At 35.1% G+C, this 72,089-nt stretch overlaps 1 protein-coding gene across 1 annotated transcript; it reads left to right on the forward strand.

Annotated features, from left to right (window-relative positions):
* The first annotated feature begins 248 nt into the window (after positions 1–248).
* LOC113081037 (GDNF family receptor alpha-4-like) lies at positions 249–41,183 on the forward strand. The gene is made up of 8 exons (XM_026253095.1): positions 249–580; positions 31,487–31,762; positions 33,064–33,144; positions 34,330–34,675; positions 36,044–36,153; positions 36,781–36,915; positions 39,192–39,352; positions 40,318–41,183. The coding sequence occupies exons 1-8, from the start codon at positions 538–540 to the stop codon at positions 40,456–40,458; spliced, it is 1,293 nt and encodes a 430-aa protein (XP_026108880.1). The 5' UTR covers positions 249–537; the 3' UTR covers positions 40,459–41,183.
* Positions 41,184–72,089: the final 30,906 nt, after the last annotated feature.

Genomic DNA, 72,089 nt, shown 5'->3' on the forward strand with positions numbered 1-72,089 from the left:
GTAGGATTTGAAGCAGACAGTCTGATAGCCTCTGTGTCTCAAAACATACTGAACTGAGACAGCATTTTGACGCACACATCTAATAAGGACACTCATGTGATACAACCTATGTAGGCAGCCTATAGGTTTTGAGACACAGCTCAGCTCAAACCTCTCTCTCTCTCTCTCTCTCTCTCTCTCTCTCTCTCTCAGAGTTTGATCTTCACTCAGTGAAATCCGACTCTTCATTCGCTCGTGTTCTTGACCTCGGAGGGAGCAAATGTCAATAGGAGACAATGGAGCAGATGGAGAACTTTCATTAGTGCTTTAATTTCATTTCGAGGTTCCTCTGACGTCCTGATCGACAGTTTTGACACTTGGCGTGCGCGGTTGTTCTGCATCTCCAGCGGACGTCTATCTCATATTTTACCATTCTAGAGTCTTTATCATGCTGAATTGTTATGAACCGCGCTGAAAACAGAACGGCTTTTCTCTGGTGAATATAAAAGAGGCAGTTTGGCGTCATTTCGAGCCAGTTCTCGTCGGACACGCGCGGAAATGGATCTTATGGGAATCTACCTGCTTCATCTCAGCTTCGCGGGTAAGTGATGTGCGGCACGCGCGTTTCATCTTTGCGCTCACGGACATCAAAGTTCCGCTGCAGAGAGAGATGATACAATGTTGCGAGTTTCTGTCTTTATTGGCTATTCACTTTCTGTAGTATCAGACTTTTGTTTTTAAATTAATAAGAACGAAAGAAGAAATGTGAGCACGATAACAAAATATTGTAAATGTGCTTACAGTATGTAAAAATATTGTATTGGAAATGTGCTTTCTTCTAATTTGGGCTTATTTATGAACCCACATAGGCTATTTTGTGTTATTAGTCAGCTAACGAGGTGTTTGCTCAGGTGTGAAAGGTTACTGCTTTCATTAGCATTTGTTCTAACAGTCAATTTCTTTTAGTAAAATTATTGATTTAAAGGTGTATATACATTTTAACCCACTAAACTTTTAATTGCTACCTTAAATTTGAAGTGGTTCCAAAGTTACACCGTTTAATAAGTTCATTTTGAATGTATGCACTGATTTACACACACACACACACACACACACACACACACACACACACACACACACACACACACACACACACACCTTTATAAAAGATACAATGTGTTGTCAGTGACCTGAAATTTGTAGACTCAGTTGATTGAAAAGCCTGTGCTTTTTAGTTGATTGGATTTGTGCAAAGGATGTCTCTGTGTTGCTGCTAAAATAATTAGAAATTCAGGTAGACTGTCTTGTGTGTGTGTACGTGTGTGTGTGTGTTGGGTATGAAACGGAGGATGTATGCATTCATTATAACAAGTGAATTTGCATGTTTTGATGGATTCACAGATGAAAGCTTTGATAAATGAAACTCACAAATGAAACCCAAGAAACATAAACATAGCTTTGAAACGTAATTTTAATTGCAATTTTTGTGCATTTATATAACATTGTGAAAACTTCAGTCATCTCCTCATATATTAAAAAACTGTGATTTTTCTGGCTGGAACCAGAGCTTGCAATATTGATTGCTGTTTTAAGAATTCATGTGCATAATGTTTTTTTTATTATTATTATTTATTGTATTATAACAACTATTTAAATTCACCTTTTGGTTTGTCTGTTAAGACAGTCAGTTATTGAATATTCATTTGTAAACAGAACAAAGTAAATGCCAAAATGTTGTTGAATTATCTGAAAAACAACAAGCAGTGAAACGATTGATCTCTTTAGTTCCTAAGAGACATGAGACATAAAATGTGTTAAAAATCACAACACTGCTGCTGCTTACTTTACTTAATCCAGCATTATAGCTCACCTGAATGTTTCCTCCTGTTTAATTTCAGACTATTCTTTAGCAACGAATTTTAAACCTTGAACCAAACCAGCCAGCTCTGAATGATATCATGACGTTCGATTTAAAACTTATTTATCTGACCATCAGAAAAACAAAAAACAAAGGTATAATAGTGTTTACCTAACCATAACGTTACATGAGGGATTTCAACTACTCATCATTATGAAGTTTAAACTTCCAAATCTATCTATCTATCTATCTATCTATCTATCTATCTATCTATATATTAGCGATTAGGCAAGGTAAAGATGCATTCATGCTCTGAAAGCTTGTAAATCAAGAACTCTATCAATGCCCATTAGCTCAAGCCATGTCTGACATATGCTAATTCTGACCTTGTTGTTTTTAAATAAATAATATCATTATCAATACTGACATGGACCTACACTACAATTGATCATTATGGCTCAGGTTTTCAGAGCAGGCTCCAGCTGAAATATTCAGCTCAAAGCCATAATCAAACTGTAGCTGACATCTTGAAGATCAGTCTCTCTCCAGCAGCCGACTCAGTGTTTCTCTCTTTATACACCACAGTCTCCTTCTCAATGTCTGACGCCACGTCTAATCTGCTCTCAGAGAAATATGATTCTTAATAAAGTAGCTTGCATAAACTTTAATGAAAGCCATAATTAATGAAAAAGTCCCATTTAGACCAAAATATTTATATCCTATAGAGAAATATCAATGTGCTTGAGAGTGTATTAGTGCCTGCCTACTATTTTTCTTTTCTTTTTTAAGCTGTGTTGGTTCTACAAGTTTTTTTTTCTTCAGTTTTTCCTATAGGGATATTAAAAAGTCTTTGTTAAAGTATTATAAGCTATGAGCCAGCTATGCGGTGAATCACAGTGTTACAAACTTTTATTTGAAGCAATGAAGTATTTCAAAAATTGGACAAAAAGAGAAGGGTACAAGCCTGTATATTTGAAAGTGAAATTGTAAAAAGCACGCATCGTCAATAAACTCAATAAACATTTTAGTGATTGAAAAATTGTGCCAGGTTCTTTATATGGATTGCTAATGGCCAATACTTGCATTTTGTTCACATATCTTTGTTTTATTCTTTTGAGAGGTGAACAAAACATTTTTTGGATTGAAAATATAATTTGTGCTGCAGTCCTATAGATGTTTTTATGCGTGGGTCTTTATTATGCAAAGATTAGCAGAGTTCTTCGTACAAAGGTAACGACAAACGGATGTATATAAAGATTTACACTGATGTTTCAGATGAAACATAACACAGATAACATTAAATAAATACATTTTACCAGATTAAATGTTGATTATTAATAACTCAAACCCTTTTATCTAAACCTCTTTACTTGACAGTCGATCTCACACATCTGCCATGTTTGTAGTTTTTTAAAGCTTTTTATTGTAGTTCTGAGCTGAATCCTTTGCCAAAGCACAATGGATTGTGGGAGTTCCTTCGTTAAAGTTACTAGTAGCCCTTAATTTGAGTATTTACTCTCCATATCCAGCCATATGCAAAGCATGCTGGGAACTAACAATCACTGCCAAAATAAAACCGCAAAATCAAGCTAATTCTCTTATAATATATAGGTAGCCTTCTTTCCTTATTTATTATTATTATTTTTTTTTTTTCAGTTTAATCAGTTACTCAATTCATGCCTTAAAACTGCTTAGGTTTCCTTAAAAAAAAATATGAGAAATTGCTTGCCGCAACTCTTTAATTGGTTGAATTTTTTTGTAGAGCATCATGGGTAATGTAGTTTTCCACCATTAATACAGACATTAAACACAAGTCCTTTGTATTCTCTCATCAGAAGTGGTGTAGTACTGCACTGTACTTTACTTAAGGTGACAACACATTGATTTGTGGCTTCTACAAATGCATATACCGTCACTTAACAACCTTATCACTCAACCATCAAACTACAAGTGCCTGAACGTTGCATTGCTGATTAGGATTCAGAACAGCTGGACTTGAAGAATCTGAATTGAATCTCTGGCTGGTTGCGGTGTTAATGTATGAAATCTAGCAGGATTGGTGATACAGACGTTGTATGATAGCAAAATGGCATTGGTAGTGATGGTAAGGCATGGAATGCATTGATTTTATCACTTTATTATTGATTTTATCTACATGACAAATGTGTAGACCATTCAGTGTGACAGACTAATGCTTCAAAATGCACAGAACTCGCACAGCGCAGGCTTGTTACTTTATTGTATTATTTATTTATTTCGTAACAATATTTCATATGAAAAACATTTATGAGTTCACCATCATTGGTGGTGAAGAAGCTGCTCCAAAGTTGAAACTTCAGGAAATTACACTGAATATTAATGGTTCGTTTTCTCGGGTGAATCCTCGGATGGCCCTGGAGTGTGAAATGTCGGAGGATGCGTAATTAGTTAAAAGTAGACTTAATAAAAAACACAAGCCCCAACCAACATCCTAAACACACGAGCATCGTGGCTGCAGCTTTGAATTACTCTCATTGCCTGCAGAAATTGTAAAACCTATTGATGGCTTTGTGATTTACCCATCTCCATATAATACAGATCTATGTTAAAATGACAGAAAGCCATTATCATGAGAATCAATACTAATGCACCCTGTCATATTTTATGGATAACAATTTTTTATGTGCAACACACATATCACTCACTGCTCAGAGAATATATCACACACAGTGCATTCAATTCAATGAACTTTAACCATTTAGCATCCTTACAGCATTAAGTATCTTATCTAATAATAATCGATAATAAACTGATTGATTGCTCAGTTATCAGACTCGATCCAAATGAATCTTTCGCTATTATAATTCCTCTTCTCGAACACATTTTTAGTCTTTAAGCAACAGGGGCGGCTTTGAGATTTAACCGAGTGCCAGCGTATCATTTGCTCTGGCAGACAGGGGTGTTAAAAGTCAAAATGGGTTGTAACGTGGGCTACCCATGCTCTGGCATCTCGATTCTGCTTTTATATTTAAAACAGTTCTTATGTTTAATTATAGATGCTCTAGACCCCGCAGTTAAGCGGCCTCTCTGCCATTCATCTAACGTCAGTCAGTTTGATGGTTTTGACCTTTCATGCTGACATTGTTCAATTCCTCACATTATCATCTGCCTACAATATTAAATCGTAATAGCTCCGAACAGTACATGATATTAGGAGTCAGATGGAGGCACAGTTGAGAACTGTAAGGTTCCCTGGTTAGGATTAATCTTAGTGGCAGGTCATTTAAAATGGTTTGTGAGCGGTGGAATGGAAATCAGCCCGCAGCCTGAAACACTGTGTGTGTGTAGTGGGATATTTGCTTGGAATAAAAGGTTAGATCACTTTCCCCACCAGTCCTGTTAAGAAATTCAGGAGATGGCTCCTGGCTGAGATGACTACGGTGTCCTCTGAGGGCCAAACAGAGGCTCATTAGTTGAGTGATTGTTGACAGGTATTCTGGCGTAGAGAGATTGACAGATAGAGCGCTCTCCTGGCGGATATATATGACGGCTATGTTTGCATGGACTGCGATAACGCGACCCATTTAAACAATTCCCAGAAGACAGAATTGACGTGCAAGCGTACTTTGACATGACAAACCATAACAGGCCTTTTATTAGTACTTGGATGTCTTTAGCAACTGCATTACGTGTATCCACAGTTATTAACATCATAAAACATTTGTGTTGTTTCGCCTCGTATTAAGGAAACTAGAAACAGGAAACTAGTTAACGTCTGGTGGAGTGATGACCAACCTTTTTTTTTTTCAGCCTGCGACTTCTTCATTTACCTTTTGGTGTGAAAGGGCTTCTACATTTAGCAAAATACAACTTTTTATATTAAAAACAAACAAAAAGCAAGCCCAGCCCAGATTAGAAAAAGTAACACAAAAGTACCGTAATGCATTACTTTTTACATAAAATGTAACTTAAGTAGTTACTTTTTCAGACAGTAACGTAATGCATTACTTTCAAAAGTAACTTTCCTCAACAGAGCATCACGTTTTTTTTTTTTTTTTTGCTATAAGAGCGAATGGGAACGTAAAGAATATATTTGTTCGCTATAGAAGCTTACGCCGACTTCCACTTTAAGAACTCTGGAAATATGAAAATTGTCCATTGGTGGCGATTTCAGTTGTATATTTTCATACAATCTGCTTACGCTCCGCTGATGGTTGGGTTTAGCGGCTCACCATCGTTAAAATTGCACGTTTCTGTATGAATCACATTGTACAGTTTCATATAATGTCACTTCCAATATGGTTGAGTTTGGTCTCACAGCATGAATTTTGTGTTTAAAGGGATAATTCGCCAAAAAAATGAAAACTGTCTGACCCTCGACCTGTATGAGTTTCTTTCTTCTGCTGAATGCAAAAGAAGATATTTTGATGAATATTGTGATAGAAACAGTTGCAAAAGTTTGGTAACCAACATTCTTCAAAATACAAAAAATGCACAAGCAGACAAAAAAACCCCAAAACTCGATTTATTGCACCAATCTATCAACGTCAGAGGCTCCAAAATATATCCACACAAAACCAGAACGATACGCTTCAGTGTAACCTGAGCTCTTGAACTCATGAAGTGCTCTTTGCTCTCGTTCAAAAGTTCATAATTAGATCCGAAAAGAAACATCTAGTTCACAACACTGTTTGTTGAGAACTTTTGTGCTGCATTTATTTATTGAAGCATTCATGTGACTGCTGTTTCGACAGACGCCCGAGGGCAAGTAGTAAACAGCAAGTCGTAAATAAAAATCTCCCAGCAACACCTCACAAATAAACCTGTGGACTGTGCATAATAATGAAAACATTGATTACAGCGGGAGATTTGATGTCTGTCAGTGTCTTTCAATTTAAAGGAGTTGATTCTGTGCACAAGCAGTGTTTTGATTGTTTTAATGGCGGTGCGTGATGCTTTAAATGGAATTAATTAAGAGACAAAGATCTCTGTGAGTGTTTTGCTATTTTACCTATTAGTACAGCAGACTATCAGCATGCAAACACATTTTAAAGTCTGCATGAAATGAAAATTCATCCCATTTTCTAAACGCATTGCATTAATCTTATTGTGAATGATTTATGCACAAATCCATACATTATTTTGACCAATCCTTTGAAATGCATCGCCACCAAAAATATCTCATTCACGATTTTACCCTAGTTTTCCTTGCATTTTAATGGCATACAGCAGTCGAAGTGTTCGACAGAGCGTCGCTGGTTTCAGTAATGGCGCAGGATGTTGTCTTTTCCATGTGAATGCAAATGTAAATAGAATGAAATGGCTGGAACGGTAATAGACAAACAGCTCGGTTGGAACAGGCCAGCAGTCTGAATATTGCACTGCATGTAAACACAGCCAGCGTTTTTGTAACACAACTTCAAATAGAGGACTTTAGCTGTTTAACAGGTTGAATGCCAGTTTAAGACAAACAAACAACCGTAGATGGAGTCTGAGTGTGTTTTTTCCTGAATGTTTGCAATGAAGCCTCCTACGAGGCCCTTAAATTAAAAAAGCTCTTCATGGCAACCTGTCAAAATAAAAGTTCAGTTTAACTTGAAGAAATGGTGACAGAAGTATATTATTATAGATCGTACGATTTTCTACTAGCCTACTACTACTAATAATTGTATTTTTTTTATTAAAACTTTATTTTTAAGGAATAATCACACAATTTTTCTTGTATGTTTTAATTTTAAGAGTAAACCTCTTTAAGAGTGCAACCCTTTGTTTGGCAACAAAATGAAAGGTTTTGTTTAAGAGTTGTTTGTCTATTATTAAAAAAAAGAAAATTAATTAAATCCCGAAAAAAAAAAAACACTGAATTGGTTAAAGTAAAACATATATATATATATATAAAAATAATTGGTATAATTTTCACGATTTAAATAAATTAAATGTGTTTTTTTCACTATAAAAAAAAACAATTAAATTAAATCCAGAAAAACATAAAAAAAACACTGAATTGGTTAAAGTAAAACATATATATAAAAAAATAAAAAATTTTATAATTTTCACGATTTAAATAAATTAAATGTTTTTTTTTCACCATTTAAAAAAAAAAGTTTAATTAATTCCCGAAAAAAACATTAAAAAAAACACTGACTTGGTTAAAGTAAAACATAAAAAAAAAAAAAGGGATAATTTTCAAGATTTAAATTAAATGTGTTATTTCACCATTTAAAAAAAAAAAAAAAAAAAAAAAAAAAACATTTCTGATACATCTTAAAACTGATTTTGGGAAGAAATAAACCGTATTTCACAGGGCCCTAGTCGCTCCTCAAGGTTGGCATCATCTGCGGACAGCGTTTCTTTTGTCAGCCGTTGACCAGAAAGTGGAGCTTCTGTCTTTAACTGGATCCTTGGGGAAATAATCTCTTGAATTAGATGTCAGGTCATCTTCTCCACAAGAGGCAGTCGATTTGTTCGGTAAGGGGGCCTCAGATGCTGAAGGTCTTTCTTACATGTTTTTTTTGGTTTGCTGTGTGTTTGTGTCACAGCGGGTTAGATCCGTCGAATGATTCTTGCCTTTGAGTTTTTCTCATGAAGAGCTGCTGTCTTCTGCTCTTCCCTGGAGATGAACTCCTGCATCGACTCAAGCACAATCTGCAGCGCAGTCATGAAAGGCCATTTTAATAGCTTCTCATAGGCCCTTTATTAATAATAAAGTATAGAGTAAAAACATTTCTAAAGTGTTGTTTTGAGAGCAGAAAGCTGGCCTGTTTCACCGCTGTGTGTGTGAATGGATCTGTGCGTCCTGACTCAACACGAGCCACAGGAAAGCGAATCTATTTGCTTGCATGACACATTGCAGCACAAATCAGTTTTTCGTTTGCACTGTGATGTCTGATGCATTTTAATTTGTCTTCATATTTTCACCTTGCTGAATTAATGTCAGGAATATTCTGCGTGTGTTGCTGCTACATGGTGTAGTTTATTTTTTTTATGCATCAAATAATCTTGGTGAAAGTCAATTTTGCAAGATAAAATGTGAGATCTTTTCTTTAGTAGGTGATTTGCATGCCTTTGATTTGAATCACATGTGCCACTTACGCCACAATTGTGCTTTTTTTTCACTCTGAGATGTTAACTAATAATTGCAAATTCTGAGTAACTTTTTTTTTATTTGATTCTGTGTTTATATCTCGCATTTTTGACTTATTTTCACAGTCGTTACTTTATGATTCAGTATTTTAATTTTATAATTAATCATATAACTAATAATTTCTAATTCTAATGAATTTAAATCATGTAATTTGTTATTTACACACAGAAGCTTATTTTTAGCATTTGATTCTAAGTGAGTATTATTATTATTATTATTAATGTTTATTTTTTTATTGCTACTTCAAGATTTATTAAATAAACGTTCAAATATCATTTTTTTATAATAATAATTTATTAAAAGGTTACAAAAACAATAATGTGCACATACATACCTGTAAATATTAAAATATTAACACATCTAATATTATATTTTATATATAATACTCTAAATCAAATTACAGTCGTAGTCACATAATTAAAATGTCTCTCTAAAACAAAATGATATTAGCTGGTTTTCAATTTTAGCACTTTCAACTCATTGCCACTTGTATACAAGACAAAATGCAAAAGGATTCACTTTTAATTTATTAATTAATGGAGGATGTGCATGCCGAAGAAGGGAAGAGCCACAGAACAAACTCTATCAGCTACAGAACAGTGATGGATGCGGTTGTCTGATCTCATTGTTGTTAAAACACAGTGTGTATGGCGTCCAGAATGAACGCTGAACGGATCTTACACTCACACGCTATGCATGCATTATTTTCCTTTTAATCACTTACTTTCATAAACATAAACTCAGGTTCAATACCTATGGGATTTAATTAATAACAGGCCTCTCAGACGTTTACACATATTTGTAAATGACAAAACGTGTGCTTATCACCAATGCAGCATGCAGTTCATACAGCACAGTTTTTTTAGTGTCATTTGGAGATTTTGGTTTTGGACTGGTCATTTTTAAATAGGAAATGTAATGAAGTAATCAATCTGGAGTGGTGTGGCACAGTAGTTAATGATCTGATAGCTGGAAGGTTGTGCTGTTGGTTCGAACCTGACAATAAGTGAATTTATCACCAATGTGCTCTTGAGTAAGACAGTTCATCGCTGTTAGACCTAGTAATTAAAAAGGTTTGAAGAATGCACGTGTATGTACTGTACTTTTAAATACAGTGGAAGAACAAGATGAAGCAGATGAGTCTGAAGAAATACTTTCCCTCCAAGAAGCACATGTGCTCCTAAAAATTGTTAGAAATTGCTAGTAAATTTAACAAATAATTCGAGATAATTAAAATGTGAAATCTTGAAGCAGAAAGACTGACTATATTTTCTTTGAATATGTACTCCAATAATCTTTGTTTTATTTTTTACAGTGTAAATAAATATGAAATAAAGAACTTTAGGGATGTAATAAAAGTGTATCAAATCATTCGTTCCTTAATAAAGGAATTTGACGAGACATTTACACACAAAATTATTTATTTGAATTCAAAACATACACTAGGTTTTTACATATTTCTTCTATAAGCTGTATGTATTTAATAATTATAAAATTATTTATGTTTTTATTAAATGCCAGATTTATTGCGGAACCAAAAAAACAATAATAACAAGCAATAAAAAAAAATATTAAAAAAAAATATTCTGCGTAATGCGGGTTTGTACACCAGGGCTCTTATTTTGAAATGTTTTTAGTACTTCAAGCTTGTAGCCTGTAGAATGCAAACAGCACTTCGTTTTTACTTGGAAATGTACAGCGCTTACATATATTACATAAAATAATTTCCTTTTGAAGTGTAATAATCACACTAAGTCGTATCGCGATTCCTGTTTTCCAGTCCCAAATTTAAGCCTTTCTAAAAATTATAATTAAAACTTTTGTATGGAAGCTCGGTTTTGCCACTGAATATAAAATGGGAAAAGGTATTTGCAACTTGTTATCTTTTAATTCTGTCTTTTTTCTAACAATAGCGAGTTTTATATCACACAATATCTCACAACTTTCCACTGAGGGTTTCTATAGTTCTCCCAATTTTGAGAAAAAGTTGTGAGGGGAAAAAAAGGTTCGAATTATGAGATAAAAAGTTGCAATTACCTTTTTAATTTTTAATTTTTGTCTTCCACACTTTTGTGACACCATTTAAGATATTGTAATGACGTTAAACAAACAAACAAAATGTAAGACTTTTGATTGGCACACATCCTCCCAAATTCATATTACAGTGCACACACATCTATTCTAGTCGCTAATGTTAACGCTAACGCTAATCTATTTTGTTGTACTGAAAAGAGCAGCAGGAACATTTTTCAAAACATCTCAGTAAAAAAGCAATTTTTTTGGGGGTGAAATACTGCTTTAACTGTACATCGGTCTCAAAAGCGTCCTTCAGTTTGGATCAAAAGATGTCTAAAAATCAATATGTGTAGCAAAAATTATCCTTTGGAGAGTTCTTATATTAATTGCTCGGATGTTCACTTGATAAATCCCATATCCAGAAGCATCATGAGTGCTGGAGGCACACATATAACATGCTAAATATATTTAACCCCATACAGCTCCCTTTCGCTTTCACTCATAAGTCTTTGGACACAGGGTCATGGTGCTTTTCGAGAAAGAGACATTTGAGCCTAATCTTGGGTTCATTGGAAATGTCACAGTTCCTCATGCTGCAGTGATGATAAAGGTCTGAGGAAGTGCATGCAGGCTTATTTTCCAATGCACCAGGAATGGAAACAAACCATTACCAGTGCAGCAGACAGAAACCGGCTGGATCTGCTCGAGGCATGAAAGGATGCATCCTCCGTCATTATTATGGCATGATACTTCATTTTCTAAATCACATTCGAAATCCTTACAGTCCGAGAGAGCGTCAAGGTCGTGGCACACACATCTACTGTCATTCTGATGGTTATAAAATTGTTAGATTATCTCAACATAACATTTGCACATGCATGCATTGATGGCAGATGCGTCATCTCTTGAGTTTTTGTGCCATTCTCCTTGAGCGCTTGAGATAAAATTGAGGGTTTCATTCGTTTGGAGTTATTTATCCAGCACCATAAGGCTATTATTGTGTCTCCTCCACTTCTGTCACAGCGTAATTGTTCCTGTACATAATAGTTTTGTGTCTGTCGTCATTGAGACCCAACCTCTTGCCTTTACGATGGCTTGTTGGAGCTGAATTATCTGGGGAAAGAGAATGTCAGTAAGCATTTGACAGTTCAGTGTGAATCGTGTTTAAGACTAGTGGCTCAGAGCCAAAGACCCGCCTCTGGAGAGCGTTCGCTCCATAATATTTACACACTCTTTCACCCAGAGTCGATGGGAATTAGCTGTAACATTAAGTTAAATGAAACTAGAGCCTTTGTAGACATCCCTTAACAGCCGACCTTAAAGACTATTTGAAATTAGAATTTACCCAGTTAAGCTTCTTAATAAATCTCCCCGGTGTAAAGAAAAAATCACAAATGCAATCTTTCTTAATTATTTTTCCTAGACCGTAATGAGATTAAATGGAGGGCTAATGGAGCACATGCACATTTATCTCCTCTGGTCTTTCAGAAGATCTCTCGACATCACAAACTGTGTTTAGATTTGCTCAAAGTTAGATATTTTGTTGTTTTTTCTCATCATCTGCTTCCAAAACTAAATTATCTGAGCTATTCAAATTCATTTTCGTAGTTGCATGTTCTGACTGGTGTTTCTCTGAAGTTAATACTTTAATAACTCATTAAGTCTCCATTAGGAAAAAAAAGGTTTCCATAATCTATCATTAATATGTCATAACCTTCTCTGGCTCTAAAACTAAAGCAAAGCCAAATCAATAATATCACTTTTCTCTTTCAAATCAGATTAAGATCTATAAAATCCAAGCAATGGAAAAACAAGCATGCACATAAATTTTAGCAAACCTCCAAAAACACATGTATACATAAAATGTCAATCCAGGTTGCAGCTGAAATTATCACCAGTGCCAGGAAAACACCAACAACTTTTATTCCATTTCACACCAATTGTTGAGTAATAAGAGGCTTATTTTTGCACAGTTCCTTCCACAAAACAATGTTATGACCATGATTTGTAAATTAATACATTTGGACACTTACATCACATAATTAGCGCAATATACATGGCTTTTCTGACATAGTAAACTTGCTCAAGAGCGCACCCGGTACAGCACTCAGGTATGAGTCTCGTGAGAAACGAGTCACGATAAAAGCTCAAATACTTGAGAAACAAGATAAAATAAATGGGTTTGTGGTAAAGCATTACAAGTAGCATTAGTATTGTAATCGGATTACTTTTTTCTAGTAACTAGTAAAGTAACACGCTACTTTTAAATTTACAATTACATTTCTGAGTGACTTTTTAAATACATTTCACTTTTGGTGTGAAAAGGCCTTTACAGTTGCCAAAACCATAACTTTAGAGTTTTGTTATTAAAATAAACAAATAAACAAGCTCAGTCAAGGTGACAAATTTTTTTATTTTTATTTTTATATTTTTATATTCTTTTTTATATTCTTTATTTTTCATAAAAACTGTGTAACGCAATGAGTTACTTTTTTATTTAGTAACACAATATTGCAACCCTTACGAAAGGAAAATATATTTACCAATGAATGACCCTAAATGATTACTGTTTCACTCGAAAATGTATCAAAAAATATGGTTTGAATAATGCAAATGCCATTTCATTCAACATCTTTAGGAAGAACACAAATAACAATTCACGTAAGAACTTAAAACTAAAGCTAAATAGTTTCAATTTAATTAATCATTAGCATGAGAAAATATATACACATAGATGTGTACGTGTCATACTTGATAATCTGAGCACTTGTCATATTTGCTAATCCTTTGATAGCCTCATCATACAGCTCTGTGGGGGGTCTGCAGTCGACTTGGCGTCTTTGCTCTGAGAAATGCACATGAAATGCATGAAAACTTTATCTCTGGTGTACCACATAGCTGCAGAGGAGTGATGCAGTGCCAAATGTTTCAAAGACTTACAGAGGCATTTTGGACAGGAACATACGCACCTGCTAATGCTAATGCTAATGCACATTACCTGCTGTGTGCAGAGATACAGATGCTCTGTGGACACCAAATGTGAAGTGGCAAAGACTCTCAGAAGACGTTCAGCTGCGGTGAAGAGTCAAGATATGGTTGATGTTTCCATCACACTGCCAGGGATCGTTTTCACTTTGCTTTAAACACTCTCTAAACTTCAGTGCAATTAAAGCATCATTCTCAAGAGTGAAATGCATTTTCTGTGGGCGTCAGTCTCTACAAGATCCAACTGTCCTTTTATCGTCTCTAATGTGAAAGTTGGCAGGTGAATCATATTTTTGTGAGTCTGAAATATCAGCGTCTATGTCTACTCTCTTCTCTTCATTGCATATGTTCCATTAATTCAGAAATGGGTTATATCATCAAAAGATGAGCAATAGGTCTTAAACTTAAAACGTAACTGTACATATTGGTCTCTTTAATAAAATGCATTATTTTAATACAGTCGAGTGATCCATCAAGTTTCCTTGACCGTTTACAACCTCAAATAACCATGCCTTCTCATAAAAATGTACAATTATTTGATATTTTAAGAAGCGTACACACACAATCCTTTCATGACGACAAAATTCCCAGTTTTGCTTTTTGTGCATATTTGTTACATTAGTGTAAACAGAAGGTTTTGATATAGCAGTTTTTTTTATTAATTAAGTGAAAATATTTAAAATAACTTTAGTTTTCTATTTTATTTTTTTATTATGATATCAGGACAGTTGTATTACCATGACAATTTTTGGAGGATAAAACAAAAACATTTTAATACAGAAATTTAGAAAGAAATCATAGAAGATGTTTAATTTAATATGAATAGCATTAAAAAAGAGTGCATTTTTTTGCAAAAATTGTGGAAGAGATAACAGCACTGCGACTCAAAACCTGGATGGAAAAAAATCTCTCTCTGATTGATTTCTGAACTCTGTAAAGGAATAAGGATGAAACTTAGGAAAGAACCAATAGTCTCTGGAAGCATTGGCTGTCACATTTAATTTAATTGACAAATGGATAAATTTGTTGTTCATTTAAAAGTAAGGAACATATGGCTGATCAAACAGGTTCAGTGGCTGAGTTTGGGCTAAATAATACCTGCAATGTTTGAGATCGCACTTTTGTGATATTTCATTTACGTTCAGCCTGTGTGTTCAGTCTAGACCTGAACAGAGACTGTTCTTCTCAGTGTCCGTTTGGCCGCTGAAAGCAGTAGCCTACATAGATGCCAATGTTTAGTAAACCAATTACTTTTCCTTTTTTCAAGCATCAGACATCTCTAATTTTCCCTTTGCTTTACCATTTTCAGGGTAGCCCAGCTTGTCTTCACCTGCAGTTGTGTTCAGATAATGTAAAGCGAGAGTCGTATCTCAGTGCTAGCGTGAAATGGCATGACATTCTCACGTATGCCCAGCGATCAGCAGATTTACACTGCCTTAAACACAGCAAGGCCGACCACCGGCGTCTCTAGACATCATGAGAAAAATGAGACGGCCTTGCCGCTCCTCATGACGAGACGCCGTGAAATTACCAACTCTTAAATCATTACGAAAGCCGTAAATTAAAGGCCATATGAAGAACATTTATGGCATTTAAAAATAACGCTGTGCTCTGAAACTGTAGCTACTTCCAATATTTACAGTAATTATATCTATACTCCAAATATTTTTATGTAGTTTTTAAATGTATTCATGACTTCGAAAAGACACGACACGAGAGTCTGTTCGATTATTACCTCAGTTTTATGATTTTCTCATCTCTAGCAGTGAATATCTGCGCTTCTCTCCGGGCTTTTCTGCGTAAGTGCACAAATCGAGGTCTTGACTGTTGCAGAATGACAACAGAAAAGCAATTCAAGGGAACTGATAGACACTGATAGGTTGCATAGTAAAGCAGTTCATACGCCCTGAATACTAGAAAGACGCAGATGGAGATGGGTCCTGACATACTTCGCCCATCGCAGTCTCTTTCCTCCAGTGAAACACAGACAGCACGCGAAGCGCCCGACAGATGACCGGAGTCAGTCAGTTTGTGTAGATCAGATGAAGACAAGAGGAGGCGGTAATGAGGAGCTCTCGAGTCCCTGCTGAAAGTCTGTTCATTTAGCGCGTCATATTTCTCAATGTGTTTTCACACCGGCTTGATGCTACTCTAGAACTAGCTTGATCTGTCACTACAACCTTCATAAAATGCAACCAAAATTAAACTTTCTGAAATATGATTAAAAGCCCATTGATGGTGAACGTGGCTATAAACGTCTGCCCTTAAAAGAAGACCACACATGTGCAGTAATGCTAGCCAACGTCTCTACAATTAACAACTTACCATATGCATGCAAAGCAAGCCACTTTTCAACATAATAATGCACCTATTTCCTGAACACAGTGGATTTATCCGCTCACTTGATCAGTGCGTATTTATACAGTCATGCCTGAAGTCAACGGAAAATCAATCCAGACGCACTCATGGATTGTTTATTCCCTCATTTCCTTCAAATTATCCAATTTAATTCTGCAAGAATGTTGTCAGAAGTAATGGAGCGACTCTATTTGGATATGATGTCACTCATGGAAAATATCTGACCTTTTGTTATCAGGATTTTTTTCTCTCTTTAGGGTTTGTTAAATAGAATAACATCATCTCACGCAAGGGCTATACGTGTTTGATATGAGATGCGATGATGTACATATATAGATATTAAAAACATATTAAATGCATATAGTGAAAAAGTAACTTTAATTTCCTTTAAAGAAGAAATCTATTTATGTAACGTTGTTACTAGTAATGTATTACACCCCAACATTGTTAACAGATATATTTATGTAAAAACAGCATACTAACTCTGACCTGTACTTATTAAGGTGAGACACTGGAGGCATAAACACAGTTTTTTCAAGCACCTGTCAAGATTTTGGGCTTTTTGGTTTTTCATAAAGTGCTTTTTCAAACTAGTGGAAGGAAAACATCCAAAAGACACTGTTAAGTGTTTCTTTTATAGCACTTAATCTCTTTGTGTCAATAGATTTCAATTACAATGAATATTTTTTAAGGCCGTTTTCTCAAAATGAGTTTTTTCTTCAAAACTGAGTCATAAATCTCCACTTCAGTAGCACTTACATACGGAAGTTCTAAGCGGCCATGCATTATAATATTTTTTCTTCTTATTTTCTCGTTATAACGACTTAATTTTCTCGTTATCTCGACATAACGAAGTTCGTTTTCTCGTTATAACGACTTCATTTTCTCGTTTTCTCGACATAACGAAGTTCGTTTTCTCGTTATAACGACTTCATTGTCTCTTTTTCTCGACATAACGAAGTTCGTTTTCTCGTTATAACGACTTAATTTTCTCGTTATCTCGACATAACGAAGTTCGTTTTCTCGTTATAACGACTTCATTTTCTCATTTTCTTGACATAACGAAGTTCATTTTCTCGTTATAACGACTTCCTTTTCTCGTTATCTCGACATAACGAAGTTTGTTTTCTCGTTATAACGACTTCGTTTTCTCGACATAACGAAGTTCATTTTCTCGACATAACGAAGTACGTTTTCTCGTTATAACGATTTAATTTTCCCTAAGAAGTTACAAAACTGCGCCAGCATAGACCTGAATATAACTGATGCGGTGTTGTACACTATCCACTTTACTGTACGCGGACCTTCCTCGTGATCGCTATAATTTGTGCAGTCTTCATTACTGACATTTAATTAATTCATAAATGTTAAATGCTTGAATCAATATGAATATTTTGTGTATTAAGTTCCTGATAGATGCATGAGTTTCACAAACGCGTTCTGTGTCATAAAATAACTGCTTATTAAAACCAAGGTTGACATCACTGTATTCTGTTTATCTACAGTAGGACCGGATTTAATGATGTAGGCTGATGTGCTTCTTTTCCTTATTACTAATCTTTATTGTTAACCATATTGATGAGAAATGTGATGTATATGTAAAATCCATAGGCTAATTTAATTCAGTTTTGTTCTATAATGTTGTAATCGTTTTTTTCTACACACACACACACACTACACGTACGCATGGACGCTCTTTTCAAACAGAAGCTTCTAACACAAATGATATCTGCCACATCATATAATGAGCACTACAAATTACAAATTATATATAATTTTATTTCAAATAAAGGGAAAATTAAAAGTGAGCTTAATCCAAGCAGCTCTAATTTCGCGGTGTTGCCATTTAAACATGTTAATTACAAAAACAAAACGTTTGTTGTGCTGCCTCTGGAAAAATCAACAGTGATTGATCAGCCTTTATTTATATACAGTATTGTAGACGTTATTACCTAGGCGAAGCTAAATTTGCTGAAATATAGGCTACAGTAAGAGCGCGTGCATGGTTGTCCATCAGATGCCTGTCAAAGTTGAGTTCGTTACTATAGCAACAGTAAAACTGTCATGTCGTTATAACGAGAAAACAAACTTTCGTTATGTCGAGATAACGAGAACAATAAGTCGTTATAACGAGAAAACGAACTTCGTTGTCGAGATAACGAGAAAAATAAGTAGTTATAACGAGAAAACAAACTTCGTTATGTCGAGATAACGAGAAAAATAAGTCGTTATAACGAGAAAACGAACTTCGTTATGTCGAGATAACGAGAAAAATAAGTCGTTAAATCAAGAAAAAAAGACTTTTGTTATGTCGAGATAACGAGAAAATTAAGTCGTTATAACGAGAAAACAAAAAGGAAAAAAAATTATAATGCATGGCTGCTTAGAACTTCCGTACCAAACTTGACATTTTTATTCCTGTCTATATTCTAAAGGTTTTTACAGCGGGATTTGTTTATATATATTTTCCTTGATTATATACAACATCTTATTCACCCCAAAATTGTGAAAATATATTGTTTTCTGAATTATGGAGTGACAAAAAAAAGATAACCAGAATTCCCTCTGTAAAACATTTGACTCTAATATGTCAAAAAAATTAAACAAACATTTTGAAACTGACTTCATCTAGTGTTCAGATGTTTGTACTAGACGTTTATGCAAATTAGTACATTTCATTAAATAATGCCTCATTTGCATATTTAAACATAAAAAAATTTAAATACTTGTAATACAAAAAATGTTTGCAATAATCAATGTAATCAATCAACTGGGTAAGTATGGTGATGACTATTAGTTTTTTTTTTTTTGCCCTATTCACCTGCAGTGTCTCGCCTTAAAATACATAAAATAATACATGATCATACTAAATTTGATTATATGTTAAATAAGTAAAACTTCTTGCTGACAAATGGGTCAACCTAGTGATTTGAAGGATAGCGGCAAAGATTGGTAAAGATTTAAAATAACACTTAATTAGTTTTTAAGTGCTCTTTTAATGCATCGAATGATTCTGGGTCTTAATGTACCTGACAAGAGTTTTTGTTATATGTCAAAATATTTTTATGCTAAATTAAATTTTCTGTAAATCATTGTAAAAATGATGTTCTCAGAATTTTTTTTTTTTTTTTTAAACAGGGAAAAAAATGACTGTATTAAACTTTTATTGTTTTGATGCTTGAAAAGCCTTTTTCATATTGAGGGTAAATTCTTTCCAACTTCTCAAATTATTTTTTTTAATAACTTCAGGAGTAGAAAATCATTCTTGGTTATAATTTTATCTCATAAAGAGGAGATGATTAACAATTTTTTCCTTACTTTCTAACCCGGCATTGATTTCAGCATTGCCTTATTAATCTGGTTTTATTACATCCTGCTACAATCAGTATTTTCAGTGAAAATTTATCTCGAGTTGTTAATTAAACCCATAAAAAATAGCTCTGAAAAGAGCTTGCACGCCGTCCCCACGGCTCACTGAAATGTGTTGAAGTCGCCACTGAATGCGGTTTGTGATTTCTGACGGCTGTTGGCTCTTTCACATGCAGCGAGTCGTGATAAACCTGAGAAATGCATGTAATTGAATGTTTAGGAAAGCTGTGTTACAGATAACACACTCTCAAAAATCTCCATGCTCTCTACTGGATGACCTTTCAGACACTGCCATTGGTTCATCGTGTCCTCTGGTTTACGCTCTATTTATAGCTGTAATTTGTTTCAATCTAGTTTCTTTACAATTGGTTGACACCAAAAGCAAACTCATAAGATTCAGTTATAGACCAGAGAAATAAACATGCACGTATCAGCAGTGTTGGCCAGAGGAGGAGCAGATACGAGTCATTTTGAATGCATATCTATATGTAGAAGACAAAAAGTACCTTGTTCTTTTATTTTTTAATTTGTAGCATCTAATATAGGCCGCTCTTTACAACCTGCCTACATATAATGCCTATTTATTATTCCATAAAACGAGTTGATGTTGATTTTAATTTAAGTATTTCCATTATTTAGTGTTTCTTGTACTCGGAGAACAAAACGGCCTTGCAAATATATATAAAATACCCTATAAAGTAAACTCCAGGAAGCAATTATTGATCAATAAACAAAATAAAAGTAATGATTCGCATGAAAGGTCGCTGTTTACTGATCGTCATACTGTATCAAAACCTTACGCTGTTTTTTTTTTCATGGGCCATAAAAGTATCATAATTTATCTCTTACAATACAGCTACAGTTTATAGTGCGCTCCAAATAGGAAAAACAATGTAAAAAAAACTCATGCAGATTCTAATAAACAACGATAATACTATTAACTTCAAGCCAGTTTTCTGCATTTGACTTGCAGTCATTCTGGGTGTTTCACACAGCCTGCCGAACAGAGCGGAGGTTGACAAAGATCAATTTGTGACAGACCTCTAAGAGTCTCGTTAGAAAGAGCTCTCATCTTTCTTTCTGATGGAGCACTTTGCCATGCACACGCTCGTGCCTTCTTCTGCTGCAGATGCCTTCGGTGACGGAGAGCGTGTGATGATGTCTGCTCAGAAGTGCTGTCATCCCGCTTCACGTTCCCAGCGCTTTCTCTGAGCTCAGACACGAGAATGGAATCGCAAGGGTTAATCATAGAAAAACTGACATGCATCAGAGGTCACATGATTAAACACCGAGCTCATTACCACAGCGTATACAGACTGCAATAATAAGAAATCTGGATTTTTTTTAGATAGATATAAGCATGTAAACACCGTTTTCCATGACCTGAATAATTTAGTGTTTGGAAAAAGTTATGTAATTGAGTTGTGCAATGCTAATTCTTGGCACAGCTCTCACTCGTATGCGGTCATCCTGATGCTCTGTTCTCATAGAAAGGGGAAACGTTGTGAAATTGCGAGGATGGAGTGAGTTGGGAAGTCCGTTTGATTATCGTAGCAAATGCAAAATAGTTGCAATGCTTGGGAAAACTGGTTTAGCTATAGAGTTAGCGTATACGCTAGAAAGAGTATGATGTGCGGCAAATGAGTCGCTGTAGAAATCAAATAATTAATGTTTGTGGACGAAATAGCTCAACGTGAGCCAACGCAAACGCAACGACACAACGCCTGAAGGACTCTGTGTTGGGTGATCAAATATGTTTTTAATTGATATAGTTGTTGATTGGTGATGAACAGAATGCAATATCAAGACTGATGTCATCAAATGGTGCAACCAATTAACGAAATGAATACAATTATGAGGTAATTAGAGGTGTTTGCCGAGGCAAGCCTCACTATTTGGATAGCTGATGATTAGGATTTGAACAAAAGCCTAATGTAACTCATCCTGCAGAGTTTGTTCTACAGATATATGAATAAACACTTGTGCATTGCACATTATAAAAAGCATTTAACATTTACATTTTCCGACTAGTTAGTCCATTATAATTACCAACGTCTGACCTGTTCATGAGTGGAGTGCGAGCTATTCACGAGTTTATTTTCATGACCCTGACGGTCATGCATTAGAGGAGGACTGATGCTGGCCTTGTTTTTAATGACATTAGTCTCTCAGCCACACAACGGCTGGAAAAAATGAGATGAGTCACGCTCAGTGAAGGACAAAAGCAGAACAGTTAATTGCTAGCATTATGAAGCAACAGGTTCTGCGGCTGCTGTAATGTCATCGCGCCCTGTCTTAAGATAAAAGCCTTTTGTTGTGGGGGTGTTGAGGCTTGACAAGCCATCGGTGCATATGAGAATCTGCCGACACCTGATTAGACATTTTTTTTAATTAGTGCTTGTTTTAGAAGTCGGCTGAAATCTCTATGCACTCTCTTCTGAATACAAATAAAGCGCCCCTGCATTTACTCTCTCTTGTGTTTTATACATCCTGCGGGTTCGAGAGGCTTTCTGTCAGACGGAGAGATGGTGTACAGGTGGCAATTACACCAGAATGGATGAAATGGATGAAATGTATGAAATCGGCACGTTTATTCTATTATGCATTCCAACTTCAGCTTCCAGACTTCTCAGGCGTTGTGTTTGAGGACGATTTATCTTTATTCTAGCCACAAGGCATGCTGGAAGTGCACAGAGCAATGTTTCATTAATGCATCCTGCCATAGCACGGCCCCGAATTACTAGAGACGCCTCCCAATACACACCAAACCATCAAGTCTTGCCCTTTCTCCTCCCATTGTCTTTCTGGCAACAAGGATAAATGCTCACTGTCAGAATCCAACCCTCACATTTTGGGCTAAATGACTGCAATGTTGGATTTCACCTTCTGAGGTGTTCCTGTTTTCGGCTTGTCTGCGGTCAGTGAATAAAGAAGTGTTGTTTTGAAGTGCGTTGGCCTGTTGTCCTGAGAGTTTGGCAAGCGTCCCGGAGATCTGTCGGTGTGTTTGTTTGAAGTGAACGACAGCTGGGAAATAACTCCCAGTATGGCCAATTACAAGCTTTATTTCAACAGATTAGATCTGCTTTTTGATAGTCATCCTCCATGCAGTCAACCTTCATGTAGAGATGAATTTATAATGACAGCATATGGTTGTACCTTTCAGAACAGACATACCTTGACCTGTGATTATTAAGCAATAGTAAATGTTTCAAAGCCACAAACCGTGTGATTCAAACTTAAAATAAATTAATAAATCACATTCAACATTGATAAATAGACAACAGCTGTAATAATATTTCTCGATATTGCTGTATTTCTGATCAAATCAATGCAGCCTTGGTGTGCATAAGAGACTTCTTTAAAAACATTTAAAAAATGACCGTAAACTTTTGAATGGTATGGTTATATATATATATATATATATATTTATACTATTTTGTGAAGATTTTAAATATTATATTGCTATATTATATACAAAAAGTCAATAATATACAGATTTTTTTTTGATTCTGTGACTTAAATCTCAGTTATTTGTGGGAAAAGCACACAATTTCTCAGATTCCTCCAATATTTTACTTAAAACAAAGAGTGTGATGTGATCCACCTGAAAGCTGGTTGATTTGGTTTGAGGAACGTTTTGAAAATTTACTTTCTTTTATGTAAAGCAGAAAACATATCTTCCATAACCGAAGTTGTGTTCTCTAGTCATTCATAAACACGCAGTAGCAAATCCTCAATCAGGTGCAATGAAACTGATGCGATCTAAACGCTGCTGTGATCAGGTGTGTGAGGAAATGGGAACGCGTGAGTGTTTTTGCAGCAGGTGATTTCATGTTTCTGCAGGGAATGGCATGCTTCCGTGACTTTGTGTGAGATTAGGAGAGAGACGTGCCTCGTGTGATGTCCGCAGATAATTCACCAGCCTTGTGTTTTTGTTGCTGGAGTGAGCCGTGGGGAATAGGCATCTACCACATGATTAAAGGAAGGCCACTGTGTTCAGTGCATCAGAAAGGCTGATTAGCATCGACTTTCCAGACTCATCAACATTATATTATAATGGCATTTACAAGATTCAAGCTCTATTTTATGTGGACCGTTAGAAGACATTAGGTGGGCTTAATGTTTTCTCCATTCTGCTTGTGTCTGGTGCATTTTATTCCTTTTTTGGTGATAAAATGCTACTGCCTTCTCTTCATTGTTTCTTGAGAGGTATTATTTTTGTGTGTGCACAGAAGAGCCGGATGAGAAAGGAAGAGCCTGGGCGTTAAGAGCATGCACTTGACTTGGGAATAATATTGCACCCTTTAATTATTGGTTTTCAGTTTTGCTCTGGGCTGTATCTCTGGTACACACACACAAAAAAATAAAATAACTTTTAAAATCTATATGCAAGGCATCACACAATTATTTGTGATTTTTTCAAACATCTTAACATGTTTTGCTGTCTCAATTTTCTACAAGCAAATAATTTTGCTTTGATGTCAGTAAGTGGTTTTTGTGCGCAGTTGAGTAATTGTGTGCGCTGATTTCTGCTAGTGTGTGGTGTCTTCATATTTTCAGAAAGTTAATGTTTAAATCCCGGCAAACTTTGATCGGCTGCTTTAAATTTAATATAATCTTTTTAGGTGTTGTGCATCCTGCATTATTAAAAAGTAAAATATTGCAGATCCTGGAAAAATAGCAATCGGGGTTAAAGGAATAGTTCAGGCAAAAATGAAAAAGTGGTGAAAATGTACTTAACCTCAGATCATCCAAGATGTAGATGAGTTTGTTTCTTCATCATATTTGGAGAAATGTAGCATTGCATCAGTGTCATCACCAATGGATGCTCTGCAGTGAATGGGTGCCGTCAGAATGAGAGTCTAAACAGCTGATATAAACATCACAATTTATACATTTTCAGAGATTAAATGTTATTGACAAATCACACTAGTTAAACTGTAAAGTGTGTAATTGCTACACCTCTAGTGTCACAAAATAGATTTGCAAATAAAAACACAACTGAGCAAGCTTACGTGTGTTGATTTACTTGAGCTTTAATTTATATTTTGATCCTCCATTTTTTTTTTTAAATCAAGTGTTGATTTAAAAAGTTTTTAAACAAACAAACAAACAAACAGAGAGTTATATATCCACAGTTTGCGTATGCAACTTAACATCCTGGTGTTTCTTGAAGGGTTAGTGAATATGATTAAAAATGCTGGTGCTGACTGACAGCTTAAAAATAATACTCTGCATGGAAAGAGTTAAACCGAAATATATTCAAATGCAAAAATGTTGGACTAATTTGATTGGTTTGAGGGGTGTTGTCTGCTGTTATGTCCCCACTAATGCTAAAATATATTTATATATTGAAGGTAATATAATTCTAGACCTCACATAGAGCATTTGGGGAGGTATAAAGAGGCTCTGTTGGTGTCCATTAACTTTCATTTCCACTCTCATCCATTCTAAAGTGGGTCGTTAGTTTGGTGCATCTGGGTAACTGATCGGCTAATCTGTCTTTGATTTATGTGCAAGGAGAAGTGAGGACTTACACAGAATTGATTACTGACATGGTTAATTGGCTAAACCCACTGGTACACTGAGACAGGCTTATTGGAAATGTCAAATCAGGCACTTAATTTGCATTCATGATGCATGGTGTCTATTCTGGCTTCTGCCAATGCAGCGTTAGTGGATGCATTCTGTGTTAGCGAGAAGCTGAGGTTTCACGCTGCCGCTGGAGTCATGCATCTGACCATCTGTCTTTACACTACTGCCAGCTCTCAAAGTTTATGGACACTTGATCGCAGTGTTGGTTCTTTGCATGCTCACTTAAAATATCAAACATTTGGATAGATGATAGAGATTCGGTTTATTCAACCTAACACTTAGACCTCATATGCTAATCATATGCTAATATTTTGGTAAGTTTGAATGTGTTTTCTTCTTCATGGAATTCTATTATTTTACAAAACATGGTTGTAAATATGTTTATTCACACACTGTCTTTAACGAGCAGTCATTAAATAGACTGGCTATACATAACATACGTCAAGTCAGATTCTGATGACATGGACTGAATAAATCATGTGCCTACTTGTGTTTTAGAGGATCCAGCATGTGGCAGATGAAAACTTTACAAGTCAGTTAAATCATTGGACAATTTAATGATTTAATTATCCATTCATAAAGACAGCAACTTGCTTCATTCCTAAAGGAATCGGCCTGTTTGAACAAATAGTTTGAATAAATGAATCACTCATTAAAACAGGTTATTGCTTCATATTTATTTATCCATGAGGAACGTAACAGCATAAATACACACTAAGCTAAATATTGTTTAATTATTAATTAATCCACCAAAATATAGATAACATTGTTTTTGTCAATATTGCACAACGGTTTATATAGCTACATATTACAATGGAAACCTGCATAATGCTGTAAAACAGCACTAAAATATAGAATGAATATTTATTGCAAATGTATATTTTTGTCGAAAATGTTTTTCTGTCTTTGCTTGACCCGCTTGCTATTAGAGATCGACCGATATGGGTTTTTCTATAGCCGATGCCGATGCCGATATTTAGAGATCAGGGTCAGCCGATGGCCGATATGTGCTGCCGATTTTTAGGGCCGATATCTTGAAGTTTTCCCCTTCGTTTGCATGCTAACATGTCACACTAATAATAAGTGGATGCACAACATTTCTAAACTTATCATTTATTGAGCACTGACTTGAACCATCTTAATTTTGTGCACTGCACAGTATTAAAATAAATGTATCCAAAGTTAACCAAACAAATCAATAAACTGACAAAGTATTAAATATATAAAACATATATCGGTCGACCGATATATCGGTTGACCTCTACTTGCTATGACAGACTTTTGTGAAATGAATATGTGCATGAATTTAAATGCATAAAGTGCAGTTTAAAGAACGTAACAGGTGTGCATTGGATAATAATTTCTCAAGCTCATCAGTCTCTGTCAGCACTTGAGCTCATGCACAGGATCACATTAAACACAGCACATATGAGCCTCTTATAAACATCTCTCATGCTTGGGACGCCATGCAGTCTCTGCAATAAACACTCACCTTAAAATATAAAAAACTTGTTGCCAAGAAAACATTTCTTATTTTAATTTAGTCTAACTGAATCTTCTAAAATACCTAAAACTTGCAAGGAAACACATTGGCTGTGTCCCAATTCAGAGAAAATTAATAAACTGGATCCTGAATTGCACACGTGTCTTTTAAAGAAGTGATTTGAGTAAGTGATTCTGAAGCATGTGATTCGGAAACCAGACTTGAGCAAAAACGTCTCGCCCGTCGGTTTGGGTCAGATATTGGTCAGTGAGCCCCTGCTGATTTGGGACAATAATCATCAGGTGCACACAGACTGTGTACCATTCATCTTTACAATCACAGGCCCACTTAGAGCTCTCTCAGACAACAGCTTGTCATTTTTTGATCAATAGAGCTCCTGCTGTGCAATTTTGCTTCTCACTTTGCACAATAGACAGGGCACCAGCCGCTGGAAACAGACAGTGTGTTTGATATTGAGTGTGTACAAAAATAAAGCTTTGCCGGTTGAAAGTCCATAATTACATGTATCCGTACCTAACCGTTAACCTTAGAATGAGTTTCGTGTTTTTGTATTAACATGTGGTGCTGGATAGTAATTGATCACATGTAATCTGGATTACGTAATCAGATTCCTAAAATTAAGTACTTTGTTCATTTTTATTGGTTACATGACTACATATTCACACAAATGCATTTTTCTCTCTGTATTTTTATATCAATATGGTACAAAACTATCATTTTTAAATCAATGTTATAAATGAGTTTGATCAAAAGTAACGGACTACAGATTGCCCAGAACTGGTTATACCGGTTTTATTTTATTTTCACTCTGAGAAAGTAGTTTCTATGACTAGTGAACTACATTTCAAGTCTCCTGAAGACGTGTGATGAAAGCAAAGGTTTTAGTTTTTGGAAATCTTACCCTCTGGCGTAGCTCTCAGATCTCAGATCACACTTGCACATATTCAAACTTACGTAACGTTCAGCACAATCATGATTCATGGATGCAACATTCAGAAAATGTCACATTAGCTGACAAATATTTATTTTATTAGATTGTATGTTATGATATGGAAGCTATAACGTTACATTTTCACCATCACAGATCTCTGTTCTCTTGTGTGAATCAAGATTGCATGAATATACATTCAGTATAACCCGAATGACAAGCACTCAAACAGAGAACATATTGTTAATATTGTGCGGCCTGCAGGATTGGAAGAGAGTGAAGGACAATTATTGAGTGAAACACATCCTTTATTCAATTAGTTTCTTCAGACAACATATTTTTAGACTTCTTTCCTTTATTTGGTCATATAGGGTCTGTAAGTGTTTTGGGATCAAAGCATTTGCCAGGAATTGTGAAAGAGGTGCTTAAAATAAGAATATGCAGCTCTTTTTTGGTTTTTCCCCTATAATCTATGGAAGCATATGGCAAAATGACAATGCAATATATAAAATGGCAATGCATAAAATTCCAATATATTTGTGCAACGTTTGGTGCAAAATGAAAATGAAAATTAAATTGCATCATTTTCATTTGCTATTTCATACACTAGTTTTAATATGTAAAATGAATACTAATTTTATATGCTTCCATGATAATTATTCTACTGCACCAAAATGTGTTTAAATTGTAAAGCGATTGTATCTTGCAACTAGAATTTTTCTTTATGTAGATATTCCTCTGAGTTTATGGAAGTTTATGACACAAATGAAGATATTTTGAAGAATGTAGGCAACTAAAGAGTTTAAATCCATAGTAGTTTTTCCATTCTGTGGAATAAATGGCTACCGTCAATTCTTCAACAAAAGAACAAGGTTTGGAAATAACCTGAGGGTGAGCAAATGATGACATCATTTTCATTTTTGAACTGTCCCTTTAAGATTAATTCGAAGCAGCGCTGACAGAACAATGTGCAAAAACATCTTTGCATTGCGGTTTTAAGCTTGTGATAACGCATGCCGAACTTTCTGTGATGGTAGGACAATTCTTTATGGAATTTATCATTAAAGGAAACATGTTTTGTTCATTTGTGATAAGTTTTGAATCTTTTAATTGTAAGTTCCTTATTAATTTGCATTAAATGATTTATCAGTTAAAGATTACTTCTTGTTTATTGTTAAAGTCAACATGAATTAAGTTGCATTAATTGTTACTATTCTTAATTGTAAGCTTATTACAAAATTTGTTAATTTGCATGAATTTTTTTTGTAAATTTTTCCTTAAATTTGCTGTTTTAAACGTGCTAAATTGACAACCCTATAGTTAAAAGACCATTTAATTTAGTCTTGTTCTTTTTTTTTTTTTTGCTTTTTTTTTTTTTTTACAGCTGCTTGTATCACATATGCTACTTTAATTTCCATAAATATATATTAATATTCAAAATATTTTCTTCTTCTTATTATTATTATTTTTTTATTTTTTTTACCAGAATGGGTTTACACATGTAAAGGTAATCAGGTTACAACATTTACTTGAGATGATCAGAATAAGACCAAACATGAGCCAATTTTCTCATTACAATATACAAGTTACTTTTGTTATTTTAACAACTAACTCAAATGAACTGCATCATTTGAAGTCTAATAACCGTAAACAACTATACAGCTTTATATAGCTTCACACGCATGCATGTTTAATTGATTTAATTAATTGTCTGGTTGTGTTTGGTTTGAGCAGACGGTGGCTGGGACTATTCCTTCCCTAATCCAGCTCAGTCACTAATGTTGAACAATGCTCCAATAAGATATAGCAAGTCTCATTTTGCCCGCTGTCATGTTGATTTATTCTCATGTCTGTAGTCATGATGCATCGCCTTCCCTGCCTCCACAAAACTGACTCCATATGGTTGCATCTGTCAGAAAGCCTTTGAGTTTTTCGGGTGCAAAATATGAGCCTACAGGTCCTGCTATTCCTGACCGATGCTGAAAAACATCAGGCTATCTCTGACAAGCACAACGATGGATGAAAAGCCACGTCAAAGTCATGCAACAGTGAGCTGTTCATTTGCATTTCGGTCCAAAATGTGGTTGTGATTTTACCAATTATTTTAGAGCATCATTAATTCAAAACACTAACACATGCATAAATCTGTTAGATGTTGAAATAATGTTTTTCAATGTTTGAATTTCGTTCAGAGCCCTTTTCTCATGCAATTTAATCAGTGGATTAACAGATGGTGTTGCACCCTGTAGTATATTTTTATGTATCTGTCAGGAAACGACTCTGAATGTCACATTTTATTTTATGTAAATGCAATGCCAAAGATTAGAAGCTGACGTCATTTACATTTACCAGTTAATGATAAATGACATAAAAGCAAATGCTTATGCAATATATAATGTCTGCGATTGGCTTACAAGTTTTAATATTTATTGTTAGTCAGCTGTTTTCCTAACTCTTTTGCTATAAAAATAATTATGTGTCAAGTTGCATCAAATACATGTTCTTCACATTAGGGATGCACGATATTGGATTTTGGCCGATATTCGATATGCCAATATTTTCAATATAATTTTGGCCGATGCCGATACCGATATATATACAAATTTTTCGCCTGATATATTTAAACTTTAATTTTACTGAAGAGAAATCCATGTATCTCTTCTGTACTGATTCTACCATAAATGTATTATTTTACAAATGTAGACAGACATTCACACCTGAAAAACAGGTCTTGGTGCTGCTCAGGATGACGGCTCTTAAGATGTGTAATCATATTTGTAGTGTTGAAAGACTGTTGTTTTACGCCTCCTCGCATCACTTGTGCTTTACAAATATTGCAAATAGCAACTTTGTTATCTGTTTGACAGATCTCGAAATGCCTCCACACAGCTGACATGTTGTAAGTTTGAGTTTTTGGCGCTCAAGCTACGTTCATGGTAGTCGTGCGCGCACACGCCCCCTATCGGTTTGGCTCATCGGCAGAAATATTCATATCGGTACCGATACCGATGTTGTGCCGATATTATCGTGCATCCCTACTTCACATTTAACCCGTGTGCTGTGCTAAAAGTCCAAACCTTTTACAAATCTCTCGTTATGCTATATAATCACCAAATATTGGTTTCAATCTTTGACAACTTGTTTTATTTCACTTACCACAGGTTTTGTATTTCTTCTTTAAACGGATTGATCGTAGATCCTCATTTATTTTAACTTATTCACCTTAGTTTGCGAGGGTTAAAAGTGTTATCCGTGGATAATTTTGCCAATGTTTACCCAAAAACCTGTTGCCGGTTTTCACCATTTTAATCTATGATTTGGTATTAATATAACATCAGGAGAAATCTACAAGCGTTTTTGTGAAGGCCGGTCACTTTAGATGTAACAAAGAGGGTCAAAAAAGTGGAAATATAAACATTTTGGCACAAGGTTGTTATTAGGGTTTAAAACCATAAATACAGTAAATCCACAGAATTCAAGTACCGTGAATGCAATTTACATACAGTAGAGTGTATGTTGTAAAAACAACTCACAATATGGTAACAGACACGAGTAGTCAGTGAATAATTAGATGTGATTGTATCTAATGAAGTGCAGGTGTTTAAGGGTACATTGTGAAACCTGATGGCTGTTTAATAGCCGTATTGCATGGAAATTGAGACTATTGCTGTGTTGGTTGTTTGCTGCCTGATTGATATCAATAAAACTTACCACACAGCTGTAGTAAACCACATCTGGCTGCGCTTTGAACTCCTTCTTTATTGCCCTTAGCTCTGCAGGTTGTGCTTTCTGCGAGCAGAGACTGTCTCATAGCGGGAGACACGTGTTCCAGTGATGAGACGTGTAGCCCGCGTCTGCGGACCCTGCGTCAGTGTGTGGCCGGTAATGGCAGCATGAAGCTCGGCCCCGGAGCCCGCAGTCAGTGTGCAAACGCCGTGTCTGCGCTTCTGTCCAGTCCTCTGCACGGCTGCCAATGCAGACGAGGCATGAAGAGAGAGAAAAACTGTCTGAGCATATACTGGAGTCTCCACCAGTCTGGGATGCATGGCGAGTAACAACATCATATTCATGTCTATATATAGACGTCTTTTATGCTTAAAAAGGCTGCATTTATTTAATCAAAAATACTGTAAAAACAGTAAAATATTTTTAAAACTTAAAACTGCTATGTTCAATGTGAATATATTTTAAAATGTAATTTATTTCAATGCTGCGCAGCTGAATTTTCAGCATCATTACTCCATTGTGTCACATGAGAAATCAGAATAATGTGTTGATTTGCTGCTCAAGAAACGAAGGTGTCCTCGACAGAATGGGAAAACGTTCATGTAACAGTGTGCACAAAGCTGGAAAGCGTTAAATGTTCAAATCTCTTTCGAATTTAATCGAAGTTGATGTCCTAACCAACCACAGCGGGACATTTTGCCGGTTGCTTGGTTTTCTTGATGTGTTTCTTGGCACGTCGCGCTCGCTGGGAAACCTCACTGCTCTGTAGATGGAAAAATATAAGACCATTTCACACCGTTAAGAGTCCTTTATGAAATCAGACACCGGCAAAACATCTAGAATGAAATATTTGAAATGTACATGTTGCTTAAAGAAAGTTTTGTGCTTCTGAAAGGCTGTCGAAGCAGTGGTATAATGTGAGCAGTGTCATAATCTCCATTATGAAATCAGATTAAAAAAATAAAGATTTTAAAATACTCATAATCTGACTTAAAAAATGCACAAATTCAAATTATTTCGAATTAACGTAACAGACCCCCCCCCTTTTTTTTATCGCAACCTAATATATTTACTCAAAATATTTCTTCAATAAAATATTTCATTATTTTTAATTGTTTACATTTTTATGGTTTAAATTTTATAAGATTTTAATTCATGAAAAAAATGAACCCAATTCAATTCCTTAACAAAACCCCAGTTCGGGAAACTTTGTAATGTTTAATGCACTTCATGTTGTTAATAACAACAAATTTCTTTCTAAATTTTTATACAAGCATGGTACAAGATTATATTTTATTTAATATGATAAATGAGTTTGGTCGAAAGTAATCAAAAAGCATTCCAATTATATATCCTAAAATGTGTAATGGCTAGATTTTTTGTCATGTAATTTTTAATCAGTATTGGATTAAGATTTGTGATTATTTACTGTGTACGCATTTTACAGTTATATGTTTTTCACTTAAAAAAGGGCATCATAAAAAAAAAATTAATTATGCCTGTTTTTCTAAAAAACACCTTCAGTATCACCCGACTCCATGTGGTCCCTTAAAAATCTATCGTTCTGTATAAAACATTTCATACACGATGCATTTTCTGAAACGAGCCGTTTGTTCTCGCAGGGCTTAACCTGGTGGAGAACTATCCGTATGAAGCGATCGAGAAAGGATACGACTTTGTCCGTCTGGCCTCCATCACTGCAGGTAAGATGATTCGATTTAATTCATTATGGTGACCTACGACCTTTCAAAATATTGAAAAACAAAGACGCAGTCACATATGAAAATGCTTTTTAATAAAGCATGTTGGCATAAATGTAAAGGAAGAAAATGCATGTAATTGCAACCAATGTGTCTTGGTTTTGTGACTGACTAGAGCTCAGTGCTTAGAGATAGAATTAAAAAGCAGAGTTAAACACACACACACACAAATCCAATGCATTCAACATCAAGACATATCATTAAGACATCAAAGAAGAAATATTTAGAGAAAAAGTCTTAGCATTACAAGTAATGTACGAATACAAAATATGAGAATAAACGCACTGTATCCAAACACTGCTTTATTCTCACAATTGAAACTTTTTTGAAACATTTTAAAACATTTGATTTTCAAAACGCACTGTTAACAAACTAACCCTCAAAATCATACTTGGTCTTTTCATATATTGAAATAAAGCTGAAATAAGAATATTTGATGAACTAACTGAAATATGTTGAACTATTTAAATTACTAAAAATAAAACAAGTTAAAACTAAATAGAAAAATGTCAAAATCAAATAAAATTACTAAAATTAAAAAAAAAAAAAAAAAAAAAAAAAAATATATATATATATATATATATATATATATATATATATATATATATATATATATATATATATATATATTTTTTTTTTTTTATTGTTTATTAATTGAAACTTACATTAAAATAAAACGATAAATATTAAAAGAAAAGCTTTAAATTGTTTGATGTACATTAATGACACAGCAGCAGATAAATTAGACTGCTGTCCCTTTAAGACCAATGTTTATATATTTATTTAATAAATAAATGACTGTGTTTAGGTGAAAACTCCACACGACAGGCATTTTGACATAATTATGTGTGTATTTGACCATTCAAGCGAAATAAGAAGCGAAAGAAATCTGGGTCCTTTTGCTTTAAAACTTTTAGACTAGCCTTAAAAGTTAATAATAATCTAATTTGTAAGAAAAAAATCAATCATTTTGACCCATAAGATGATGTTTTTAGGGCTTTTTTAGATGTTTTTTGCTATTGCTACAAATGTACCCCAGCGACTTAAAACTGGTTTTGTGCTCCAGGGACACATTTGCATACCGTGAAATAAAGGTTTAGGTTTGAGAAACGTTTTAATTCTCCACAGATTCTGAGCTCGGCATGACCGCAGTGAACCGCTGCCTGGACGCTGCCAAAGCTTGCAACGTCGACGATGTGTGCCAGAAACTGCGCACCGAGTACGTGTCAACATGCATTAAACCCTCCACCAAGTCGGGTTTGTGTAACCGATCGAGGTGCAACAAGGCCTTGCGGCGGTTCTTCGACCGTGTGCCTCCGGAGTACACCCACGAGCTGCTGTTCTGCCCTTGCAGCGACACGGCCTGCTCAGAGAGACGACGACAGACCATCGTGCCCAGCTGCTCCTATGAGGGAGAAGATAAACCCAGCTGTCTTTCCCAGATGAGGATCTGTAAGGCCGACTATGTTTGCAGGTAAGTTTCGTACTCTGTGGGCGATGAGAATAAACAACCTTGCATGCACTCTCTTCTCAGGGTAAAGAAAGCCTTGGCTTTTCTATAGCTGTCCGGAGAAAAGAGAGAATGCATGCATTACTTATCTTCACAGACCTCATGCAATCATAACTAATATTCTGGATGCTGTACAGCACAGTCACATGCATTCCCGTGCACTCCATCGCTATAAATAACCAAGAGAAAACCATCTGTTGATGATTAATTGGTGTTTAAGATGGGAACTATTTGCAACTGGTAAGAAAAATAATATTTGTTTGTAAGGTAGCATGCTTTACTTCCAGTGGGTGATTAACAGACTTAGCGAATGACGTCAAGAAAAGCAGCACGCTATGATTACGATGATGACTATTTATCAAAGATGTTGTCCGGATGTTGGCATTTAAAACAACACGGTCTATTCTGGGAGACAATAGAGGAAAACAATGCTTACTGCTTAATGGATTTTGATTTAACAATCCAAATAATATGCTTTATAAATTAAAAAAATAAAGGGACTACTTTTAAACTAAAAGCAAGTAGCCTATACATTTCCCCTTGTTTATAATGTTAACTCTTTCCTCGTTTATGAGACAGTGCTTCCCACAATTGGTGTGATTTTCCTGATCTTCTTGTTTCGTGTTTCAGGGTTGCCAGATCTGGCAAAAAAAATCAGCTTAAAATTGATGCTCGAAACTATATATAATAGCAATAAAAATCACACCTTGGTTGAAATCTTGTTCTGTGGAAGGAGTTTTTGCTTCATCCCGTGGATAAAAAATAAATAAAATAGTCAAATTTTGCAGGAAAAACACGTACTTGGCAACTATTACACATCTTCTGAAAAGTGTCTGGATCTAAAGACGGCGAAGAAGCATAAACTAAAATTATTAAGTCGATGCATGTGTAAAATAATGTGATTATCAAACAATAAACTGTGATTATTAGTGAATGTGTTGAAGAAACCGATCTGCTTTGCTCATCGTTCTGAATCTCATATGGATGTAGCTTTTAACAAAAAACACATTTCCCCACATGCAAGTATTAAAAAATAAATAAAAGAACATAATGCATGAAGCTCACATTAATTTAGAAGCAGCTGACAACTTAAAATAAATAAATAAACAAAAACCCTAATGGTGAAAGAGTTAAAGACATTTGGTTTACTTATGTATGCATAACAATTGTGTTAGTGTTGAGATGCCATTCGATGTTCAGTGTCATCTGAAATATAGATTTAGACGTCGGTGTCTTCATGATCATGTCAGTACGGCCGACTCTTATCAGGACGCTTCTGTCTGTTTGCCGGCGGTCCATGCATGTACTGTATAAGCTGTGCTTGTTCTGCAGATCCCGTTTGGCCCAGTTTCAGTACGACTGCCAGCCAGAAGAGCGGTCTGCCACCGGCTGCAAACAGGGAAACTACGCTGCATGTCTTATTGCTTACACTGGACTGATAGGTGAGTGCTTTAAAGCTGTTTCAGACAAATGTTCTGCAAACTGAATAAATTATTTGCATGCATGCTCATGGCTGGCCATTAAAACAGGAGCAAGGTTGATGTAAGTGATACCTTGATTATTCTCTTGCTCAGAGAAACACACGGACACCTGTGCGTCTATAAAACTACCCAGGTTCTTTTAAAGTCATGGAGAGATTGAATTCACTTCCCAATAAAACAGATTGAAAGCAATATTTTTTATGAGGCTTTCTGTTGCATAGAGCCTTTTTTTTGTTTGTTTAGTTCTGCTTCGTGCTCATTTGCTTTATATTGCGCAAAGAGATTCCCTTTAAAACTACAATATTTTAGCAGAACAGGAAATTAAATTTTCCAAATAGACATGTAATATAATATCTTTATGTTTAGAATTAAGAATGCATTAATTTGATAAAAAAACACAGAAAAAGCAGGAATATTCTGAAATATTATTACCATTTAAAATACCTGTTTTCTATTTTAATGTATTGTAAAATGTAATTTATTCCTGTGATGCAGCGCTGTATTTCCAGCATCATTCCTCCAGTCGTCACTGTCACATGATCTTCAGAAATCACTCTAATATTTGTCTAAATGTGTTTGGTATCGCAGGCAGTCCAGTCACCCCAAACTACGTGGACAACTCCTCATCCAGCGTGTCTCCCTGGTGCTCGTGTTCAGCCAGCGGGAATCTGAGAGATCAGTGCACCGAGTTCCTCAATTATTTCACCGACAACCTCTGTCTCAGTGAGTCCGAGCTCCTGTACTGTGCATCATCTGAGTCAGCCGTCGTATCCAGTGTAATATTAGTGCATCTCCATTTATCACAGTCAAACGTTTCTAAAACCTGAATGGATGTATTGCATTCGAACATCACATGCAGATTTTTTAAATGAAGGCCACAGCAGTTTGCAATGAGAGGAAATGCATTTAAAGCATGCAGACGTTTTCTAGGCGATGCTGACATAAGCTGTGCAGAAACAGTTTGTATTAAAATTGGATGTCCTTCAGAACAGCATCTTGTCTAGCTATTCACTGCAGCATTAGTCATATTCTCTGTTTTACTGTGTGTCACATCAACCAGAACAACAAACAATCAGACGACAGAACATTTCAGAAAACACCTCATCTGTCTCTCATCGGTTGTGTCCTGGTGCTCCATTTAAGCAGCTTGAAAAAGTTGTGAGGCACAGTCTAATTTCAACATTTCTTTTAAGGTGAGACACTGCAGGCAAAAACAGTTTTTTTTAAGCACCTGTCAATTTTGAGATTTTGGGCTTTTTTGGTTTTTCATAAAGTGCTTTTTCAAACTAGTGGAAGGAAAACATCCAAAAGACAGTGTGAAGTGTTTCTTTTATAGCACTTTATCTGTTTGTGTCAATAGATTTCAATTACAATACATATTTTTAAAGGCCGTTTCCTCAAAATGAGTTTTTTCTTCAACACTGAGCCATAAATCTCCACTTCATTAGCACTTACACACACCAAACTTGACATTTTTATTCCTGTCTATATTCTGAAGGTTTTCACAGAGGGATTTGTTCATATATATATATTTTCCTTGATTATATACAACATTTTATTCCCCCCAAAATTGTGAAAATATAATCGTTTTCTGGCTGTTCAAAGTATTTTCTGAAGTATGGAGTGACAAAAAAAGATAACCAGAATTCCCTCTGTTAAAACATTTGACTCTAATATGTCAAAAAAATTAAACAAACATTTTGAAACTGACTTCTAGTGTTCAGATGTTTGTACTGGACATTTATGCAAATTAGCACATATTTCATTAAATAATGCCTCATTTGCATATTTAAACATAACATTTTTGAAAACTTGTAATGCAAATTTTTTTTTGCAATAATCAATGTAATCAATCAACTGGGTAAGTGATAACTATTAGTTTTTTTTTTTTGTTTTTGCCCTATTCACCTGCAGTGTCTCGCCTTAAAATAAAAATACATCTCAATGGAATTATTTCATTTTAGCGTTTCAATCCCTACAAGTGACCACAAAGATATGCAAAACATTTGTTGAACTTATTTATTAACATAAATAAAGGGTAACAGGGTGGACATCATACCACCGAGCAACAATATATGTCAGCATATTGCTTAATACACAGGAAGCATTTAGTCACGATTTACAATCATTGCAACAGAAAAACAGTTCTGTAATCTAAAAGATAGAAGGACAATTAATGCATTAAAGTAAGTAATTCTTATACCTATTATTATTACAAAATCTCATGTGTTTTACTATCAGGGATGAATAGGTAATTTTTGATAAATAGGAAGTTCAAAAGAACAATATTTATTAGAAAACATAATAATAATAATATATATATATATATATATATATTTAACATTATTAATGTTTTAAGTCACATTTAATGGATAAAAGTATTAACTACCTAAAAATATAATATATAAAAAAATATATATATATATATATTTTTTTTTTTTTTTCAATATTTTTATTGCATTTATTGTCATTTTTATTTTATTTTAAAAAAGTATTAACTATAATACAAACTACTTAGTATTTATAAATTGCAAAACAATCAATCAATCATTCAATAAAAAATTAACAATTTATTATTATTATTTATTTAATTCAATCATTATTAATTTAATTAATAATTAATAATAATATTATTACAATTAATAATAATAAATAATGAAATAAAATAAAAATGTTTATAGCATCATTCCCACTGCCATCATTTCCACCACTGATTGAAATATACGTTGAGATGGTGGGAAGTGATGTTTTTGTTTCTTATATAAAATCCTGTTCAAACAGAGATCTCTTACATGAGTAACTCAGCCGAGTGGCATGTCTCGGAGAGAGCGATCTGTGAGTTAATGAGAGGATGTGGAGAGACAGGTGCAGGAGCACGGCCTGAGCCGAATACTGAGCGCCGCTTACACCAGAATAAGCGTCTGATAACAGAAGCAGATGCGAATGGAAATGACGTGTGTTTGTCTCAGCTGTGGAGGTCTTGTCTGTTGCATGAATAGAGAACGCGCTCCTGACGTTTGGGAATGGAATGGACTTCAGACCCACTCCCACCCGACCCCCGCGGTTCATCCCTGTGACGGACCGAGGGCCACGAAATACGACTGTGTTTGTCACAACGGAGACAGAAGCGAGCGCTCTGAGCCCAGCCAGACCCACACAGGTGAGGGTTCGAGACGGAGCTCTCTCTCTTACAGGAAAACCAGGGCTGCATGATTAATAAAACCGAAATTGTGATTATTAACATTGAAGGTGGCAATTGAGTGGAATAATGATATGAGCTGTGTTCTTTCAGTGTTGGGGTAATGAATTGTTCGTTATGTAATCAGGTTACTGTTTCAAGTAACTAGTAAGTATTGCATTACTTATAAATTTGCCGCTACTTTTTTAAACGCATGACACATGCAAGTTACTGTGTTTTTCCATTGATTCACCGACAGTTAAGTTAGGAGTGAGATTCAGATGCAAGCTCCTTCTTTTCCTTTTGGGGTAAATGGGACTTAAAATATAACTTTTGAGTTTTTTGTTATATTTAAAAAAAAAAGTAACATAAAATAAAACAAAAGTAATGTAATGCATTACTTGTTATAATACGTAAGTAAAGTGATTAGTTGCATTTTTACGGAGTGATACAATATTGTAATGCATTACTTTGTAAAACTTTATTCTGTATACAATACTAACTGAATGTATTGACATTCTTAAAGCATTTTGGTTAGGTTTCGTTTTTTTTTTTTTCGTTTCCGTTTTTTTTTGGTTATTCACAGGAATTGTGATATTTAAACTCGTAATACTGAGAAAAAGTCAAAATTGTGAGATATAATTTAGCAGTTGTAAACAATTACTCTTGAGTAATTATATCTCAAAGTAAAAAAAAAAAAAAAAAAAAGAATTGTGAGATATAAACTTGCAGTTAACTTTTTTTATTATTATCATTAATTGGCGTGCATTGATACATCTAATAGATTAATTAAATATTGCAAATGCAAAGTTTTTTTTTTTTTTTTTATCAGTTCCAGAGGTTAAATGTTGCTCTTCAATGCAAAAACGTCTTGTGCACATGACCAAACGTACCTGAAACCTAAGTAAATCTCCAAACTGTTGATGTTTTCTGGTCTCGCTCCGCAGGACTCTGTGAAGGTGAGGCTTTGGTCGGACTCCACCGCTTCCTTCGACACACAGCAGAACTCGGCTCACGTGTTCGCCGCGGCGTCGCTAACCGTCTGGATCTGTGTGTCTCTCAGCTTCTTGCTCAGCTGTGTTCAGTAACCGTACTCAAGACATTCTGACCGGTCCGTAACTTCAGATAAACTGGATCCAGTTCATCTCCAAAGCTGGAGAAACTGTCCACACTGACCTCTTTTCTCTAACATTGGAGTCATCGTGTCATCTCCAGTTAAACCTACAGAATCTGAATCTGAAGGCACTTTTCAAGAACCGAAACCTCCCTGTACATATGTACATAGCGTCACACAGAGTCAATATGAAACTGTGCTGTTCATATTTTTGTGGATCCAAAAGACTAAACGTTTCTAAAGCCCTTCTAGCACTCCGAAATCAATTCCTGATTAAATGTGGAGAGACATTTTTCTTTTATAGTTCCTCATGCATCAGTTCAACCCTTTGGAGATCCCCTTGAGGAAACGGCGATTTAATATCATTCTGTTCGACTTGACTGAAGAGAAGACGAAGGCTATTTCTGATCAATAATAGAGGGGTAATGCTTTGGAAGTAAACAGTACTCTTCCCAAAGCTCATGATGTGCTATTGGGACAAACCAGAACTGTGTCTTTATGTATAATACGATGTGTTCACGAGGAGTCCTAGTGTTTATGATGATGAATACGAAGGCTGGTGTTGTGGGAATGAGGTTAGGGAGGTGTTTCCCGCTCCAGACGCTGCTAAGAAAGCCCTTGATATTTCTGAAGGAAGGCTGGGAATCTCATTCTTTGGTTCATCATGTGGCACTAATAAAAGATGCTGGTTCATTTCAAGCCTGTTGCTGTTGTTTATGACTCAGGAACTTTAAACAAACTGACACACAGATGTGGAAAGGTTAGTCAGGTGTGTGTGTGTGTGTGTGCTCTTGTCAAAAACATGCCTGGGGCCAAAAGTGTGGAGACGTGGAGAAGCTTTGTCTGACACAGAGATGGTTTATGGCCAGGTAAATCAAGGGAACTGTGGCACAGGGATTATTTGGATCTCAGGAAGGGAAGAACATTTTGTCAAAACCTGACCGTGCTAAAGCCATTAATTCTACAAAGATATATTTTGGAGAACTTTATTACTTCTTTTTGGTCTACAAAAAATAAGGTATGTACTAATCATGTTACTACCTTCACCTGATGTGATATTTGACTGACGAATATAAAAAAATACAAAATAATAAAACGTAAAAATTGTTTTAATAATTTAATTAAAATGTGTGATAGTTAAATAATTTATAAAATGTAAATATTATTACAAATTTAATAAAATAATATTTATTTAATAATTAAATAAGGTGTAATAAATAATTTTTAACATTAAAATTTATTCTTTAGACATAAAATATAATAATAATAATAATAAAAATATTTAAAGTGTTGTAAACATAATTAGCATAACCTAAAAAGAAATGTGTTTGCAGTCTGCTGAAGTTGTATAATTCACATGGGAATACTGTGAGATAATTAATTAAATATTGCATTTATTTACAGTGTAAAACATTAAGTATTTTTCTGAGTACATTAGATACAATCTTAAAACTAGTGTTGTTCTTCAGCTATTACAATGTCGGTTCCTGTCTTGTTGGGCAAGACCCAAAAAGGCCCGTATTGAAGCAAAAATAATTTTTCCCCTTCCTTTTAATTTCCTTTTTTTTTTTTTTTAGCTCGTTCTCCAGTCTCCATTCGTTCACCTGTTCATTCCTATCTTTAGCCTGCAAAAAGCAAACAAGTAAAACAAGTACACATCGCAGTCTATAAAGTGCACTTAGTAACACAAATATTGATGTTACTCATCACGAGAAGTAATTTAAACTAATCGTGCACCACTGAAATGTTTTATGTGATGCACACACAGGTCGACCGTGTTCATTTGCTTCAGCTGACATTTGCAAACCCGCTACAACGAGCACATTGCATTTTAGACCGGTCGCAAAATATTTACACTAAGCCCATATAATCACGGTGCTGGGGGGAAATCAATTACATCTATTTGCCGAGGCGAGCTAGAAGGAGTTCATTTAAAAAAAGAGCCAGCGGCCCCATGCCGAAAGGGCAGAGTGCTATAATACAGCCCTCATCCGTCCGTGTTCAATCCCAGACTGTGCATTGATCCAGCTACATCATCACACAGCGATCCATCTCAATACACCACCCACATCTCCATCAGAGCCAATGCATCTGAATATCTGCTGAAGTGATGCAATCCACTCATTACATTAATTCTGGCTTCTGTTGAATACAGCAAAGACCGTCGTTTCACAGCTTTTTAACTGAGCTTATATGACTTCCCATATGTGTGTGAAATACCGCTCTGCATATTTAAACACGCATGCGGTAATTTGTTCCCTTTCCGCTAGACTTTAAATAGAGATAGGTTCGGAGATGAGAGAAGGTGACAGGTTGTAGTGTAAATCTCAGTAGCTTTTACCATTTTAAATCCATCTTTCACTTCACAGAGTGCGATGCAGCGCGGCTTGCACCTGTTTAGTTCATCTCGCAGCGAGGATGTCAAGGATGTCATCCTAGAAAATGTCAGGCAAAATTGGATAGTGGCGACTAGGGACATACGTTTTATGGGTGAGCCTCTTTTCATCGTGTCCTGTGAGTGGACTTTACCATGTGAACCTCAAAAATCACCATTTTTCCAGCCTGAAATGTTGAAACCTAGTGTGAAATAAAAATCTTAAAGGGGTCATGACATAAAAAAAAACATCTATTTTCCTTGATGTTTTTGACATCTCTATACTATTAAGACGGCAAAACTCTTACAAGTTTTGTAGCTTAAAACATCCTTCTACACTACAAAAAGAGCATTTATTTAAAAGAGCTGTACTTTGTGTATTTTGTGACTCTGAAGAGTGTAATACACAGTTTAATTACAGTAAATATGTTCACGTGGTTTTGTTGCTGACATGAAGCGATCCACACTTTTTGCTGATTTTCGTTGCTGATACTCCCAGAAATAGAAGTTGTTTGAGAGGAGTGTCATAAAGAAATAGAAGCCGTTCGTCTTATTTTAAGGATTCTGAAACTTATACTTTAAAGGTGCTGTAGGGAACTTTTGTAAAAGAAATATTTTTTACATATTTATTAAACCTGTCATTATGTCCTGACAGTAGAATATGAGACAGATAATCTGTGAAAAAAATCAAGCTCCTCTGGCTCCTCCCAGTGTCCTATTGCCATTTACAGTTACACACCGCTCCCGTTAAGAAACAACCAATCAGAGCCTTGTGTTCAAAATGTAGAAAAATGAACATTATAAGTGAGTACACCATGAATCCATTTTCCAAACCGTGTTTTTAGCTTGTCCTGAATCACTAGGGTGCACCTATAATAAGTGTTTATATTCGGACTATTTTAGGCGGAGTAACCCAGTACCTTTGTGATTCTTCATAGACATAAACAGAGAGAAGTAGTTCCGGCTACGATGTTCTTCCGCAAGAAGCAAGCAGTTCTGTTTATTAACCGCTAGAACGTCAAAAGTTACCTACCGCAGCTTTAAAGTAAAAAACACAAATCATCAAGGAAGGACCCTAACATTAAGTGAACCTCAAGGATTTGATAATAATAATCCATGACCTCCATAACTGGGAGTAAATGGACAGCTTGCTTGTGCACTTTTATTGTGTTTACATGTCATAGACATTTCATTTTGGTTATGATGAAAAAAGAGAGATTGTTCTTTTAGATGGTAAACATATCACAATATTCATAACTTGTTCGGAAATGTCAGCTCTCCGAATCTGAATTTAGCACTGGAATAATCTCAGTGGCGTCCTCTCTTTTTTTTTTCAAAGTTCATCCCAAACTGTGATTATAAATCCCTTCAAGATCAATAAAAACGATTGAGCAGTGTGCTGGCCGGGTTTGAAATCTTTGGCCGTGTCTGTCTCTTCTGGATGTTGTCTGTGTTTTCCCAGCGGTGTGTTTGCATTCAGAGGAGCAGCTCACACACACAACTTTCATTATTTCCAAAGCCAGCACTGGCGAAGAAGGAATCATGATCGATTTTTATCGTATTGCTGTAAACATTGAGACAAAGCTGAAAGCAAAGTCATGCTGTATGTCAACTTAATTTTCCTTGGCTTTTTTCCTTTAAACAGTTCTTGCTGTAAAGCGTAATGGCGTAACCCAATATAAGCACCCACGTTTGATTCTTCAAACCGTTGAAATCACCTGATGTTTATGTGCTTCCATGATTAAAACCCCACAAATTGCGAATACAAAGAAAAGGGTGCTGCTTTCTAACACTGATGGATTGAAAAAGACAATTACACCCTACATTAATAATGATGGATCAATGAGATAAACCCTTGAAATGAATTAGAAACTAATTCTGTGTCTGAATTACAGGAGAGATAGAGGACACCCAGTTGCCTAAAGCTTTGTGATTTGACTTCTTTGCACTTTTAATAATTCATTAAATAAAAATCCGTAACTGCATCTTGTGCCTGTCAAAAGAAAAATAGTAGAGCGAACACAACCCATTCAAGATGATTAGAGACGTCTGTGGAAATCTGTAACATATGATTGCTTCAGACTTTACTCTGTGTATTTCTCTGTTTATTTCAGGTTAAGCAGGGCATGCAAACTATTTTTTTGGTCAAAAAAACAAAAACGAAAACAAAACAAAAAAACAGGCTGATTGTAAATCTGCTCTCTGACAGCAGGTGGCGCTTATGGAACAGCAGATTTAGAGCTGTTTCCTGTTGAGATTTAGAGCTGTTTTGGAGTTGTTCAAATCGCGGTAATTAAATACAGCTTTAATGATTATGAAAATTAGGAAATGGTTATACTAACCCTGGGAAATTTTATCATAATTTATCATCAAACCGGTAATCGTTTCATCCCTTCTAATGGAAGTCACGGCAGAATAAACAGTGTTATAGTGACACACAACAGTGGTGTTTCTGAACGAAGCAGTGTGTTTTTGAACAACAGGCCGAATGACGTGAACCACAAAAAGAGTCACTGAAAATCTGTCTGGAAAGTACAAACATTGAAAAGTCCCATTTGAGGACCAGAGCTAACTCTATTTTAAAAAAATCAATCGTCAGCAGTGAACATTCCTCTTAGCTAAAATATGAAACATTACGTTGAAAAAAAGGCTGTAAAAATACAAGAAAGTGCAGCCTAGCTTGATATGCTGTTTCCATTGCTTTTTTCTGCATATTAGAAAGATCTACTTTTTCCAAAAAGTGCGTTCCCTGGAGCATAATTTCTAAAGCATCTCAAGTGCATCAGCAAAAGCAAATTTTTTCTTTGTGTGTGTGTGTGTGTATGTGTGTGTTTGTATGCGATCTCATGCTTGTGATTGGAGATGTTTGTACAAGCTTCCACTCTGCTGAACTCTGAAGAGTAAAGAAGAGTACAGGAGATGAGCCGAATCGTCTCTTGTCCTGTATTCCTCTGGGGAGCTGTGTCCTGCTGTCCACCTGAGACCAATCCCTCTGCCAATCCACTGGAAAAGAAACACACGGCGACCCCATTTAACCCCGTTCCAAATCTGGAGAAGAAAACAGGACAACCACCGACCAGCATTAGTGCTATGTACCCTATGTCCATGTATCTTAAAGGGACAGTTCACCCTCACCCTCCAAAGACAAAAGTGTTTTTTTCTAAGGATGTTGGCGACCAAAGTTGGTGACTTCCATGGTATTTTTGTCATATTATGGAAGTCAATGGCATTTTTCTAAATATCCTCTTTTGTGTTCACCAGAAGAAAGAAATTCATACTGGCTTGGACCAACTTGACAGTTCATATTTGGGTGAACTATCCCTTTAAACTCCCTGAAAGGAAGACAAAAATACTGCAGAACGTCCAGTGACCCCATTTAGACCTGGTATTAACATCTGTTTTGTGTAATCTGATCATAAGTGGACAGTACGGGGCAAACATCAAGGAAATCAGTCCTGATGCCTCCAAGCAACTTCAAAGGATACATACAGGTGTCTCATATGCCACTCATTCATCTCCCAATCAATCGCTTCGTCTTCCCAGTGATAAAACGTCTGATAAATATCAGATTGAAACATTTGTTAAAGCCCTGATATACTATATCCATGCACAAGACTTAATTTCTGTTCCTCTGGCTTGACAGGAGTTTGATAACTTGAGAAGAACACAACTTGAACTGAATCAAATTTAATTCATAATTGATGAACTTTGCAGCATCAGCACTGTTATTGAACTGAACTGAATCAACATTGAGATTTTTCTAAACTGTAAAATTGAGTGTTTCTAAACTGATCAACTTTGCAACTTTTACATTATTTTCCTGTTTATTACTCTGAAGCTGTTTTGAAACAATCTGCTTGTTTGTATTCAGATGAAAAAATTAAATGTAGGCCTATATTTTATAGCTTTTTCGGCATTATCAACATGCAATGCTGGGTAGTAACTGGATTACACAATCGGATTAAAAAAATTACGTATTTGTAGTTAGTGTATTGTATTTTAAAATACTCAATCAGATTGCATTTACTTTTAATGAATCACGTGATTACAAATGATTTACTTTAAATTAGTTCATATTTAAGATAATTTAACAACACCTTTACATATTTACAGTTCACTGATGTTGTTAACTTGACACACGGACATGCATGTAAACAAATAAATCATTAATGTTTTTAGTGTTAGTTTAAATTAGTTTTATTGAACATTTTTATGATTTCATTAATCATTAGCATTTTATGGACTGCAGTTTCTACATTGAGAAACCCTGGTGTATTGTTATGTTTAATGCATTTTATGATGTTGATAGAGAAAAAAAAAGGGTATATACTTTTTCTTTCAGCCTGAAAATGAATATGAGGACAAAAACCACAAAGTTACACAATTACAAAAGTATTAGTGCAGTGTAGACATAAGCATAAATTATATATAAACATTGTATATAAAGTCTATATAAAATATAAATAGGTGCTCAGTATATTCTAGTATACACAGTATTTATAAAGTGCATGTAGTAAATGCATACTGTACATATAAAATGTTTAGTGCAATGTAAACATGGTTAATATCCCTGTGCAAAGACCAGTTGAGGTAGGCTGGAGATTGTCTGTTGTGTTCATAGGGAAATTGGTTTGTGTATATGTGCAAGGTTCATTTATTATGTATTTGTATTGCGAGTATGTGTATCGGTGAGTAATTGGAGAGTGGCTCTTGCTTTAATTACATCCTTTAGTCTGTTGGGATTGGTCTTTATCTCTGCTTACTTTGCACATCTAGACTTTGCAATATTTGCCCGCTCTTCTTTGCAGAACAAGCTCAGTTCAATCTAATGGCGAGCGTTTGTGGACTGCAGTTTTCAGGTCATTGCATGGATTTTAAGTGGGGTTTAACTCTGGACTCTAATAAGGAACGCTGTTATTCGGATGCTGCGCTGGATTGGGTTTCCGGCTATTTCATCCAGTTTGTAGCCGGAAACCCAATCCAGAGAGGATCTGTGTTTTGCCAAATACCTTCCACTTCTTAATAATAGACCTCACTGTGCTTTGAGGCATTGATAAAGCCTTTGAATTTTATTTGTATTCATCTCCTGACTTGTGCCTGTCCACAACTTTATCCCGGAGATCTTTTAACAGTGCCTTGCCTCCCATAGTTGATGTTGTTCCTTTGTGCTTTTTTGTTTCTTCATGGCTTAGGAGATCAGTCTTTGAAGCTGAAAAAATAAAACCAAAGTTTTTTTGTTTTTTGTTGGAGGTAACATGAAATATAATCTTATTTAAAACGCATTTCATAAAATTGGTTTTGAGAATAAAGTATTGTTCAGGAACTGGTATCAAAGTCAAGGTATCTGTATATTAATTAATGGATGGATGACTTTATCTTATCAATAGTTTGCCTTTGACCTCTATCAGATCAAGCTACATGTTTGGATGCACTAACTTTGCACTTTATTTTCTCTCAAAACTCACATTTTATAGTGAAAGAATGGTGCAAGCAGTTCAGAGAGGTTTCTGTCTCTTCAGTTTTCTTCTTTAAAAAGGGAACAACCCAAATTCATGTTTTGATACAAAATTCATCAGCAGAAAATCAAACCATTTCATGCACAAAAACAACACGGGTCATGACATTACGCTGGTTAAAGCCTTAATCACAGTGTTAGGTGCGGACAGTAACTTTGCTTTAAACTTTATAAACATGTAAAAAAAAAAAAAAATGCATGGATGTGGTTGGTTTATTGGCTAGCATCAGTTGTTTTGCTTTTGGGAACAGTATCTATTAGTTTTGCTGTTGTGCTACTCAATAAATAATCCACAATGGATTGCAGTAAAGCAGTGTTTTCAATGAGTCTCATTGCCACTGAAGTGAATGCAAGACCATCTCCTCTTTATCATTAACTAAATATCAAAATTTTCCTTGATATCTTTTTTTGTCCTGTATCGCTCAATAAACTCATTCCTGAAAGCATCAAAGGCATTTCTAAAGATGAAGCGATTGTGCTATAACTTATTGCATCCAATATCTTTTTGCTGGAGTGAAGTAAACTCAAGGTCAGATGTGCCGTTGTGCTCAATAACTGCTGAAGTGAGGTATAATACGTGCACCAAATGGAAACAGAAAGTGAGTAAAGAATATTTCAGCTCTTCTAAGCTCGAATGGTTTCTGCTCTCCTTTGAGAGGAGGGAAGAGCGCTTTATTTGAGGATTGTGTTGAAGTACCTCTCTCTTATTATGTAACTGCTAATTGGAATGCACTCCTGCACCAACTTAAACAGACAAACAGGGATGAGAGATGTCACAAGCGCTCTTGATAACCAAAAAAAGACCCATGCAGCTAATAAATGCTGGAAGCTTTGTGATTAAAACTGTTCAAGATGAGACTCGCTATTCAGAAAATTCAGCAGGCGATTAATGCAGTCTATACAGATGACACAGGTCTCTAAAAAGATAGTTGCTCTTGTCAAACGCTGATATCTCACTAATGTGAATAATTGATGTTAATGTGTCTGGATGAAAACATTATGATAGCAACAGGTCATTCTGAACAGCGTTAGCATGCTCATCAGTCTAAAATCTGCCATCTTTGCACATGGATAGCATACTAAGTTATGGTTATTATTTACTTCTATGTTACTACCATGTTAACTAGCCGAACTTTGACCTCTTGCTAAGAGCAAAGCCAATTTTTGCACACTTGTGCTGCAGTGCATTACGCAGGCATCTGTTTGTTTTTAAGACGACTAAAAGGGTTAAATATTACATTTTTAAGCTGGTCTGCCTTATCGGTCTAACATTGCTCGTTAGTGTCGAAAAAGATTTGATAGTAACATTTGAAGATCAAGTAACATTTAGCTTTTTTTGAGATATTAGGCATACAAATAAGAATGAATGTGTGCATATTTTAAAAGTATTATTTGCTAAAAACTTCTAAATTTTCCAAATTCCCAACTAGAATTAGATCTAGAATTTTCTTCATCATTAGAAAAAAAAAAAACAACAACAAGACTATATTTCCCATAGACTTCCATTATATGGACAAAAACCCAATGGGAACTGACAACACTCAGTTTTGGAATTAAATTAGTTTTTTAGTTGTACTCTCCTTTTAAGAAGTCAGCGCACCCGTATCAAAAACACAACATATGCTTCTCCCGAACAGTGCAAGTATTTCTATTTTGAATAAATGCTGTTATTTTGTGATTTTTATTCATCAAACAACCCTGAAAAAAAAATAAAAATAAATAAAATTTCATATATATATATATATATATATATATATAGCATATTAGCATATTAGAATGATATCTGAATGATCATGTGACATTCATGACTGGGGTAATGATGCAGAAAATTCAGCTTTGATCACAGAAATAAATTATATTTTCCAGTATATTAAAATCAAAAGACACTATTTTAAGTTGTATTAATATTACAGTTTTTTTCTGTATTTATGATAAAATAAATGCAGCCTTGCAGAGGAAAATAAACTCTTTTAAAAATCTTACTGATCCCAAAGCTTTGAATGGCAGTGTATAAATAAATCAACACTGAAGCTATTTTGTTAAAATATATATATATTTTTTCTTAAGAAATAATAAAAGATCCTGCTAAATATCATGTGTTTTTTTCCCCCTTTTCAAGAACTTCATCTATTAATGAGCCTTGTTAGTTTACCCTAACATTTAATTAAAAACATACTCACCAAGCTACAACTTACACATTATATATATATGTAAGCTCCATTTTCTTTGCATTTTGAAACAAATGAACAAACAGGACGATAAATGAGTGTCATGTCATTGACCTACAGTATATATAATCAAACCAGAGCCTGAGACTAGTTCTGCTGTCTGCTTTGTCTCTGATTTCTTGCCTCTCCTTTATTTCTATTCATCATCTGCAGAATTGAATCTCCGCTCTCTCTCGTGCACAGTGCATGTGGTCTGTCTGTCTGTCTGTCTGTCTGTCTGTGAACTGTCTATCACATGCGGTCCAGGCCTCGGGCACACACTCAGAGAATTCCTCCTCTGAAACTTTCCCTGGGCTTACAGCGAGATGCACTTCTGTCAGGAGAAAATAATGAGCAATGCAAACTCGCTTGACCTCCGTGCAATGAGGAAGATCTTCTCTGCCCACATATTTTGAAACCCCACCGACCGGCCCTGCATCGAAGTGGACAAATTGCAATACAACCCCTCTGATCCCGTGTCATGTCTGTTGAATACTTCCACTGGTGTTGATCTCCGAAGCCGTCTGGTAAATATTTCAGCATCGCTCTTTTTTTTGTTCCCCCCCATCATAACAGTGAACTTATTGCACACCTTTGGTAAAGGGCAGCAATCAGTCCTCGGCTAAATGCAATCAGACAGGTGCTTCAAACGCAATCAGACTGAGATGTTAGTCATTAAAGTGCTAATACGTATTCTTATGTCCTGTTAGACCAGCGTAGCTCTCTCTCCAGACATTATAATGCAATCTAGACACTTTCTAAGCAATTACTTTCAGATGTACTGTGAAGCATTATTATCTCTTAGCTGTGCATATGTCAATTTATTTTAATTTTTTTCACTGTCCAGCGTGCTTACGCTTCTGTACTTGGCCTTCCCTTTGCTAAATAAATAACCAAGGTGATGATGAGCGCTGCAGGAGAGTGTGTGCTTCTCATGATGATTCACTTAAATAACAAGCAAAGGAAAGAGCATTTGGCAGGCGTTTAATAATCAGAAAACCAGAAAGTTTCAATGTGCACTCAAGTACCTTTGCAAGCTGATTTGTCTTATTGAGTTACTGCCCCCTGCTGGTCAAAGCATACACTACATATTGGTTTTTAGATTTTTTTTTTATTGTGATTTCTGCATATTAGATCCAACCAATTAGAGTCACATTCAAAGGTCACTTTCACCTCTCCAGTTTATTAGATGGTTAGTTAAATGAAGTGCTTTTGGAAAGCATGCAACAAGCTGTGTGTACACCTGAGATCGTGCTGCATGCCAGTACAGCTCTCTCTTGTGAGAGTCAAAGCCATGTGCTTTCCTGTCATAGATTTGGACAGTTTCTATGTGTGTGTTTTCAGGTGATGGTGGATTATCTGCACCCTATAATTAGATGAAAATCAGTGGCATTTGGGTTACAACAATATATCTTTATATATAATTTAATTAAATGTCAAAATTTTGACAAATTGGACATGTAGTTTGTGCCCAGTGTAGGTATGTATGTATATATATATATATATATATATATTGTATTTGGTAATTTTACTTGCATTATTTGCATCAAATGCTGTATTAATTTTATTTATTATTATTATTTTTTTTTACTTTTAAAGTAGGGTTATTTAAGTATTATTTATACACTATTATAGTTGTTTTATTATTATTTTCTGTTTTTTTCTAATACTTTTAAAGTTTTTCTAACATTATTGTAACAACTTTTACAAGTTTTATTTGTTATTTTTTACGTTTTTTTGTTGAATATTATTTATATATAATATTTATTCATATTTTGAACTATGACTTTTATTATTAAATTTTCTGTTTTCATTATAATTATTTTTTTTAAGTTTTCAATATTTTTTGAGTAGTATTTCAATATTTCAATTTTATTTGTTTTTGTAATGTCATTTTTTTAAATAGTTATTTTTGTAAAATTTCTCTTCAGTTTCAGTTTATTTTAATTTGAGTTTTAGTTTAGTACTTCATCATCATTTTATTTGTGTTAGCTGTCAAAGCTAATTTATGTTTTTAAGCTTGTCATTCGATATATATACAGTGCTGCTCAACAGGACTGCATTAGATCCAGATGAATGATAATTTAACAGGAACAGGAACAGTAACATTGCTCCTCTGTGAAAGAGCGACAGAATATATTTTGCTTTTAACATCTGTGTTTTAATATTGACCTTTATAAATCTTTAGAAAATTATTCTGGCAATGTACATCATGTTGTTTTGAGTCTTGAGGTTTAATTCAATGTAGCGAGATATAAATCCATATAAATTCATTTTCAGTAATATAGTAAGAATCGCTGTAAGAAATAAATCCACAATCTAACAGAAAAAGTACTGGGAGCTCATTACTGGGACATATTCTTACTATATTTCATCTAAAACACAAAAAATTTATTTTTATTAATTTATTGTGCTCTATTTTTACTAGTGTATATTTACAGTGTATTTTCTTTGATTTGTCTATTTGTTTTTGGATAAAAAACGGATGTGAAATTTTAAATACTGTTTTTTATTCTGGGAATATATCAGTTTTTATGGAAGCCACAGAATAAAAAAAAAATAGTAATTGCACATTTTTATTCATAATTCAGCTTCTTTATTTTTTTATGTCTCAAAATTTGTCCTTATTTCTCACAATTCTGAAAATAGTAAGAATTTAATATTTCATCTCAGAACTTTTAGATATAAACCTGCGATTCTGAAAAGAAATGTGTGTTGAAAAAATACAATTAACAATGATCCTTTTTTACAATAATTTTTTTTGCGTGGTTTAAGTTATTTTTTTATGTATTCTTGATTCTGGAAACAACAACAACAAACAGGTGAGATATATCAAATTGTAATTACAAAAAAAAAAAAAAAAGAAAAGAAGAAAAAAAATATATATACACACTGTATAAAGACTTCAGATGCAAAAGACACAAATTTACTTCTAAAATGATCATTTATATCAGGTTTCTATGTAGGTTCAGTTATTTCTCTTTAATGGAATTGAAAAGGACCTGTTTATTACCATTAAACTGAAATCACTGGACATAAACATAGGAGCCTGAGAAAAGAAAAAAAAAGAATAAACAAAAGAGAGAATTTTAAAAGACAATTTCAGATGTCACAGGCTTTTCCATCTGAAGTATAAAGCATTTCTGGCCCACCAATGGAAAACACCAAAAATGGAAACGCATTTCATAATGATTTCAGTATAACTCTTCCGTGCTTTTAAGTTATGAATAAATGTTTTTGTTTTTTTATGTATATTGTGGGGCTCATTAAATTAAGTTGTGCTGAAATTATGATTTAGCTATTTCAGTTTCAGTAATATTAAAGATGGATAACTTACCCAGTATGTTCAACCTTATGCAAATGCATTATCCCTTAAATATCATGCATACATTTTCATTCATATTGCATTTTCTTTCCAACTTAAATGAGAATGACAATTTGTAATAATGACTCCCCAAATAATGACTCTTCCTGAAGGCAGCATGAATGCAATCACATATGTCTGATTAATTAAAGCAGAGGTCTATTCAGCTGTGTATACTTGCTCAGAACTGCTTTGAACAAATCGAAATCATTGAAAATAAAAATATATTCAAAATTATGCATAAAAAATTTATATTCTGAGAGAAATACAATGTTTTCTGACCTTAGATGCATTTAAACGTGCTGTAGGGGTCTCCAACACAATATTAGGACACTTTAAAATATATATATATCACACACTTCTAGTCCTATTCACTTACTTATGCATAATTCTAGGCTATTTTGCAGTAATAAATAGCATGTGTACACACTGAAAATTAAAAAATAAAATAAAAGTGCACTTCAAATACCAGGATGATGCACTTAATAAACTGAAAAATAAATAAAAATGAAGCATGGCGTTTGTGGAAACTTCATGCACTGCACTATCGCAGCTTTAAATGGTCTATCAGAGTCCAAAACTTGATTCAGATCATAATCATCAGATCGTATAAATGTATAATGTGACATTTGGGCCACAACTATAATCACAACTAACGGGCAATATTCATGACATCCCTTACGAAAAATAAGTTTATTCAAGTGTGCTACTGTATTAGTATACTTCTTTTTTTTTTAAACTAAAAATTAGGAAAGTATGCTTTTAGTTTACTTTTTATGTACTTCTCAGAAATGGGCTTTATGTACTCCTCATATTTATACTTTAAATGACATTTAAGTGACTTATACTTACAAAAATTCGAAATATATTTGAGCTATTTCTAGAATCTGTGTTTTCATTGTTATACGGTAGAGGGCGCTAGTACACATCTTCTGCATGGAATTTCCACACAAACACAAGTGAAGAAGAAAGGAACAACAGCTACTAACACATGTAACACCATCATCTGACATGAAACAGCATCAAAAGTGTAACGTTATGGAATAAAATATCAACCCATGAAGAGGTAATAATTACAGTCAAGCTTTGGGGTGTTGATTGACGTTTTGATTATCATTCTGAATCCAATTCATTATCTTTTTTCAGCTTTTTGTTTAAAATGTTATTTCTTTATTTTTTATGAAACACTAAAGTCTACACAAGAGATCGAACTGTGCAGCGTGCTGGTGAGAAAGTCGATGGAGTTGCTGAGCTCTTGTAGTTTATTGCCGATACGTTGGGAAATCGTATAGGTGAAATCGACAAGCTGAGGGAAACTCATCAATATCGTCGCCTCGCTGTTCTCTGGGACACACAGATGGTAAAGGTGTCAATTACTCACAGCAGCTCATCGACTGATGGATCAATGGCATACAACTCATCTAGTAGTTCATTCAAGAATACATTAAAGATGTTATTTATACCCTTTATAATATAATGACCACGTTTTTCTGAATTAAAATTAACTTGGATATAGTGTAGAATATTAGGGTCAGCTGAAGATCATAATAAAGAGGAACACATGCAAAGTAGAGTTTAAGAAATAAAAAAGGGGGCAAATAATGTAAATATTTGCATGTTTTTCTTTCCAGTCCTCAGGGTCGGTCAGGAAGTAGAACTCTTTATATCTGAAGTTTTAGTCATTTTATTTGGTCTAATGTTTTCGAAATGTACTGGAAATTTCCCGCCTTTTTTGCATCCCTAACAATATCAACCCTAAATGTTAAATCCACACTTAATATACACTTATTATTATTTTTTAATCCTGTCCCATTTATAATTTTCTACTGTTTCTGTTTCCCCACATCTACCTGTATTATGTTAAACAATTATGCATTTAGTCTTATGTGTCGAATAGCAACCTAAGTCCTATTTTCTATATCATACTAATTTATTTGCTTTACTGAACTTGTTCATGCATCTGCAGAAAAACGGTACCCTTTGTGTGATATAGATTAAGTTAACTAGGACTACATTAAATTATATAAATATAAAAAACATACTGAAAAATGATTGCCATCTATAATTTAGAATGCCTGAAATTTACTAGATATTTCCGCCCCTTTGTAACCCTGCTGATGTCTGATGTTGAGTCCAGTACGTAAGGGCCTATTTGATTAATTCAAGCCTGCAACATTGGGTAGTAACACAGCTCAAGTTACACCAAGTTGTTATTGCTTAAAGGGAAAGGACATAATTAAATCAGTGAAACTCAAGAAGAAACAAACCCTTGCTGATGTGAAAGATACTTGTGCTTGAGTATGTGTGTGTGTGAGAGAGAGTGAGAGACCGAAACTGACCAATGTAGTAGCAAAGCCAGATCCAGATGGCACGCAGTTTGTCTAAATCCCTGCATGCCCCCTCTGTGATTATCTGGGTGATTGCTCGCACCAAAAAGATCTGCCAGATTCTGAGCTTAGGTGCTTTTTATGTTTTCTTCTGGGTACAGTGGTTGATTTTTTACCATTTTCTTTACTTTCTTGGCATTTAGCCAGTGACCTCTGTTCATCTCTATCCATCATGTGCCACTTTTCAAACACAGAGCTCTTGATTGGCTCTTCTGCCTTGAACGATTGAGGTCTTGCTGTCATTTTACCTGTTTTGTCATCAGTGATTGATGATCCACTGGTCTTTAAAGTCCACATTTTATGCAGGACTTTGCCCACCGTGTCTTCCTTTGGGATACCTTTAGCCCATTCTTGTTTGAATTGAGTAATCTTTGCAGTCTTGTTTGCTTTGTCTCAGGTTTGGCCATGAGGTTAGAGTTTAAACAGGGTTTCCTTGATTCCTTGGAGCTACTGTTGTTCATTTTGTAACTGTGGAGGTCATGATCCTGCTCCGAACTCCCGAACTGATTCAAATGATTCGCTATCCCCAAACTGACGCAGATGATTCGCGAACCCGCTCCGATCTCCCGAACTGATTCAAATGATTCGCGATCCCCAAACTGACGCAGATGATTCGCGAACCCGCTCCGATCTCCCGAACTGATTCAAATGATTCGCGATCCCCAAACTGACGCAGATGATTCGCGAACCCGCTCCGATCTCCCGAACTGATTCAAATGATTCGCTATCCCCAAACTGACGCAAATGATTCGCGATCCCGCTCCGATCTCCCGAACTGATTCAAATGATTCGCTATCCCCAAACTGACTCAAATGATTCGCGATCCCGCTCCGATCTCCCGAACTGATTCAAATGATTCGCGATCCCCAAACTGACGCAGATGATTCGCGAACCCGCTCCGAACTCCCGAACTGATTCAAATGATTCGCTATCCCCAAACTGACTCAAATGATTCGCAATCCCGCTCCGTTGAAGTTCCCATCCAAATCAAATGACACCGCTGCTATTAGCTTATGTTAGGTTAGAGGTGATTTAAAACTCTAAAAAGTTCTTGTCTTTCACTTTTTTTAAGCTCTAGATGATACCACAAACTGTAGGGGCTTGTTGACCAGAGGAGTGCTTTTCCTTTTCAATGCAATTACCTGGTGGATGATAAATTGGGGCATAAAATAAATAATTACACGCGCTAAAAACGTCTGGGTTGTTTTTTAACCCAAAATGCTGGGATGAGTATGTTGGGTCATTTTGATGGGTTATTTTATTTCTTTTTAAACACTTTTGGGTAGTTTAAATTTACCAGGAGTTGGGTTAAACCTGCTAGGTTGCATCGCTGGGTTGTTTCAGGCCAGCGCTTGAAAAGAGTAGTTTCTGGCACTGAAATGTGAATTTAACATTTAAGTGAGTCAAATGAGTTCAAATAAGTGAATGCGATTTTCTTCTCTAATATAAACGACTGGAGTTGTCCACATCGACATGTAAATCATAAAAATTACGTACAATATAGTCGCACCGCATGTCTAAAAGAACAGAGGAACGATCCGGCTCAAGGAAACCGGTTCATTAATTCTCGAAAAAAGTGATAGAAAAGAATCGACGTCTAAGGGGCCTTGATTCATTTCAATTCGTAAATAATGTTTTTTTTTTTTTTGGTAAGCCATAATTCAAAATTTCATTTTTTTCTTGTCTGAACAGCACATGGATACATTTGTGAGAGACAAACTAGTCGAGTGCAGTCTTATTGAGACGTCTAATGGTAAGTTCATGTTTATTATACATTTTACGTACATAATTGTTTGTCTTTGATAATCAACTATAATGTGACCCTCGCGTAACTTAAACGCACATATAATTTTGTTTCGTTCTATTGTTAAAGCTGCACTTTGTAACTTTGTGTTCAGAATTTACATAATTATAATGAGCAAATACATCATATATAAATTTTTAGAGATCGTGTTTTTGACTTGTCCTTATCACTTTGTTACACCTATAAGTGTTTAAATATGGACTATTTAAAGCTGCGGACTAACTCAGTACCTGCGTGACTTGTGCAGTGTGATCTCCATCTGTGATCTGCATATGTGTTTCGATATAGCCAGCATATTAACATAAAACTGTGATTATACTGACTGGAACGTCCTATTGATTACACAGTTTGAAAGCACAACTTTCAGGCAATCACTATAGCATATTCCGCTTCTGTAGATCTACTCATAAGTGAATTTAACTCATAATCGTGATTAACTCAATTTCATGATAAACTTTACACAGTTAATTAAACAGAATAATTGCTATTAAACCCATCTGTATTTTGTTTACTTTATTTTATAGGGGGGAACAAACATGGAATTTCTTAACCGAGCAGCGTCCACAGAGTACATGCAAAAAACAAGAGGCAAGCTGCCAAGGAACTATCAGCTACTATGGTCAATATTTCTAATTGGCTAACAAACTCTTGTTTACATCTTAATACCAGTAAATCTGTATGCATGTTCTTTTCAAAATCAGCAAATAAAGATCCCGATCCAGAAGTTACTGTAGCAGGAAGAACATTGTCAGTTGTACAGGAGTTTAAATATTTAGGTATAATACTAGACACACAACTGACATTTAAATCACAAGTTAAAAAAGTTGTAAACAGAATTAAATTTAACTTGATAAATTTTAGGCATATTAGAAGTAATTTGACCACAGAGGCCTCAAAGTTGTACATCGATGCCATGATATTGTCACATATGAACTACTGTATGACCAGCTGGACGCAGACAGGAAGCACTGCATTACAGTCAGTAGAAACAGTTTATAAACAGGCTTTGAAAACTATGGATAATAAGTCAAATTCTTTTCATCATTGTAATATTTTAAAGAAACATGTTTTTTTAAACTGGGAAAATATGGTCAAATTTGCTGATATCTTGCTTGTGTATAAAATGTTCCATGGTTTAGCCCCCCCTCCACTCAATGAATTTGTTAAACAAAATCTTAACGCATCCACCAGAGCGACTTCTAGAGGTGATTGTAAAGTATCATATAGGAAAAGTTCCTTTGGACAGTCAGCCTTTTCCTACCGTGCAGCGCATACCTGGAACACAATACCTACAGAAGTAAGAAACATTACCTCTCTCACTGCCTTTTCAAAAACTATAAAACAGTGGTTGCTGAACAATCAAATATGTTGTCATAATCTGCAGTAGTGCAGTTATTCACTCACAGGTTGATATATCCTATGTGACTTTATTGGTGTTTGTTTGATGTTGACTGTGTCTATGTAATCTGTTTATGTTTTTAATGTGTATGTATGCAATGTTTTTTAGAGTTTTATAATAACAACCTGCCAGGGACTCCAGATGAAAATTAGTCTGTACGGCTATATCTGGCTCATTTACATTTGGACATTGTCCTTTTGTTCATTAATGTGCATTGTCCCTTTTAAACAAACAAACAAACAAAGAAACCCGGATACAGTGTGTATCCAGACCAGATGGTGGATCAGCACCTAGAAAGGACCTCTACTGCCCTGAAAGAGACCAGGACAACTAGAGCCCCAGATACAGATCCCCTGTAAAGACCTTGTCTCAGAGGAGCACCAGGACAAGACCACAGGAAACAGATGATTCTTCTGCACAATCTGACTTTGCTTCAGCCTGGAATTGAACTACTGGTTTCGTCTGGTCAGAGGAGAACTGACCCCAACTGAGCCTGGTTTCTCCCAAGGTTATTTTCTCCATTCTGTCACCGATGGAGTTTCGGTTCCTTGCCGCTGTCGCCTCTGGCTTGCTTAGTTGGGGTCACTTCATCTATAGATTTAAAAGGCCCCTAGTTGTCAAAAAAAATAAAAATAATTAATTTTAATTATAAAATATGACAAATATATAAAATATGTCTGCAAGCTTGACATTCGATGTGTAAATTCAATGAGTTTTTATTTTCAATGATTGTATTTAAGTGGAACTGACTTACTCAGAAAAGTTTCGATGGTAATTTCCCCATTTTCTTCACCATACACATCCTTAAAATGTTAAAATATAACAAAGGTAACAAAAGTTTTTCACTCGCCAACAGGTTTTGATAAATCGCAGAAAATTATCTAGGGACCTTGTGTGATTTTGAAATTACCCCCCCCCCCCCACATCATGATTCATATTTCTATAGCACATTTCTATAGCAAACATAACAAAGTTCCTTATAAACAACAAAAAGGAAATCTGAATAAAAGTGACAGTCATTAAAAAGACAATCAGATACTCAAAAAACAGTAATACTAAAGAAATAAGACCAAGCAAGTTTTTCATAGACATTAAGGCTATAATGGCACACATGATCCGTGATGAATTACACTTTCTCCAACTGTGGAGCTGCGAAGTAAGGCTGTATGGAAGCAGCTTTCGTTTTGCATTCTTCATTCATTTTATTTTGAAGGATGCATCACTCACGTTGTCCAATCACCCATAATCCTTTGCACACATTGCAATTTACAAAAAAAAAAAAATATATATATATAATAATTAACGAAAAATGAATCAGTACTAAGCTCATACAATTTTATAATGTGATGCAAGACAAAAATAAAAATAAAAAAAGATTATGTTGGAGATGAATGCATTGTATTGTTGTAAATGAATCACATAAAATGCTAAACTTCAATCATTTAAAACACTGGAAGCCCACAGAAGTCACTGTATTGCATTACTGCAAATTCAATAACACAATATAACAAAAAATTGTTTCATTTAAATTTTACTGGTCTTCTGTAATTCTGTGGTGCTAAATATTATTGTACCATTTATTTTCATGAAGCATTGATGTATACTATTTTAATATATTTTGCTTTCGGAAGGATAGGAACATTCCAGAAACATTTTGGGAATCGTCATAAAAGAAAAAAATCACCCAGCACACCCTTATGAAGTCTAAATTTTATTTTAAATTTTATGTTCAACTGTTGTTATCAGTGGTGGACAGTAACGGGGTAGCTTTACTTCGTTACTGTAGCTACTTAAGTACATTTTTCAAGTATCTGTACTTTACTGAAGTAGTTTTATTTTGAGTAACTTTTACTTTTACTTCACTACATTCCAAAGCATAAGATCGTACTTTTAACTTCACTACATTTCATAAAACATATCGTTACTCCCTATAATATATCACGTGCTCCACGCAGAAGCGGTGTCTGATTCATGAACGAACTGAGTCTTTTCAAAATAAACTTTTAAATCGGATCGCGAATCGCAATGATCCGATTGCAGCTGTTCTGGAGTCGACCACTCACTGATTCAAATGAACCGTTTAGTTTGAGTCTACAGAAGTAAGAACCGTGAGATCTTATGAGTGCGTGCGTCTGATGTTGCTAAAAGTAAGTTATTAATGTCAGAATTTAGGATTAATTATTGTACTAACTGAAAATCATATTTTTTATTATTTATTTTATATATTTTATTTTGATAATGTAGAATTATTACTGAAATACAACCTTTTTTTGTTTCAAACAGTAAATTGAACAATAATAAATGAAGTAGCCTACCTGAAGCTGACAATGAAGTAAATGTATAATAATTAGCAAAGATGATTAATTTAGCGCGTGTGAGGGGCGGAGACGCGCTGCGGAGCGTCAGACGCGCGTGAGGACCAAACACAGCAGAGCGGTTGGAAACTTCACTCCTCTTATTATTTCTCTTTTACTATAGCGATTTATTTTAGATACGTGATCTGAGTCTTTCATAGAGTTTTAGAGTTAGAGTTATTAGAGAAATATAATTATTTTTTACATTCTTTGGTCGAAGTTTTCGATTCGGCAATTCGGAGCCTGTTCGCGACTCGGTTGATTCAGATCGGCACTTCGGAGCCTGTTGGCGACTCGGTTGATTCAGATCGGCACTTCGGAGCCTGTTCGCGACTCCGTTGATTCAGATCGGGACTTCGGAGCCTGTTCGCGACTCGGTTGATTCAGATCGGCACTTCGGAGCCTGTTCGCGACTCGGTTGATTCCGATCGGGACTTCGGAGCCTGTTCGCGACTCGGTTGATTCAGATCGGCACTTCGGAGCCTGTTCGCGACTCGGTTGATTCAGATCGGCACTTCGGAGCCTGTTCGCGACTCGGTTGATTCAGATCGGCACTTCGGAGCCTGTTGGCGACTCGGTTGATTCAGATCAGGACTTCGGAGCCTGTTCGCGACTCGGTTGATTCCGATCGGCACTTCGGAGCATGTTTGAGATTTTTTTTTAATTCAGATCTCGAAGCAGGAAGTGTTTGTCAAACAGTTAATTGGTGATAAATGAATATTTGGACTTGAGGCTTTTTTTTTTTAGACGAGTAACGTTAGACAGACATGAATGTTTATTCAGAATGGCACTGAAAATAAGTAAATATTGTAGCTGATGCTAAATGTCTAGCTAACAAGCTTGCTGGTGCTAACTTGAGGTAATTTTTATAAATAATGTCCAAATATTTTTATTCAACCACCTATATATATATATATATATATATATATATATATATATATATATATAGGCTATATATATATATATATATATATATATATATAGATAGATAGATAGATAGATAGATAGATAGATATAGATATATAGATTACATCTGGGGAGAAAAGAAAGGATGTGATGTTCAGAACATGGTAACTACAGTAATTATCAAAGAATTATCGTTTGGCCAGGGGTGTTTTTACACCACAGACAAGGTTTGAGAAGGAAAAAATCATTAAGAAAATATAATTATATTTTCCTTAAGATGTTCTTCCTAACTTCAGGCCTTATTATCTGTCATATATAACTGTGGTCTTCTGTAAAACCACAAACTTTAAAACACTTTGTTCTTACTGGTGAAGATCAGATGGTCATCTCTGTTTTCTCTCAGGTACATCACAGTGTAAGCTTCACAGTGAATTACTCTCATCAGCGTAGTCCATATCAACAACAAAAATATAACTTTACTCCATATAGTGGTTATTTTGGAAAAAATCCCAGGTATTTTGAGCAGTAGGATTATAAAAAAAAAAGTGCTAATATAAAATTAAATTAGCCTATATAAAATTGCAAACATCTATGTTTCAGTACTTTTTTACTTAAGTACATACAAAATTAAATACTTTTGTACTTTCACTTGAGTAAAATTGAAAAAGGAGTACTTTTACTTTTACTGGAGTAATATTTTATTATTTGTATCTGTACTTTTACTCAAGTACTTGATTTGTGTACTTCGTCCACCACTGGTTGTTATTAGCTCAGTGTTATGCATGAGTAAGAACAGGTTAGCATTTATAAGTTGTCAACATATTATTAGTTTTAATTTAGTTTTCATGAGCACTGTTAATGATACACAAAAAGTATTTAGATTTTTGATTTGAAACCAATTCATGTGCTTCATTTTTTTTTCAAAATGAATTTGCAGGGTCTGAGATCAGTATTCAACAGAGACAGTCATGAAGTGGTTTTCAATCCTGGCGTCTCGCAGCACTGCACATTTATATGTTAATCTCTGCTAATGATCTGATAATCTGATCTGTGTTGGGAAGAGATAGAAATGTGCAGTGCTTTGGGTCCAGAACTGAAAACGCTGCTGTAATTTGTAATCAGTCTGTCTTAATAAATCACTTCAGGGTTCTTTGGCTGTATAACAGTAGAGGGCACTGTTGACATTCACTAAAACAGACCAGAAACTGCTCATCTACAGTCAGAAACACTATAATCACATAGAGATGATGTTTTAGAACATTTCAGCATTTTCATTTTGGTACATAGAAAGTGTCATGGAAACTTTTAACAAGTTTTAATCATTTATTTTTTTAACCTTTCACAGATACTGATTCTGAAAATATTTTAAAATCCTTTTGAAAATATGAATTAATGTTAAAATATGTGATGAAATATGGGACATCTGATGTGTGAATCATAATGTTAAAGGCCATTTACGCTAAGCTAAGTGCAAATGATTCTATTTAGACTAAATGCAAATGCTAACAGATATTTACGATATTTGCATCTTAATTAATAGTAGTGCATTATAAAAAAAAACATGCAAATATACAAATAAAAAACTTGCATTTGAGATTCTAGAAATCTAACAATTAATTCTGAATTTAATAATGCAAACAACTCAAATACATGGGCCTATAGTGTTGTACTACATGTACTTTTTACAAACTATTCCTTTTAATTTGACCTGTCGTTTATGCTGATTTGCTATTAATGCAGTAAATATTACCTGACAGATTTCTTATTTCACAAGTCCAGTGCTGATCAGAAAACCTTATGAGCAGATTTATTCATTTTGCAATTTCCCGTTATTTTGCATCAGATCGTGCCTAAAAGTGTGAGTTATCCCAAATGTGGAAGAGTTGACAGTGAATGGGTGCCGTCAGAATGAGAGTCCAAACAGCTGATAAATACGGTAATCCACACCAATCTAGTCCATCAGTTAATGTCTTGAGAGGAAAAAAAAAAAAACGTGTTTGTATAAGAAACAAAACCATCATTAAGGCATAAACAGATTCTGGAGAAAGCAGTATTTTGGATAATGGACTTGTATTTTAGCCATTTGCAGTGGTTTGATGTGCAGCTTTTGGCTTCATACAACATTAAGTGATGGACTGGAGTTGTGTGGATTACTTGTGGATTACTGTGATGTTTTTATCAGCTGTTTGGACTCTCATTCTGACGGCACCCATTCACTGCAGAGCATCCATTGATGAGAAAGTGGTGCAATGCTACATTTCTTTAAATCTGTTGAAGAAACAAACTCATCTACATCGCGGATGGCCTGAGGGTGAGTACATTTTCAAGTGATGAAATGTCAGTATGGTGAAAACAATTTACACTGTTGGGCATTTTAAGTGAGAGTAACAAGTTTATTTTTTAAAGAAATAGTCAATTTATAAATGTATGTATGTTTTAATGAATATCAGTTGTTGTTATTTTTTTAAGTGTTGAACACACTACTATAATTTACACCATTTTAGTTTATGATCTCTATTCAGTGTACTATTCAGTCATCTACACAAAATATATGTTTGTATTAAAAAGCATCCCCTTTGTCAGGTTCTCTTCTGATTTTGTCACATCTTTGCAGTATTTGTTACCCCTGCAGCACTCATCCTGCAGTCATTATTGCTTACTGTGAATATTATTAAAGAGGATATTCTTCAGTTATTTAGTAGGAGCTTTGTGTAAATTTGCCAAATTGAGCAGATTAGAGTTATTACTGATGTGATGCCAGGTTAATTTCTCAATGGACTTGTAGCATGATCTTGACTGCATATTTTAATTATCCATCCACCTTGCCACCACTTATCCTGCATTAATTCAAATTCATATCAGCTCTCAAATTTATGTCTTCTTGGTGGAAATTGTTTAATTCATGAAAGTTAGTTAATAGTCAGATGTTTCAAATAGTCTCCAGGCAGACCCTGAGCAGGGCTCAATTTGGAAGATTCCATTTAACAGCATTATTCATTCATCTCTCTCACACACACACACACACACACACACACACACACACACACACACACACACACACACACACACACACACACACACATGGTAATACTTTATTTCAAGGTCTCTTAACCAGTTGCTTATTAGCATGGATAATACCATAATATTTGCCACTTATTAGTACAAATTAAGCACACATTAATGCTTTATTCTACATGAGTTTATTCTACACCCCTAGTCCTACAAATACCTAAACTTAACAACTACCTTACTAACTATTAATAAGCACTAAATTAGGAATTTATTGAGGGTTAAAGTCATAGTTAAAAGTGAATAAGTGTTCCCTGTTGTAAAGTGTTACCATACACTCTTAGAAAAAAGGGATCATTGGGGTTCTATATAGAACCATAGGGTTCTTTACTCAACTCCAAAGAACCTTTTATGCTAAAAAGGTTCTATAATGACAAGAAAGAACCCTTTTGGCACAAAGGTACTTTAGGCTATTATTCATTCATATATTACATTATTCTGCAACATTCCCCTGCCAAGGGGAAGTCGTGGCCTAATGGTTAGAGAGTCGGACTCCCAATCGAAAGGTTGTGAGTTCGAGTCTCGGGCCGGCAGGAATTGTGGGTGGGGGGAGTGCATGTACAGTTCTCTCTCCACCTTCAATACCATGACTTAGGTGCCCTTGAGCAAGGCATCGAACCCCCAACTGCTCCCCGGGCGCCGCAGCATAAATGGCTGCCCACTGCTCCGGGTGTGTGCTCACAGTGTGTGTGTGTGTGTGTTCACTGCTCTGTGTGTGTGCATTTCGGATGGGTTAAATGCAGAGCACAAATTCTGAGTATGGGTCACCATACTTGGCTGAATGTCACTTCACTTCACTTTTGTATTTGTAATTAAATTATTTTTGTAGTAACTGATTTTTGGAGAACAAATGAAATGGCACTCTTTGTGTGATATTGATTAACTACATAAAATGAGATAAATATATACATTTTCTAACCCCCATATTTTGAATTTTGTGATCATTCACATGCATTCATAAATGCATTTGAATACACCGAATAATGCAGTGAAAGAACGCACTCAAAATGCACACGCGCACTAGTATGACTTCATCATGTAACTTTACATTAGCCTAGATGCATGCACTTTTTAGGTACGATTTGTTTAGTTTTTTAATATACTTGATACTGTTAAAAGGCACATCATTAAAACAAAAAATAGGAGTTCACATATCACACCTGAACACACGTGGAAAACGTAATTAAAACTAGCTACTAAATTACTAAATTAGTTAAAAATATCCATATCCAAATATCCATATACAGCTATGATTCGCGAACCCCAAACTGACTCAAATGATTCGCGAACCAGCTCCGAACTCCCGAAATGACTCAAATTATTCGAAATCCCGCTCCAAACTCCCAAATTGACTCAAATGATTCGCAAACCCGCTCCGAACTCCCGAACTGACTCAAATGATTCGCGAACCCGCGTTGAACTCCCGAACTGATTCAAATGATTCGCGATCGTCAAACTGACTCAAATGATTCGCGAACCCGCTCCGAACTCTCAAATGATTCACGCTCCGAACTCCCGAACTCTCAAATGATTCGCGAACCCGCTTTGAACTCCCGAACTGATTCAAATGATTCGCGATCCCCAAACTGACTGAAATGATTCTGGAAAAATAATAAATAAAAAAACAGCTAGAAGTGCATAGTAACAAAGTACAAATATATTAAAACGTATGTATATATTTTTTTATTTAAACTTTACTTGAGTATGTTTTAGTTTCATTGTTTTTGTAACTTTACTAAACTCTAAAGAGAAATTTTAGTATTTTACTCTGATCCATTTCTCAATTCAATTTTGTCACATTTGCAACTACATACATGAGTTTCAAAATAATGCTAAATGTATCATGCCATCATTGCACTATGGTACTGGCACAGTATTAAACAAAATCTCTCTTCAGTATATAGTTGCTTCTTATTTTTTTATTACTACTTTATTACTGCTTTGATGCATTTGTGGGACACCAATGATTTATAATTATACCACCAGATACATTATCATTATCGTTAATATGTTCATGAACTATTTTTTGTCATTAGCGGTATCGGTATCATAATGTAAAGTTTTTATGCGTTACTACCAGTTTCTCAGTGCCACCACTGATTTTATCAAAAATTTTGCTTCTTGTTAAGCAACTGAAGTTTATCTGAATTCTCTTTAATGTCATCACACTGATAATATTGTAATATGGATGAATATATTATGGATATTTTTGAAACTGCTTGTGTTATCAGCCTCACCGTTTGGAATAGAAGCTTTCAACATACTTGTATTTCAGTTAATGTGAAGATTTTGGCAGATATATGTCATCGTGGTTACAAAGTGGATGAATAATGTTATATAGAGGTGAAAGTCAGGCTACAGCACAGCAGCTCTACTCACAAATGGGCTATTTACATTTTGCTTGTTCAGTCTTTGCATATCCAATGCAATTTCACACTTGCGAGAGTGATTAGCTGTGATTAGCCTCGTGCCTACGGCCTAATACGCTCATAACAGTCTCTTTCTCTTGTGATATTGCTTTATTATTTTCTTTGGCTGTTTGCTGCAGATGCTGTCTCTTGAGCTTAAGCTGCGTTGAACAGAGAACATCGCTTTAAGGCATCTATTAAGGACTTTCAGAGAGGACATCCAGCTATTACAGGAATCCTGTGTCCTGATGGCTGATGGGCTTCAGAAGTGAGACCTGAAATTACAATCTGGCCTCTAATCCCAGGCGTCACATGACCAGATTGGGACCAGATCCCCCAGTTTTCTAAAAGACTGAATCATTTATTTATTATTTAGCAAGCATTCCTGTTCAAGAAATGATATTTTGTCACAAAAGAATCCATTTGTGAGGCCAGTGATCTGCCCTGAGGCTCAATGCGAGCACTGCATTAACAAAGCAAGTTGTCTGCTTAATTAAAAATGACGGTGGGATGATGGTGAAGCCGCGGTCATTGGAGATAGAAACACCAAGAATATCCTACAGCCCTGTGCAGAAAATGACCTCTTTATCCCATCCACCCAGAGAAGAAAATATGTGTCCGTAAGCCCTCCATGCATGACGCTATCAGGGCTGGTGTAAATTGGATGAATTTCACAGATGGGAAATTTCCATGAAATGCCAGTCTCTTTGATGACCTGGAATAAGTGTTAGGCTAAGAGTCACAATCTTGAATTTATAAAAATCATGATTCGTTGCCTCTCTCCAGTTCCATAATAAAGCTCATTTCAACTTTTTATTTATTATTCATCCTACAGTTGCATGCAATCTCCTCATCACATTGTCATTACTGTAAAGCATACAAGTGCCTTATTGTTTTTTTTGGTAACACTTTAAAATAGGGAACACACATTCACTATTAATTGGGAGTTTTCCATCAATAAACTTCTAATATGCTGCTTATTAAAAGTTAGTAAGGTTGCATAAATTCATGTATGGGATTGGATTAAGGGATTTAAAATATGCTCATGCAGAATAAAGCATTTCTATGTTATATTATAAACAGCTAGTTATATGTATGCTAATAAGCAGCTAGTTAATAGTGAAAGTAATTGGTCTTTAAAATAAAGTGTGACAATATTTTTGTTTTTAATTCCTTAAAAGGGGATTTAGATTTTCAGTACTCTAACATAAAAATACACTACTTTGATTTAATGTATTGTCGTTTTAATTAGCACAAATTAAAAGCAATACAAGAAATACTGCAACAACAACACAAAAAATAAGATTATGCATGAAAAATATCAATTACATTTAAATAACAGTAAGATTTATGCAGAACTTGGGGGTGCTATGCTATGAAAAAAAGCCGCAAAATGCACAAAAAAATAAATAAATGTGTATATATATACACGTTTATTAAATTTTTTTGTGCATTTTTCCTTTCCATATATATATATATATATATATATATATATATATATATATATATATATATATATATATATATATGGACAATTCTCGTTCTATTTCTCTCTCTTATTAAGTATCCCAATGTTTATTAGAAATGAATCATCCTTGTAATCTTTTTGATTATTATTTTGTAGCCTTGTAATCTTTCAGCATCCTGTAACTCATGAGATCTTCACAATTAGCAATTAGTAATTAGCCCACAACAATTAACCAATAAAATCCAGTGAACAAAATCATGCACTGCCTTGCATTTTTTTTTCACTTGTATATATGCAATAATAGCCAAAAAAGACCGTCATAATTTATTTTTCATACTGACTTTAAACTATTTTTTTCTTTGATTTTTGGGTTGAATAACCTGGAAATATTCTTGACAGCTTTTGTGAGATTTGCTCATGATGTAAAACCATGTCATGTCCAAAAACCATAGTAGGTACAAAAACAACCCAGTACTTTTTACAGTACTCCTTTTTCTGCTGTAGTTCTTCTGACCATTGAAATAAAATCACACCTTGAAATATATGTAGAAAATATTGTTTAGTTGATCAGTTTCTTCGACAGACACCTGATTTCACTTGATTTGAACTAAAATGATTTCAATAATCCAAGTTCAGTTTAGCGACATTTTTTTATTATTTGGTCATTGGTGCATTCTGTAGCTTTAACAGATGGTGCATATATTTTTGAGGTCGATGCATCTGCAGTCAAACACCATAAATAGCGTTAAATACATATTTCTACGCACGAGATGAAAACAAGCATGATTCAGTGAACACCTCTCAGCCTCTATACACAAATGCACTTTGCTATATTTCATCTGCCAGCTGTAAAAGGTCACGTCAGACCCAGTTAGGAAGGGAAATGAGATTATAATGATCATCTTAAAGCTAAGAAAGGCCTACTTAAGGAGCTCTGTTGTGACATGTTGATGTCTCAGAGCCGCGAGACGCCGAAACAGAAGACAGCCGGAGGAAATGAGACACGCTCGCCATCCCGACGGACAGAAGTCACCACGAGACGAATCTGAGCGCTGCTTTGGATCTGTGCGGTGCGGCTCAGATGTGATGTGTGTGGGTGGCTCAGATGAGATTCTCTTTGAGAGTACTTCAAAAATCTCAAAAAATCATTGTGATTGTTGCCCGAGGTGTAGACGGATCCCGGTAGTCTCGAACCTCCTCCACGTCAGAAATTCTCTGTTCACGATCAGTATTGTTTTCATATTCTTGCTGATGTGTTTACAGCATTTGGGAAGCAGGCTGTACCTGGTCTTATTCTTAAGTGACTGCGGTGTCAGGGTTCAGGGACCACAATGCTCTTCTGACGTGTCTGTGCTGCAGACTTGGAGACTCTTTGACTATTTATAACCAGCGAGACAAAGTACAAAGAGTTCAGGGCTCGGAGATAATGAAGGAAAACACATCTTCTCAGTGGGCTGTCCTTCAAACTCATGCATCCCTGTAACAGCACAAGGGTTTTAACAATTTATCGATTTTATCCTCCTATGAATACCCCGTTGATGCTTCAGGATTCGGCCTTCGACACACATCAAGAAGAGTAAGGCTTTGTTACCAAGGCTCTTTTATAATTCACATCTGGTGTTTAATTGATATATTTATGGCTGGGCATCTCATTTTCTCTCATTTCCAGGCTCTAAAGTTCGTTAACATTATAAACGTGTACTAATAATTAAGACTACTGTTTTTGAAAGAAGGTTTATATGCTCAGCAAGGCTGCATTGATTTGATCATAAATACAATAAAAACAATAATATTGTGTTATAATATTACAATTTAAAATAGCTATTTCCTATTTAAATATATTGTAAAATGTAATTGATCTCTGTGATCAAAGCTGAACTTTCAGCATCGTTACTCCAGGCATGTGTCAAATAATCAAATAAACACAAGGTTTGTGTAAGTGTAACTGTATGTGGTCCACCAAAAGATTTCTTATTTCTTTTTCTTCAGCAAATCATAAAGTATAAACCCAGTGTAACGCCAAGCCATCAGAGGGAGCTCTCACCTCTGCACTGATTGTTACCACTTCCTCTGCTTGCTCTGTGGTTACTTCCTGTTTACTTCCCATATACAATGCCAAACAGAAATTGCAAAGTATTGTTTTGCTGATGCAGACTTTAACAAGCATTGCCATTGTCTTATTTTGTTACTTTGGATTGCCCATTTGAATTTTGACCTTGGACAGTTGCCTTGTGTTTTGTGAACGCTGCCTGCCCTGACCATTGCATGTTTCTGGATTACGATTCTGTTTTGCACTTGGATATTCCTGTCTGCTGGTGTCCAGACCTACAGAGGATCTACAGAGTCCTGC

The sequence above is a fragment of the Carassius auratus genome, unplaced genomic scaffold (genome assembly GCF_003368295.1).
Source record: "Carassius auratus strain Wakin unplaced genomic scaffold, ASM336829v1 scaf_tig00032915, whole genome shotgun sequence".
Lineage (NCBI taxonomy): Eukaryota > Metazoa > Chordata > Actinopteri > Cypriniformes > Cyprinidae > Carassius > Carassius auratus.

Coding starts and splice junctions, on each gene's coding strand:
- LOC113081037 (XM_026253095.1), top strand. CDS start 538: ATGGATCTTATGGGAATCTACCTGCTTCATCTCAGCTTCGCGG. Junction 581..31,486: donor GCTTCATCTCAGCTTCGCGG/GTAAGTGATGTG, acceptor TATTGCCCTTAG/CTCTGCAGGTTGTGCTTTCT. Junction 39,353..40,317: donor GCCCAGCCAGACCCACACAG/GTGAGGGTTCGA, acceptor CTCGCTCCGCAG/GACTCTGTGAAGGTGAGGCT.